This window comes from Notamacropus eugenii, chromosome 4 (assembly GCF_028372415.1).
Source record: "Notamacropus eugenii isolate mMacEug1 chromosome 4, mMacEug1.pri_v2, whole genome shotgun sequence".
NCBI classification, from domain to species: Eukaryota; Metazoa; Chordata; class Mammalia; order Diprotodontia; family Macropodidae; genus Notamacropus; species Notamacropus eugenii.
Window position 1 is genome coordinate 117,762,716 of NC_092875.1, and position 72,089 is coordinate 117,834,804.

Below are 72,089 nucleotides of genomic sequence, written 5' to 3' on the forward strand. Positions count from 1 at the left end.
ACATTCAATCTCCCAACTCCCAGTCTTTACCCTGACTGTCCCCATGTCTGTAATGAATGACACCTTCCTTTTTCCTGAACTTTCTTCAAAATAGAGCTCAGCAAACACCTAATAGGAAAGTCTTTCCTTATGCAAGCAATTGCCAGAGCCCTCCCTGTCAAACTGTCTTGTGATGAACAACTTTGTATTTATTCTCTTTATATTTATTTCATGTATACTTACATATGCCTTTGTAATTTTCCTTGATGAAATGTAGGCTGCATGTGATTAAGAAATGTTTCATCCATTGTATTTGTATAATCAGTGCCAATCATATTACCTTGCTTATGATACTTAAGAAATATTTTTGATTGGTTAATTCAGGTGGCCCTCTTCTATGAAGTCTTCCTTTATTTCCTCAGTTGCTAAAGTTCTCTTTTGTCTAATATTACCTTGTATTCATTTATCCGTGCACTTCTATTATATCTTTCCTATAGAATATGAGCTCCTTGAGAGAAGGAACTGACTCATGAATGTGTGTGTGTGTGTGTGTGTGTGTGTGTGTGTGTGTTGAGATGAAGGAAAGTAAACTGAATTTCATGAATGCTGGAGATAGAAATCTAGTGAATATATCAACAGAGAGTACATAGAAAGATAAGTGGAGTCTAGGAGGTGATCCTATGCAGGAATCAAATGGGTTAAGAGGAGAATTAAACATTCTACTAATAGGAAATGTGAACATTAAGACATGAGGGAAATGAAATAAGAGACAAAGGACAAAGAGTAGAAAGGGACTACTATGAGAACATGAAAACAAGGGCATTTATGTCATCTCATCTAGCCCATTCATTTTATAAATTTACAAATTATTCAAATTATAAATTAGACATTGAGACTCTGAGAACTTAAGTGACTGACCCAAAGTCACAAAGATAGTCAGGTGCAGAACCAGGATTGAAACTCAAGTTCTTTGAATCCAAATTCAGCTCTCTTTTCATTGAATCACAAGGAAGTATGATGCTAAATTGTGAAAGCTCTTGCATAAGTAGTAAGTCATTTGAACTTTACTTGGAAGGCAATAGGCAAAGAGCTAAAGAGTTCTGAGTGGACAAAAGACATGACCAAAACTATGTTCAAACAAGATTAGACTGGCAGAAGACCTCTCTAAAGAGAGGAAGCCTAAGAAACTTGTGAAAAGGTAATTGCAGTACTAATAAAAGCCTGAATGAAGATGGGTGCCATGAAAAAAGACAGAAGGCAGTGGGTAATGTAGTGATATCACTATTGTAATAAAGTCAAAATCGACAGATCCTAGTAACTGAATAGAAATGAAAGGTCAAGACAAGGAAAGAGTAAAAGTAACAACACAGTTACAAAGATAGCAGTTGGCATGATTGGTATTGGAGCTGGCAGACATGGAGACATCAGAAGAAGGAGCAAATTTTAATGAAATGTAGTGAATTTGGTTTTGGAAATGCTGAGTTTAAGGTTCAGGGGAGGAATCCAGGTGTACAAGCCATGTAAATAGTTAAAGAGGTAAAACTGAAGTGCAGAAAAGCTTTAACTAGAAATGTAGATGTGAAAGTCATATTCATCAAGCTGGTAGTTCATTGCTGAGATAAAGTGAAGAAAGAGGACAAAAACAGATCTATGCCAGATCTAGGTCACCTCAAGGCCACATGTGGCCTTCTAGGTCCTCAAATACAGTCCTTTGACTAAATTCAAACTTTACAGAACAAATCCCATTAATGAAAGGATTTGTATTCTGTAGAACTTGTACTCAGTCAAAAGGTTGCATCCAAGGACAGAGAAGGCCACATATGACCTCAAGGCCACTGGTTCCACACCCATGACCTAAGACAAACCAAAGTGGGATACCCCACCCCCTTAAGGGAACACATAGATGTTAGCAAAGGAAACTAAGAAGTAGCTGTCAATGAGGTAGTTGGAGAACCAGGGAAGTATGATATCTCTCAAGTCAAGGGAGAAAAGATTATAAAGTAGAAAGGCAAAACATCCAAAGCAACAGAAGAAGAAGAAAAACAACTTTGGATTTGATGATCATGAAGTTACTGATGACAGAGGAAAAGAATTTTCTATCTTATGCATGATTATGAGAACAGTCCAATCGCTAAGTGCTAAGGAGAGAGCAGATATTAGAGAAAGGTCGTAGTGCCTTATAGGCAAATGGGAAGGAAGAAATTAAAAGTACATGAAAAAGAATGATGGATGGATCAAGACCTTGAAAAAGGCAGTAGGGAATGGGATCAAGGGTGCTGGTAGAAGGATGAGCTTGAATGAATCCTCTGTGACCTGAGGGAAAAGAGGACTGTGGTGCTATAAAAGTTTCAGGAAGACAGAGGGGTAGGAAGGGTCATATTTATTTTGAGAAACTTTATTAAAACTATGAATTTAGTAGTTCTGGTCTAACATAGCCAAGAAACAGCTTAGGCGCCAGAATGAGAGATCATATTCTCCCAAACTTCTTCAGGTTTTCTCTCCAAACTGGTTTTCCAATACGTTAGAAGAGACAAGCCAAAAACAAACTTGAATGACTGGAGTGAAGTATGGCTAATTGGAATGATTCTTTGGACATTCTGTAGAGAGAAACAAATTAGAAATACAAATAGAACTTTAGGGCTGAAAGTAATCAAAGAATCATAGATTTTTGAGCTGGAAAAGATCTCAGCAACCATATACTCCAATCCCTTCATTTTATAAATGAGCTTCTACAGACTTGAAGATTTGCAATACTTTAGGTCACAGAGCCATTTACTGACTGAACCAGGTGTCAGGACTAATATCCCAATGCTCTTTTCTATGATTCTTGAAAAGACAGTCTAAGCAAACCTCAGATGAACTATACCATATTTTGTAAACGCTAATTTAATCCTCTAATGCATTTAAAACCAAAAGGCAATTTTTCAAGAGCCTAAGTGTTTGGGGATTTTACTAAGGAAGCAATAATAGAAAGAAAGCTATGCCAAGTAGTGTCTCTTGGCCTGACACAGGCACCCAGCACATGCTCTTAGTGGACCAAGAAGAACCCACATTGAACATATTGAGCAAAAGATTTAATCATCATTTTCTTAATGGGAAATCCATCAATGCTGGAGAGCAATAGATCTTCATTTAAGCAGCCATCCTCATTGTTACTGAGGGACTATTGGACTTCTGTCAAGACAGCACTAGGAACTTGGAAGGGCATATGGTCCAAGACACTCATTTTATAAGTGAGGAAATTGAGGCCTAGAAAGGTTGCAACTTACTCAAGGTAATATAGGTAATAACAGTTTCATTTAACACTCTGATCCTCTAATTCTAAATTCAACATTCTTGAGAATCTTGCAATGCCGAAGCTATACCCACAGCAGCAGCTATGGATGTGCATGCATACTTCCAGAGAAAATTTGCAAAACATGAGCTCTCTTCCTCAAAGATAAAAGCAAGATATTTATTCAGATACCAGAAAACCAGTTCCACCATGGAAATAACAAAGTTTGTAACAATATTACCAATAAAGGGAGCACCACCATCCCCAAGCCTTCCTTCCCTCAGGCTTTCCCACAAACAAGCTCCCTTAGGCAAAATCACTCCCTCTCTGACTCCTGCTAGCTGCTCTGCTCTGCTCTGCCTGCTCTCTCTCTTAATTCTACCTCACTCTCTCTTCCTGATGCACCCTTCCTTCTCCACCCATTTGGCAAGCACCTCTAACCATCAGCTCCATGTGACTCAGGCTATGTGCCTAAAAAATTCTATAAAAGGACTAAGGGGAAAGGAAACATAGTGTAATATTAGGCAAGAATTCAAGGAACATGGTATCTAAAAGGATTAGGGCTCATTCACAGTCTATGTGTCCCTTTGTCTTTCTTGATGCAAAGATAACATCTATGATGTCTTAAGCCCTAAATTTTGAATGCTGATTCCATTAGCACCTCTGTTTTCAGTATTAGTTTGAACTGAGCGCACTACTATTTCTATTTCTATAGGGAAAACAACAGAGTACCCACGGGGAACACTGCCTCATTACTCAGTATTATTAACCCCAGGCATTTAGTATGCCTGCCACAGGGGACACTTAATTTAATGGTTCTAAACTTAAGCAGAAGCTGAAAATAGTTCTGGTCTACTTGACTTCCCAGACTTCCTCTACAGTGTCACAAAGACCTCTTCATCCTGGAAACTCATTCTTCCTCAGGATTTGCCATTTTGGACATACTCTCCATTTCTGCAGCTTCTCCCTCTGAGTGGCTAGTTCCTTCCAGAACTTTCATTCTCCAAAGGTTGCCGAGGTCAATATTCATTATTTCTTTAGGCTGTACTCCAGAGTCTTCAGATTTTCTCTATAACAACCCCTATTCCAGATTCCTTTTATGTGTCCTCCTCCCTTAAAACCCAAACTCCTTGAGAATGGGGACCCTCTTTATATTTATTATTTGCGTATATAATATATGCTTATATATTATACATTTATTATATATTTTTATTATCTACTTATTATATATATATATTAAATTTATAATCCCAGTATTTATCACAGCGCCTGACATTGTAATAGCTTAACAAATGCTCATTGACGTGTTGATTTTGCTTGAGATCTAAAGCAGAAGGCCATGGTCAAACGCTTAATTAATTGCAAGCAATCTACTTTTGGATTTTGCTACTTTCTATTTCTTTGGGACATATCATCCATGGATGAGTTCTCCTCATTTCTTCTTAAATTCCTGGTGAGTCTTACCTCTCCACAAGGCTCACTTTTTCCTTTTATCCTGCTAGGTTCTCAACTAACAATATCCAAATATGCAGAGGCACTAAATTTTCTGGTTCCAGAGAGGGAAAGTACCTATCCAGGAATGTGGCTGAAAAGATGGGAAGAGGAAAAGATAACCTGGTGTTAAAATTGTCAGAAAAATAGTTCAGGTGTTAAGCACATATGGACTTGGAAGTTCAGTTAAAAGAGGCAAACAGTCTAGGTGATGTATAACTTCATATTGTGTATTCCCTTAAAACCAAGAGATATGTGCATGCACGAACCCAAAACATACGTTCTGACTGTCTAATAAAATAATGAAAAGCTTTTGAATATGTTTTAGGAAAATCTCAGAATGTCTGTGTCTCTCAGAGGAAGTTTCTTAGTTGAATAATTCTTAAAAACAAAGAGATGAGACAATTGACACAGTAGTATCAATTATGATACCAGGATATCTGAGTTTCCTCTGTATAGCATATGCCCCTAGGATAGATCTAGATTCTACTATATACTTGTATGACTTGAAGCAAAATAATTAATTTCTTTGAACCTCAGTCTGCTCAACAATAAAATTAGGGGATTGTACTATATGACTTCTAAGGTACTTTCCAGTTCTAAATGTATGACACTATAAAGATCATAGAATAGGAGCAGTCATTTCATCCAACCCTTCCATTGTTGAAAATAAGGCCCACAGAAGGGAATGGCCAAGACCAAACAACTAGTAAATGTAAGAGGGGAGATTTGACACCAAGGTGTCTAGACTCCAACTCAAACACTCTTTCTACAATGTCCTATAGTCTCTTCCAATCAGATATCACTCCGCTATTTCAACTTAATCTCACGTTTTTGCCCTCCATGTTCCTGAACTTGATTTCTGACTTCCAAATATTTCTGTACTCTCATGCATCCACTTCTTTGCTTAGACTATTCCTTATGGTTGGGATGCCTCGTCTCATATCTATTTCATACACCTTTCTGGAGGATAAACTAGAACAGCTCCATTTGGGCAATGCTACTCCTTCCTCCCTTCTTCCTTTATTCCTTCCTTCCTTTCATCCTTCCTTTCTTCCTTCCTTCCTTCCTCCCTTTCTTCTTTCCTTCCTTCCTTCTTTCCATCCTTTGTCACTTCCTTCCTAACTTCCCTCCTTCCTCCCTTCCCTCCTTCTTCCCTTCATCCCTCCCCGTGGGGAATTATACATACACTTACATGTGGATGCTCTGACCAAAGGGATATCCAAAAGAATTCCTTAAATTGAGCTCCATTAAACTAGCTTTGATAAAGCCCATTCAGATTTAAATGGAGCTGCTTGACTATTTTAAGGAAAAGCAAATCACCTTAACTCTCACTTTTTGGCCAATAATAAGTTCCAGTCCAAACCTCTGTTGGTCATTGTTTAGGTTTTGATGACTGAGTAAGTGTAAATAACCATCACGTCTGTTCTGGTCAGAAATCCCCTACTACATTGATCTTTTTTTTTTTTTTGACTAGATAAAAGAGGGGATTTTTTTCTTATTTCTTATCTAGCCTTAATCATTGAATGGGTGTTGGCTCAGATAAACTGAGACCTGGAAAAGATCATAACTTAAAAAGGCCAAGGTTTCCCCCTGAATCCGAGGCCGTCTCTAGTCTTTCTGATCTGTTTTGTCACTGGATCCAGAAGGCTCTGGAGGAGGCAGTGAGTCTAGTGATTCCATATTCCTACCTCACTTAAATTCAATTTACTTGCAAGTCAAGATATCACCTTCCTGATGTCACTGGTCCTCTTCAAAAATAAAGGACAAGCAACAATGCTCCTTTTGAAGTCTTCTCTCATCCCCAATTGCTTCCCAGATATCCAGTGAACTTTGGGACTTAATTTTGCTTGGCACTTTTCTAGTGCTCACTGTGAGTCTATGAATTCTCTTTCTCTGTGACCTCCCAACCTCATGATAAAACTTGATTTTCTAGCAAGGAGGACTTGTTCTCTGAGTGTGGCATTTTTTTGAGCACCTAACACAGTGGTCTGCTCATAATAATGCCGAATTATCTTTGTGGAGTGAATCATCACCATATTTTCCAAGTTTAGTATGAGATTATGGAACACTTAAAACAGTCTAGTAGACTGGAAACTGCTCGAGAGTAGAGATTGATTTTTATTTTCTTTTTGTATAACCTGCTCCTAAGACAATGTCTTGCACAAAGCTGTTACTCAATAAGTGCTTCTTAAATTGAATTGAAAGGTAAGGGGATGGGACTGAATAATGATGGTGGTGGTGGTGGTGGTGGTGGTGGTAGTGGTGATGATAGCTGGTATTTAATAGCACTCTAAGGTTTGCAAGAAGCTTTACATGTGTTCTTTAATTTGATTACTCATAACATCAAAACAACTCTGGAGAGGGGTGTTAGGGGCACTGACCTCCACATCATCTGGGATGCCACACTGACGGACATCAGGTAAACTGAGTCCGGTGCTGGGAAGGGTGAACAAGATGGCCCTGGAAGGGATGGCCCCACCCCTGGTTTGTGTTTGTTACTATAGTTCCAGCTTGTGTTCATTACTATAGTTTCAGGTTTGTTTGTGTGTGTTACCATGGTTCACTGGGCTGGCTGGCAGAGACTATACAATCAGAATGCGTGCTTGAATAAATCGGAGTTGCTTCATGACCCGCTCTCTCGCCTCATTCTTTTATTCATGAGCTCCATAGGAGGATGAGCAGCCTGCTGGTCAGGCGTAAGACTTGTTCCTCTCGGTAAGCTATGCTGTCACCATAGCAGAGGGGTTTTTATTATGTTACTCATTTTACAGATAAGGATACTGAGGCTGAGAGAAGTTGAGACTCAAAGAAAAAAGTAGAGATACCCCAGAAACAAACTCCACTATTTTAAAAAAGCCAGTACAACAGTCACCTTCATTGGATCATATAGTGCCTTATTTGAACCTTGTACTTTTAATGGTATTTATACAAAAAAGCAAAACAATTGAACACTGTAGCTGTAGTAACCAAATTTGTCCCTGGAAGAGAGTTAAAAAAATATGTTCCCTCTATTCTTCAAAGAAGTAGGGGTGGGAGGGCTAGGAGTGTGGAATGTTGCTTATAATATGAAAATCAGTTGATATTTTGGTATTTTTCTTGACCTGCTCTATTGGGTTTTTTTTGGGGGGGGGGGGGATGTTATAAGGGATGGCCCACTGGGGAGGGGAGGAAGAAAGATATCTTCAAAAGTGAATATGATGTAGAAATGAAAGATAATCAAAATTTTAAAAAAGAATTTGTTGAATTGAATCTAGTTAAAAATTGTACCTGTTTCTACCCCTTCCCTACTTAAAGAAATAGAAGAACAATATATTGATTCCCTCACCGGTGTCTCTGTTTCACAGAAATTCTTTGCCCCCTATTCATCACCTCCCTCCTGAATTTGTGCATTTGTTCTACCCGGTGACTGGTGGGTGAGGTGTGGGTTGGAAATTCTTTGTTATGTGCACTGTTCTCTTGACAGAAGTACCAAAATTAGAATCTTGTCAAGTACATGTTTAAGCTATGCATCTATGACCCAGTGGATTCAGGACAAGCAGTTCCACCAACACAATGGGGTGAGAAAGGCACCAGGAGGTCATGTGTCCCCAAATGGCTCCCCACCCAGGTGTCACTAGCTCCTCCTTCACCTCTGTTTCACATAAAGGAAGTAGTTATCTTTGCTGAGAAACAAGCCAAACCTCTGTAATGAACAAGTGATTTCATAACTTCCCAGCTTCTCCAGCACATTGCCCCCTCTAATATCTCCACTTTCTCATAATCTTCAGTCTCAGTCCATCTACCAGCTGCTTCTTTGCTACTTAGAAATATATTCATGTCTTCCTCACCCTCCCTTGATCCTGTCAACCCTACTAGATCTTATCATGTATCTCTTTCTTTTTCATGGTTAAACTTAGAAAAGGTATCAACAATCTGAGCCTCCATTTCCGTCTCTCTCTCTCTCTCTCTCTCTCTCTCTCTCTCTCTCTCTCTCTCTCTCTCCCTCTCTCTCTCTCTCTCCCTCTCTCTCCCCCCCTTAGCTCTCTGCAGTATGACTTTCAACCTAACTCACCTGAAACTGATCTTTGTAAAGTTATAAGTAATCTAATTATCAGCTCTAATGATTTTTTGTCATTCCATTCATTTTTATTTCTCTGCAGCCTTTGCCTATTACTTTCCTCTCTACATTTTCATGACACCACATTCCTTCTTCTTCCCCTACCTGTCTAATCATGTCTCAGATTCTTTTGCTCCCACTATTAATGTTCCCCAACACTTTGCCCTGGTCCTTCTTTGCTTCCCCACTGTGCTATTGCCCTTGGTGATCTCATTAGCTCTCATGAATTCAATTATCATCTCTATGCAGATGATTTTTGCTGACCTCTAGTCCCACATCTCCAACTGCTTATTGGAATCTTTTATTTTTTTTTTACTTTGCATTACTTTTATTCAGTTACAAAGAGTGGTTAATTTACCAATGTAACAGTCTGCAGAAGTTAAATATAAAAGAATAACAACAGGATGACTAACTGTCTTAGGACCAATTCTGGATAAATGCTCTAAAAAAGATAAGGATGAGATGAAGAATAACAATGATAATTTATATAGCCCCTTAAGGTTTACATTAGCTCCCCAAATTCTACAGACATATCTTGGAGATATTACCACTTAGGTTCCAGACTACCACAATAAAGCAAATATTGCAATAAAGCAAGTCACATGAATTTTTTTGTTTCCCATAAAACATATACATATATATATATAATTTATGTTTATGTTACAGTCTATTACACGTGCACTAGTATTATTTCTTTTTTTAATTTCATTAATTTATTTAACTTTTAACATTGATTTTCACAAAATTTTGGGTTCCAAATTTTCTCCTCATTTGTCCCCTCCCCCCACCCCAAAACACTGAGCATTCTAATTGCCCCTATCACCAATCTGCCCTCTCTTCTATCATCCCTCCCTTCCCTTCTCCCCTTCTTCTCTTTTGTCCTGTAGGGCCAGATAACTTTCTATACCCCTTTACCTGTATTTCTTATTTCCTAGTAGAAAGAACAGTACTCAATAGTTGTTCCTAAAACTTTGAGTTCCAACTTCTCTTCATCCCTCCCTCCCCACCCATTCCCTTTGGAAGGTAAGCAATTCAATATAGGACATATCTGTGTAGTTTTGCAAATGGCTTCCATAATAGTTATGTTGTGTACGACTAACTATATTTCCCTCCATCCTATCCTGCCCCCTGTTGCTTCTATTCTCTCTTTTGATCCTGTCCCTCCCCAAGAGTGGTGACTTCAAATTGCTCCCTCCTCCCATTGCCCTCCCTTCCATTATTCCCCCCACCCTGCTTATCCCCTTCTCCCCCACTTTCCTGTATTGTATGATAGGTTTTCATACCAAAATGAGCATGCATTTTCTTCCTTCCTTTAGTGGAATGTGATAAGAGTAAACTTCATGTTTTTCTCTCTTTTTTTTCCCTCCCTTTTTCTCCCTTCTTTTTCCCTCCACTGAAAAGTCTTTTGCTTGCATCTTTTATGAGACATAATTTGCCCCACTCCATTTCTCCCTTTCTCCTCCCAATATATTTCTCTCTCACTTCTTAATTTCATTTTTTTTAAGATATGATCCCATCCTCTTCAATTCACTCTGTGCATTCTGTCTCTATGTGTGTGTGTGTGTGCATGTGCATGTGTGTGTGTGTAATCCCACCCAATACCCAGATACTGAAAAGTTTCAAGAGTTACAAATACTGTCTTTCCATGTAGGAATGCAAACAGTTCAACTTTAGTAAGTCTCTTATGACTTCTCTTTGCTATTCACCTTTTCATGCTTCTCTTCATTCCTGTCTTTGAAAGTCAAATTTTCTTTTCAGCTCTGGTCTTTTCATCAAGAATGCTTGAAAGTCCCCAATTTCATTGAAAGATCATTTTTTCCCCTGAAGTATTATACTCAGTTTTGCTGGGTAGGTGATTCTTGGTTATTCCTACTTCCTTTGACTTCTGGAATATCATATTCCACTCCCTTCAATCCCTTAATGGAGAAGCTGCTAGATCTTGTGTTATCCTGATTGTATTTCCACAATACTTGAATTGTTTCTTTCTAGCTACTTACAATATTTTCTCCTTGACCAGGGAACTCTGGAATTTGGCCACAATGTTCCTAGGAGTTTCTCTTTTTGGATCTCTTTCAGGCGGTGATCAGCGGATTCCTTGAATACTTATTTTGCCCTCTGGTTCTAGAATATCAGGGCAGTTTTCCTTGATAATTTCATGAAAGATGATGTCTAGGCTCTTTTTTTGATCCTGGCTTTCAGGTAGTCCCATAATTTTTAAATTGTCTCTCCTTGATCTATTTTCCAGGTCAGTTGTTTTTCCAATGAGATATTTCACATTATCTTCCATTTTTTCATTCTTTTGGTTTTGTTTTGTGATTTCTTGGTTTCTCATAAAGTCATTAGCCTCCATCTGTTCCATTCTAATTTTGAAAGAACTATTTTCTTCAGTGAGCTTTTGGACCTCCTTTTCCATTTGGTTAATTCTGCTTTTGAAAGCATTCTTCTCCTCATTGGCTTTTTGACCCTCTTTTGCCAATTGAGTTAGCCTATTTTTCAAGTTGTTATTTTCTTCAGCATTTTTTTGGGTCTCCTTTAGCAAGGTGTTGACCTGCTTTTCATGCTTTTCTTTAATCTCTCTCATTTTTCTTCCCAGTTTTTCCTCTACCTCTCTTACTTGATTTTCAAAATCCTTTTTGAGCTCTTCCATGGCCTGAGCCCATGGTATATTTATTTTGGATGTGTGGGATACAGAAGCCTTGACTTCTGTGTCTTTCCCTGATGGTAAGTATTGTTCTTCCTCATCAGAAAGGAAGGGAGGAATTATCTGTTCACCAAGAAAGTAACCTTCTATAGTCTTATTTTTTTTCCCTTTTCTGGACATTTTCCCAGCCAGTGACTTGACTTCTGAGTTTTCTTTCCACACCCACCACACCTCCAGATCTGCCCAGCCAGTGCTTGGGGTCTGAGATTCAAATGCTGCTTCCCAGCCTCAGGGCTTTGGGTGGGGGCAGGGCTGCTATTCAGTGTGAGATTAAATTCACATGCTCAGGTGGAGGCAGGGCCACCTCACTGGGTTCAGTTCCCTCAGGGGGTTTATGCAGAGATATTCAACAATGGATCTGAGCTCCTGCCTGTTTGGGAGCCCTTGTCTGCTGCCACCCCTGCTGCTGCCTCCCGAGGGGGCCTGAGTTATGGGGACACCCCACTCCCCTCTCGACCAGCCAAAGAGACCCTCCCACCAACCCTTGTCACCTGTGGGTGGAGGGACCTGAGTGGCTGCTGGAGATTCTGTCCCTGAATCCTGCTAGGATCTGCTCTTCTCAGTGCCACGGCCAAGGCAGAGCTGGGCTCGATGGACCTTTGGCAGCAGGTTTTCAGGTCTCTCTGGAACAGAAATCTTGTCTGCTCCATTGTTCTGTGGCTTCTGCTGCTCCAGAATTTGTTGGGAGTTCTTCTTTACAGAAATTTTATGGGCTGCTGGTTCGGAGCTAGCATATGCGTGTCTTTCTACTCCACCATCTTGGCTCCTCCCTGCTTATTGGAATCTTAGGATGCCCCATCAAAACCTAAAACTCAATATGTTCTAAACTGAACTCATCATTTCCCCCCCCCACAAAACCCTCCCCTCTGCTTAATTTTTTTGTACTGTAAAGGGTATCATCATCTTTCCAGTCACTCAGTTTCACAATCTAAAAATGACTCCCTCAAGGTAACAAAGGTATGTAGGGGCAAACAATGATTTGAACCCAGATGTAAGCAGGACTGGTGGTTATTACTGGCTATGGTACACTTGTTTGTACTATTTCTGTTAAGCTCCTCTTCCAATTGCATTTCCCACCCCTTCTCCATAACCATCAACCCTCCCACCCACCTCAAGTAGCCTATGCCTATAGTTCAACTATTTTTTCCCCTTCTACCCACTCATCCCCAAACAGTGATGGGGTATAATCATTTGTTAATCTTGAAACTATCCAATAAATTTTACTGTTGCTTTGCATGTAACTATGCTTTATAATCTGCAAAGCATTTGGCATATTTTTTCTCTTTTGACTCTCCCAACAACCATGTGAGGTAATTGTTGTTCATTATTTTTCAGTCCTGTTCAACTCTCTGTGACCCTATTTGGGGATTGCTTAGCAAAGATATTGAAGTGGCTTGCCATTTCCTTCTTCAGCTCATTTTACAGATGAGGAAATAAGGCAAACAAGGTTAAGTGACTTACCAAGGTCTTACAGCTAATAACTGTTTAAGACCAGATTTTAACTCAGGTTTTTCTGACTCCAGGCCTGATGATCTATCTGCTGTACCACCTAGCTGCCCCTTATGAGATAGGTACTAAGGTATTATTCTCCTCATTTTACAAATGAGTAAACGGATGTTTAGAGGGATTACTAAGCTAGTCAATGTCAGAAGTTGGACCCTGGTGTAACAGACATAGCTTGTACCTTAGACACCAAACCAAGGCACTAAGCTAGTTAATAGAGATTTAAAGATACACATTTCACAGTCCCTGCTCTCAAGAAGCTTGTATTCTAATGTTGGGGTGGTTCTAAAAGAGAAATAGGCAAAAATAACTGATACAAGGGATTCTGCAATTTAACATTCCTATGACTTTGTTTATGTACGTGCTACTTAAAGGACTGGACAAGATGACCTGTCATTCTAACATAATCTCATCTATTCTAACTAACAATCTTGGCAAGATTGAGTACTCTGACTCTGAGAGGAACAAGGTTCACTATTCTGGTTATCAGACATGTCTGATCACATGAAACTCAGTAACTGCAATATGCCTTCTGCCCTATTCTTCCAGCCTTGCACTGAGAAAAGCTGTTTAATTTGTTCCCAGTTACTCTCACTTCCTAAAGCGACCTTATCACCTTATTCGCCCAGTCATTTCAGCTTATTTTGTTCCACTCAGAGACTGGTGGGTAAGGCTGAAGATTCTTTTTGTGATCTTAACTCTTGACAGAAGAATCTAAATTGCAGTCTTGTCAAACATATGCTTAAAGAGTGTCTGTACAGCTTTGTTGTTTTAAGCTGAAAGGTAGAAAATATCTAATTTTGTCACACTAGTAAAAGTCAGGGATGCTTAGATAGAACAGATCCAAACCCCCCAAAATCTGGAGAGACACTTGGCAAAAAAAATCTCAAGGGTTAATCATTTAACTCTCTAAAAAATTTTTATACTGTTCTAATCCTTTATTTTGCTCTTTTTTGCCTTTCTTTGTATCTCCCAAGATTAGCAAAGTGCTTGCATATAACAAGTGCATTATGAATACTTTTTGACTAACAGAGTGACAGACATTTGCATCACCTTCATTTCCAAGTCCCTTTTCCCTCTCCTACTCAGCAGTCTGTCTTTTATTACAAAGTTTAAGAAAGATAAAAAAGCAAATCAGCAAAATCAGCAGACACATCAACTACCATCAGGCATTTATTAAATTATTGCCATATGCAACATTCAGAAAGATGAAAAAAAATTTCAGGTAAAACCCAAGTCCTGTTCTCCTAGAGCTTATGATCTTATCTGGGGGATGAGATTCAAATAGATAATTGTGAAGAACAAAAACATAAAACAGTTGCATTACAGAAATAGAAAACAAAGTATTACACAAAAAGACTCTAATGAACTGCTTTATAAACACTAAGTCAAAGACTTATGACCTATGTCTCCAAGGGTCCCATAACCTCTAGAAGTGGGAATAGCTAAAAAAATAAGAATAAAGGAAAAGTTAAATGAATTGCAGGAGGAAATAGATGACAAAACTATACTAATAGGGGACCTCAATTTGCCTCTATGAAAACTAGATAAATCAAAGCATAAAATATTTATTTAAAAAAAAAGAAACTAAAGAGATAAATAGAATTTTAGAGAAGGTAGATATGATAGACTAATGTGGGGAAAATTGAATGGAGGTTGTACCTGGAACCTTCACAAAACTCACCATATATTAGGGCATAAAAACCTATCAAATAAATGCAGAAAAGCAGAAATATGGAATGCATCCTTTTTAGACTCTAGTATAATAAAAATTATATTCAAAAATGCGCCATAGAAGCAGATAAAAAAATCACTGGAAATCAAATAATCTAACCCTAAAGAATGAGTGGGTCAGAGAAGAAATCATAGAAATAAAACAATTTCATTAAAGAGAATGACAATAATGAGATAGCATATCAAAATTTGAGATGCAGCCAAGGGGGAAATTTAATATTTCTAAATGCACGCATCAATAAAATAGAAAGAGTAGATCAATGAATTGGACATGCAATCAAAAAATTAGAAAAAAAATTAAAAATCTCTAAATAAACATGAATTTGAAAATCCTGAAAATCAAAGGAGAGGCTAATGAAATTTAAAGAAAGAAAAGAATTGAATTAATAAAAAAAACTAGGAGAAACATTTAGGAAAACATAATAAAATAGATAAATCATTGATTGGTTTGATTTTACAAAAGAAAACAGAAAATCAAATTACCAGTATGCAAATGAAAAAAGGTAAATAAATCCACCAATTAAGCAAAAATTAAATTGTACCTCATTATGTGCCACTAAATCTGACAATCTAAGTGAAGTGAATGACTATTTACAAATACATATACTGTTCATATTAACAGAAGAGAAAATAAAATATGCAAATAACTCTTCCACTGCAAAATAAATTGAGTGGATTTCTGGTTCTAGGAGCTAAGATAGTGGAGTAATTGGTAATTGTTATCTTCCTCTCCTTGTTGACCTTGTCTATACCCAGAGAATATCTCCTCAGGAAAAACCCTAGAGCAATGGGAGCAGCAGAAGGAGTAAACAGTCTCTTAGCATAGAAGGCTAGGAAAATCACCAAGGAGGGTCCCTCTAGCTGTAGCTGAAGGGGACCAATGCAGGACCAAAACTGTCCCAGACAGCCCCACCTCAGCAAACTGGGAAAAGATTTTGAGCTCCAGTGAGGTGAAGCCCACAACTGTCAACACCAGGACCCCAGATGTGCCTCAGCACCCCAGAAGAATCAGGAAGACACTAACACAGATGGAATCACCAACCTCTGAGCTTGCCTATGCTCTAGCTCAGCAGAGGAGAATTCTTGTGGCCAGATCAGCCCTCCTCTACACTTAACAAGCTAGCTTCAAGGCAACTATGGGGAAACCCAAAAAGACCTCACTTGGCCTCTGCTTTCCAATATGAACCAGCTCAGCACCAGGTAAGATGCAGCATTTTATCTTCTAGCTGAAAGAACCAGAGGCCACAACACACAAAGCCTCAAGTTTTAGGCAGAAGAACTATGGGACAGAGCTCCCTGTGCCACAGAAGCAGAGATCTACTTTAAAAAGCCAAGAAAAGGCTGATTATCATGAGTAAGAAGCAAAGCAAAAAAGAAAAGAACATAAAACCTTTCTATGGGGACAAGAACCAAAACACAAATACAAAAGAGGTCAGCATTGAGACTGTACTCCCATCTGAAACTTCAGAAGGGAATATGAACTGGTCTGAAGCACAAAGGGCCTTCTTGGAAGAGCTCAAGAAGGATTTTAAAAGCCAAATTAGAAATATAGAAGAAAAACTGACCAATGACTTTAAAAATATGAAAAAAGAGAAAACAGAAGAATTTAAAAGAACAATTAGACAAATGGAAAAGGAAGTACAAAACCAAACTGTAGAAAATAACTCCTTAAAAGGAACAATTAGACAGGTGGAAAAAGAGATGCACCAGTTAGAAAACAATTTGATAAAAATTAGAATCAGGCAAGTGGAAGCTAATGAATCTATGAGACATCAAGAATCAGTCAAACAGAATCTAAAGAATGAAAAGATAGAAGAAAATATAAAATATGTAACTGGAAAAACAACTAAACTGGAAAATATATCCAAGAGAGAAATATATAAGGATTATTGATTTACCAGAAAGCCATGATGAAAAAAGGAGCCTGGACAATATCATTCAAGAAATCATTGAGGAAAATTGCACAGAAGTCCTAGATCCAGAGGGCAAAATAGTCATTGAAAGAATCCACCATTCACCTCCTGAAAGGGATCCCACACTAAAAACACCAAGGAATATTGTTGCCAAATTCCAGAAATATCAAGTGAAGGAGAAAATATTACAGGTGGTCAGAAAGAAACAATTCAAATATTGAGGAGCTACAGTCAGGATCACACAGGACCTTGCACCTTCTACATTAAAAGATCCAAGGAATTGGAATATGATATTCCATAAGGCAAAGGATCTGGGACTATAACCAAGGATTAATTACCCAGCAAAGTTGAACATAATATTATAGGCAAGGAGATGGATATTCAATGAAATAAGGGATTTCCATACTTTCCTGATGAAAAGGCCAGAACTCAATAGAAAATGTGATCTTCAAAGGCAGTTCTTAAGAGAGGCATATAAAGGTAAACAGGGGGGGATAAAAAAAACTCGTTACTCAATATAGGCAAATGTTTGCATTCCAGTAAGGGAAGATGATACTTGTTAATCTTGAGATTGTATATTTATTATGATATATAGAAGGGATATACATAGATAGAGGGAGTGGTATAAAGTAAATGATACCATGATAAAAATGTGATTTAAGAGTGCAAAGGGATTGCAATGGGAGATGTGAAAAGGAGTCAGGAAAAGGTAAATTACATCACAAGAAGAGGCACAAAAATATATTACAGTAGAGGGAAAGAGGGGAGGGAGATGAGCATTATTTGAGAGGTACCCTCATACGGTTGGATTCAAAGAGGGAATAACAAACTCAGTTAAGCATAGAAATGCAACAAGCTCTATAAACAGTAGGAGGGGAAGGGGAAAAGGAAAGAGAGGGGTGGCTAAAAGGGAAGGAAAAAGTAGTAAGGGAAAAGGGGATTAAAAGGTAGAGGGACTGAAAGAAGGGATGGAAGACTGAGGGAGGCAGTGGTCAAAAGTTAAAACTCTGTTGTGGAGGGGAAGGGAGAACTAAAAGCATAAACAATGGGAAGGGGGATGGAGGGAAAGAAACAGATATTAATCATAACTGTGAATGTGAATGGCATGAACTCTCCCATAAAATAAATTGAATAAGCCATAAATAAGTTGCCTTAGAAAAAATACCCAAGATCAGATGGATATACAAGTGATTTCTGCGAAAGAATAATTAAGTCTAATACCATATAAATTATTTGGAATAATATGTGGAGTCCTAACAAATTCCTTTTGCAACACAAATATGGTTTTGTTTACCTAAACCAGGAAGAGCAAAAACAGAGAAAGGAAACTATAGACTAATTTCCCTAATGAATATTGGTATTCATTAAATTAATTAAATTAAATCAACTAAGCAAAATATTAGTAAGGAGATAACCATAATACATCACAAAGATGACATAACCAGATGGTGTTTGTACAATGAATGCTTGACTGGTTCAGTATTAGGAAAACTGTCAGCATAATTGACCATATCAATAACAAAAGCAAAAATAAATCATTATTATCTCAATAGATACAGAAAAAGCTTTTAACAAAATATAATACTCATTCCTATGAAAAACATTTGAAAGCATAGGAAAAAACTGAGCTTTTCTTAAAATGTAAGTGGTATCTATTTTGACAGGTGAAATCTGAAATAACTGAGGAAACAAAGGTTCAAGCTTCTGAACACATTGATTTATTAAACAACGCATGCCAATTGCATGACAAATTGGGACCAAGCCTGCTTGGTTATGGCACTGGTCCCCAAATACAAGGGGACACAGATTTTTATTATTAAGAGAAAATAAGATATAAACTAGGATAGAAGATTAGGTAAGCTGATTTCTAATTGGAGGAAAGATTAGGGGTTTTTCAAGTTGGGAGAGGGAGAGCTAACAGATACAATTCCCCGAAATCAGAAAAAGTGTTAGATATCTACTTACTCCAGGTATCTGTAGTCAATCAAAGGAACAGTAAGACAGTAACCAACTGACGAATATAGGACCAGTTTTCAGATAAGATATATGGGTTGCTTGAGAAGTGTAATTGCGATAAAATTTCTTGCATTAATCGTTGGATCTGACTGGGTTTCTGGTCAGCATAACTTAGGTCCATAATAAGGGTCTCTAAGCAACAGGTAGCAATATCCCAGCTTCACAGTCACTTAAGGCTAGGTTCAAACAATGTAATATAGTTTTCACACAATTCCCATAACTGGATAAAGTTTACTCATAAGGCAGAAATTGGACTAGACCCGTAATTGAATAGAAAAGGAACTGAGCTAGCTACAGAATTGAGTCATAAGATGGAGTCAGCGTGGTTCACTCAATCCCCACAATTCTCTAAATTCTCCCTTTTGATTCATGGAGTAGGAGACTAGGCCACTCCCCTCATGGATCATTTATTTATAAATCAAGTTTATAATACTTTTTTAATGTGTTCATTCTCATCATCAAAATTATATAGTAGGAAAAGACCATTGGGACACATCCTCTAGTAGAGCTTAATACAACAGCTAGCACAGAGTGTAAGAGCATTAATGATAATATAAAAATCTTGTTAAATATGCTTTTTGAGTAAAAAATATAAAAAAATAGATCAACATGCTTAGAGGGCTTACAGAACCCAATTTTTTGAGAGAGGAGATTTACATGTCACCAAGGTAACCAAGAAAGCTTAAACATGAACATAACGAAACAAAAGGACACAGCAATACAATAATGATCATCATTATTAAATATCAAGTGTCCTTTTATCTTAGTAACCCATTTCTAATGTTTATTTAATTATTTCATCTTGAGTCCCAGATTTCCCAGGTAGCCATCTAGTCCCTGGAAACATCTTCTCTTGGACATTTGGACTAGGTCTCATTCTTAGGGCAACTCTGAAGAGAACTCTCTTTCCAACTTATTTGTTGATATAACTAGATAATTCTGCTAAAATCTGCCAGTAATAAGACAATGCAGTTTTGAACAATCTTTTAAATATAATTTTATTCAGTAATTTTCATATGTAAAAACCAGTTCAAGCCTTGTGGTTCTGACTGATAACAGAGTTATATGAATGTCAAATTAAAAAAATCAAAATTCACCCAAGACTTTAGAGAATTTCAGTTTTTATATGCCACTTGCTATTTTTATCTTTGCCTAAAACCTAAATCTAATGTAATTATCTTTTTCTTCTTTTTTTTTAATTATATGTTTAAAAACAAAACAACATTTGTCTTTTTTGTTTAATTTTGAGTTCCAAATTCTCCCCATATTATTTTTGTGGGTTTTGCTATTGATATGGTATGGTCCATCATACTTATAGTTTTCTAATATTGAACCAGTCCTACATTCCTAGTAAAAATCTCACTTAATCATAGTGTATGATCTTTGTGACATATCACTGTAATCTCCTTGCTACTAGTGTATCATTTAACATTTTTGCATTAATATTCATTAGGGAAAATGGTCGATAGTTTTCATTCTTTGTTTTCGTTCTTCCTGATTTAAATGTCTAAAACATATTTCGTTGTAAAAGGAATGTTAGGACTTTTTCTTTATCTACTTTCCCAAAGAGTTTGCTAAAATATACCATAACATCTATGCACCAAATGACAGAACATTCAAATTATTCAAGGAAAAGCTCAATTAGCTTCAGGAGAAAAAAGAAAGTAAAACTAAAGTAGTAGGGGAAACTCAGCAAAATGTAATTTCACTGATTATCTCTTTTAATTAGGTGTAATTTTTTCTTTGAGATTGTAATTGCTCTCCATGCCTTTTTTTACCTCAGCTGATGCATAATAAATTTTGCTTCACTCCCTTACTTTAACTCTGCCTACATCTTTTTGTTTCAAGTGTGTTTCTTAGGAACTACATATTGTTGGATTCCTATTGTTCCAATCCATTCTGGAGTGAGTTCATTCTGACATTCCCCTGCCGTTTTCCCCTCCACCGTAAAAAACTCTTCCTTCTTTACCTCATTTCTATAAGATAATTTTACCCATTCTTCCTTTATCATTCCCTTTCTTCCATTACATCCTTTTTGGTCCCCCTTTTATTTTTTTTAAATCATCCCAACATAATCGACTCACTCCTACGATCTCCATTTAGACTTCTTCTAACTGCCTTAATAATGATAAGGTTCTTAGGAGTTACGTATATCATATTCTCATATTGAATGTAAACAGTTTGATCTTATTAAGTTCTTCATGTTTTCTTTTTCATGATTGATTCCTTGTGCTTCTCTTGAGTCCTATATTTGAATGTCAGATTGTCTGTTTATCTCTGGTGTTTTCATCAGTATGTTTGAAAGTCCTTTATTTCACTAAATGTACATTTTCTCCTAAAGGATTATGCTCAGTACTGCTGGGTATATTATTCATTGTAATCTTAGTTTTTCCCTTCCAGAATATGATATTTCGAGCCTTCCACTCCTTTAACGTGGAAGCTGCTAAATCTTATGTGAACCTGACTATTGCTCCATGGTATCTGAATGGTTTCTTTCAGGCTAGATAGCTATCATTTATAAAGCACTTACAGTTTGGAAAGCAATTTTATATACATTGGATCCTCAAAGCAACTCTGTGAGATAGACTATTATTATCATAAAATAATAAAATATCATATAATAATAAGTATTATTATTATAGAGTTAACTATTAGAGGTCAGGTGACTTGCCAAAAGTTGCACAGCTAGCAAGTGTATGAGGTGGGAATTGAACCAGGCCTTCTTAACACCAAGTCCAATACTTTGTCTTCTCTGCCATTAACACTTCAGGATTATTGCTTATTGGCTATTTTATACCAATTTCTCTGAACATCTCTGTGTATCCTCTTGAGTAAGCTTCTTTCTTCCATTCCCCATTCCTCTTTTTCTCTCCTTGAGGAGGCAACTAGAAAATCAAAATAGAGGTAGAAATTAATCAGAACTCCAGATTAAAATCCAAAGATTATTGGCTGAGTCCTGGGTCTAGCATTTACTAGCAATATGATTTTGGGCAAGTCACCTGACCTCTACTAGTATCAGTTTCCACATTCATATTATAATAATAATAGTAACTGCCTTGGATACTTCACAGAGGTACCATAAAGATTCAGTGAGGTAACGTTTATGAACGTGTTTTTCAAAAATATGAAGCTTTTATGCTTAAAAGTTCGCAATAGTTCCTCAAATGTTTTGTCCTCAATCAAACACATATAGCAATCATTCTACTTGCTATGAATACAATCAAAATAGATAATTCCTTCTCACCTAAAAGTCAATTAATGTCTTGATCTTCCTTCTATACCATAACTAACAATTACAGCTAAGATCTTTTGTTCATAGACTTTTAAGACAAACGATGCAAGTTCAGAAAAATATAACTTTTTGTTCTTCCTTGTTTGAACTAATCTGAGGTACCAAAAATTTAAAGATAAAGATTATGCTAGGACCTCGGGGATTAGTGTCTGGAATATTTAGGTACAGAATGATAAAATATGAGCTAGAAAATACTTTAGAGGACATCTAGCTCAAACTCCTCATTTACACATCATAAAACTAAGCCCTAGCTAGGGTCTGTGCCTTAGCTATTGTCACAGATATTGCATTTTAGAGGTGATATTTGAATCTAAGTCTTCCAATTTCACTTCCAGTTCTCTTTCCATAATTCTACACTGAGTCTCTGGTGATACCACACTGAAGAATAAGGTGGCAGAAAAATTTGACTCCCTGTAACTTAGGAACATAAAATTTAGAGTCTGAAGTCACTTCAGTGATCATCTAATATTGTCTCCCTCATTTAAAAGTGGCCCAGGATGCTCAATTGACTTGCCCATAGCCACATACGTAATGATAATTTGATGACTCTTGTCTCTTGTCCTCTAATCTTTCTATCCAGTGGTCCTAGTTCTACCTTCTGGGTCAAAGTAAAATGACGATCATATAAGTAAGTGACTTATAAACATTTATCAAGTTTTTAAAAACCCAAATTTCTCACTTAATTATCAATATGTCCATTAAAATAAATATGCCTAGAGGGAATGGAGTCAAGTTGGCAAAGTAAAAGCAAAGACTTCCCTGAACTCTCCCCCAAAGTCCTCCAAGTACCTGTTAAAATGATTCTGAACAAATTCTAGAGCTACAGAACCCCCAAAATGACAAAGTGAAACAAATCCCCAGCCCAAGACAACTTGAAAAGTTGACAGGAAGGGTCTTTCACACCAGGCAAGGAGCAGAGCACAGTCCAACTTGGCCACACTAGCACAGATCAGCTGGAGTAGGCCTGAAGGAACTGAATCATTGGTAGCTGTGGCACTTTCCAGATATCTCACAAATGCCAAAAAGGTAAGTGGGAAAACTCTGTGGGATTTAGGGGACAGAGGAGTGCATGGTCTGGCCAGGTCCAGCCCCAGCCCCCAGGTGCTGGGTGTTGTGGCAGCAGCAGCAGTAGTGACAGTGGCAGAGGCTGCTTCCAGAGCTCTGGACCCAAAAATGGTGGGAGATCAAGTGGCTGACACAAAACTCCTGAAGCCTGGGACAGTATATCCATACCCATACCCAGACCCCTGGAAGCAGAGACCTCCCTTGACAAAGACTTAGAAAATCAGATGTTTGGCTGGGAAGATGAAAAAACATCATAAAAGAACTCAGACTATAGAATAGAATCTTACTTTGGTGATAAGAAAGATCAGGGTATACTACCAGAGGAGGACATCAGAGTCAAAGCTCTTACATTAAAAGCTCCAAGAGTAATATGAACTGCTCTCAGGCCATGGAGGAGCTCAAAAGGGATTTTGAAAATCAAGTATGAGAAGTAGAGGAAAAATTAGGAAGAGAAATGAGAGTGATGTAAAAAAATCATAAAAATGAATCTACAACTTGCTAAAGGAGACCCCAAAAAATACTGAAGAAAATAACACCTTAAAAAATAGACTAACCCAAATGGTAAAAGAAGTCCAAAAAGCCACTAAGGAGAAGAGTGCCTTGAAAAGCAGAATTAGTCAAATGGAAAAGAAGGTCCAAAAGCTCACTGAAGAAAATAATTCCTTCAAAATTGAAATGAAACAAATGGAAGCTAATGACTTTATGAGAAATCAAGAAATTATAAAACAGAAACAAAAGAATGAAAAAATGAAAGGAATGTGAAATGCCTCCTTGGAAAAATCATTGACCAGGAAAATAGATATAGGAAAAATAATTTTCAAGAAGCAAAACTGCCTTGATATTCTAGAAACAGAGGGTAAAATAGAAATGGAAAGAATCCACAATCTCCTCTGAAAAGAGATACTAGAAGGAAAACTCCTGGGAATATTGCAGGCAAATTCCAGAGTTTTGAGGTCAAAGGGAAAATATTGCAAGCAGCCAGAAGGAAACAATTTGAGTACTATGGAAATACAATCAGGATTGCACAAGATCTAGCAGCTTCTAAATTAACAGATCAAAGGCCTTGAAATATGAAATTCTGAAGGTCAGAATTAAAGAGCTAGGATTAAAAGCAAGAGTCACCTACCCAGCAAAAGTGAGTGTAATCCTTCAGGGGAGAATTGATATTCAGTGAAATAAAGGACTTTCAAATATACTTGATGAAAAGATCAGAGCTGAATAGAAAATCTGACTTTCAAATACAAGAATCAAGAAAAGCATGAGAAGGTAAACAGGAAAGAGAAATCATAAGAGACTTGTTAAAATCAAACTTTTTACATGCCTACATGGAACTATGATATTTGTAACTCACGAGACCTTTCTCAGTATTAGGGTAGTTGGAGGAAATAGACAAATAGACAGATAGATAGAGGTCACCGGGCGAGTTGAATATGAAGGGATGATGTCTAAAAAATAAAATTAAAGCTTGTGAGAGGAATATATTGGGAGAAGAAGAAAGGGAGAGGCAGAATGGGGTAAATTATCTCACATAAAAGAGACAAGAAAAAGGTTTCACAATGAAGGGGAAGAAGAGGGAGGTGAAGAGGAAAGAATGCACCTTACTCTCATCAGATCTGGCTTAAGGAGGGAACAACACACACACTCAATTGGTTATCTTACCTTACAGAAAAGTAGGGGGGGAATGTATTAGGAGGGGATGATAGAAGGGAGGACAGATTTGTGACATGGGTAATCAGAAGTAAACACTTTTGTAATGGGACAGGGTCAAAGAAGAAAATATAATAAGTGGGGAACAGGATAGGATGGAGAGAAATATAGTTAGTCTTTCACAACATGACTATTATGGAAGTATTTTGCATTATGACACATGTATAACCTACGTTGAATTGCTTCCCTTCTCAATGAGGTTGGGTGGGGAGGGAAGAAAAGACAGATTTAGGAACTCAAAGTTTTATTTTTATTTTTTTATTTAATTTATTTAACTTTTAACATTCATTTTCACAAAATTTTGGGTTCCAAATTTTCTCCCCTTTTGTCCCCTCCCCCCACCCCAAAACACGGAGTGTTCTAATTGCCCCTGTCTGCCAATCTGCCCTCCCTCCCTCCCCACCCCTTCCCTTTGGAAGGCAAGCAATTCAATATAGGCCAAATCTGTGTAGTTTTGCAAATGACTTCCATAATAGTAGTATTGTGTAAGAACTAATTATATTTCCCTCCATCCTATCCTGTCCCCCATTACTTCTGTTCTCTCTTTTGATCCTGACCCTCCCCATGAGTGTTGACCTCAAATTGCTCCCTCCTCCCCATGCCCTCCCTTCCATCATCCCCCCCACCCTGCTTATCCCCTTATCCCCCACTTTCCTGTATTGTAAGATAGGTTTTCATACCAAAATGAGTGTGCATTTTATTCCTTCCTTTAGTGGAATGTGATGAGAGTAAACTTCATGTTTTTCTCTCACCTCCCCTCTTTATCCCTCCACTAATAAGTCTTTTGCTTGCTTCTTTTATGACAGATAATTTGCCCCATTCCATTTCTCCCTTTCTCCTCCCAATATATTTCTCTCTCACTGCTTGATTTCATTTTTTTAAGATATGATCCCATCCTCTTCAATTCACTCTGTGCACTCTGTCTCTATGTGTGTGTGCATGTGTGTGTGTGTAATCCCACCCAGTACCCAGATACTGAATGAACTCAAAGTTTTAAAAACAAATGTTAAAATATTATGTTTACATGCAACTGGAGAATAAGATATACAGGCATTGGGGTATAGAAATCTATCTTGTCCTTCAAGAAAGTAAAGAAGAGGGGGGAATGATAAAAGGGAGGGCAGACTGGACAAAGGGGTAATCAGAATGCCTGATATCTGGGTTGGGGGAAAGGGAACGGTGGAGAGAAAGTTTGGAACTCAAAATCTTGTGGAAATGAATGTTGAAAACTAAAACTAAATAAATAAATAAATTTAAATCTTAAAAAATACAATGAATATGCTTCTTTTAGGAAAAATGTCTATGTGCTCGGTAAAAATATGAATTGCAACTTTGGAGTGGACTGTCAGCCACAAAACTTGCTTTCAGAGACCACTTTAAAGACAAACAATTGAAGATGGCGAGCTAAGTAATCACAGAGAATTGAGCTTTATAGCATGGGAGTTTCATCAGGAGCTTTGAAGCTTTGATGCTTTCATTGCTCTATGATGTCATCTGTGAAGAATTTCCTGCAGGAGTGCAGACGACAAATATTCTAGATCTCACCTTCCCATGCCTTCCCAGAAATTTGATCTACTCAATGTTCTAGAACCCTTGCACTTACAGTTTAATATCCATAAAGTGCAAAGATTTTTAATTTTTTTCATGAGGAAAAAAAGGAAAGGGAGATACGATCAAACTGATAGCATTGCATGTGCTGAATAATTTAAGGTGTTTATCACCACCATTCTTTTTAACCAACACAAGCACAGTAGAATGTCAATAAAACAAAAAGTGGTGGAGGAAGGCACTTGAAGTCTAAAGAAGGAGGTTATTAACTACTTGAAAGAGCATGGAACACTTCATGAGTAAATTAGTATCTGAAGTGGACTATATTCTGCAGGTGAATAAGGGGAGGATATTTGAAGCATAAGGAAAGGAGAGATAAAAGGCATGGATGTAGGAGAATACATGGACATGTGACATTCTAAGAACAAAAAGGAGTCCCTTTTGGCTTAACCATAAAAGAAAATAAAATGAGAAAAGACTGGGAAATTTTCGTCAATTATCTACATCCCCACCATCATTATGCTCATAAGTGTCACATCATCACAGTCAATATCATTTTCACTGCCATCTTTGTTATCATTATCTTCAAGAACAACACTGCAATTAATCCAGTGCAAGATTACTGCATAGAAATTAGTCATAGTTATGAAGACAAACGAAACCTCACTGTCCATCTGAGTCAGCCCTTTCATATTATAAATGAGAAAACTGACACCCAGAGGGTCAAAGATCACATAGGTAACAATGGTCAAGAGGATGAATTGAATCCACATCTTTTGCCTCCAGAATTCTATATAAAGCACTCTACCATGATACCTCCCATGTTATTTGAAAAGAAACAAAGAAGCTTATGGACCAACTGTGAAAGTCTCATCCTTTGTATATATATTGTCATCAGCTAACTGAGTACCTGACACAAATCAGGTGCTTAATGAATACTTGTTGATTGATTTAAGCAAAGGAGCATTAAACTTATAATCAGAAGACTGAAATACAAGGTCTGCCTTTCCCACTCACTACCCATCTTCTAGACATGTTATTTCATCTTTCTGAACCTCAATTTCCTTTTCTTTAAAATCAGAAGTATAATTTCTGTATCAAATGTCTCCCCTATAGAGCCTATAGATATTGTTACAGTCTCTGTTAAAAAAAACATAGGAAAAAGTTTAAAGAATCACAGTTTTAACTGTTATATTATGTAGTTCTTCTTATAGAATCAGGGACTGTGTATGTAAGTTTAATTGACATATGAGGACCTATTCAAAAAACTGTAGAAAGAATAGAGAAGAAGATGGTGATGGAAGAAAAGGAGGAAGGAAGAGAATTTGGAATTCAAAATTTAAAAAAATCCTCATTAAAAATTTACATGTAATTGGGAAATATTTAAGGAAATAAATAAAATATATTTTAAAAAATATATGAGGTGCTCCTGAACTAGGTTTCAGGGGAAAAAAAGAGATTAAATTTTGCAAAATTTAGATTAGAACCTTTTGCTTCGATTCTTGTCAAAATCTTAGAGCATCTTATAAAATTCTCAGTTTTTGAGCATTTAGAAAGGAAAGCAATGGTTATTTAGAATCAGCATAGCTTGCTGGTAAATCAGGGGGGATTCTATATACTTACAATGTAATGAGATTTTACAAAGATTTTGAAAGAAGTCATAGCATCAAAAGGAATTTCTCTTGACCTTCATTTCCCATCACTCTCTTCCCCTTTGTTGCTAAACTTTCTTAAAACTTCTCTATGTTCTAGATAGCTAGATACATAAAACATTTATTAAACATTATACAAAAATACAAACAGAAGATAGTTCTTACCCTGAAGAAGCTTATATTATAATGGAGGAATAAAGAGTTACAAAGAAAGGAAAGAGGAAGGAAGATCAGTCCCATGAGATGCAAAATGAATGGCATGAAGTGGAAAAGTTAAGGGAAATTAGTTGGGAGCAAAATGAACATGGTTGGAAGCCCTCCTGAAATATCAGTCCAAGCAAGAGAGTTCTGTAATTCCACTTCCTCAGTATTCACCCTCTTATTTATCTCTTTCACACGGACTTCTCTTCATGCACAAGTTCTTTGGGGGAAAGGAGGCATTTAGGGTTAAGTAACTTGCCCAGTGTCAAACAACTAGTAAGTGTCTGAGGTCATATTTGAACTCAGGTCCTCCTGACTTCAGAGACTGTGTGCTATTCACTATGCCACCTTGCTGCTCCTGAATGTTCTTAATTATAAAATCCAGTGGATTTTGTAGTCTTCGATTTCTTTGGCCTCTTCTCATATTTTTGTATTATTACAGACAACAGGATAGGAATAAGTAAATAAGGTTAGATTAAAATTTAAGGAGATAAGGGCAATATTAGAAGAGTTGAAGTCCCCAATAAGATAAGAGGAGATAGGACTCAGGACACAAGTATGGGACTTGTGTAGCCAAAGAAACAAGGTCCGTCTTCCTCCAACATAGAAGCAAAGGAGGGGAAAGTGAGGGACAGTGTTGAGATGAGTTGAAATATATAACTAGGGAGAAGAGGAAGTTCATGACAAATGACCTGAGATTCTGTCTGCTTGTATTACCTAACTAATAGAATCACAGACCTTGAGAGGGAAACATTTTTTGGTGAACTTTAAGGTGCTATATAAATGAGAAATTATTATTATATGAATTTTCTCCTCTTCTCATAGCTTATAACTAGCATTCTTTTCACTTGACAATCCCCACCCCCACTACTCATCTGTGTGACCTTGGATGAGATTATTAGTCTTTCTTGGCGTTAGCTTTCTCATCTGTAAAATTACATTGTTTAGCTAAATCATAGGGTCATAGATTAAGAGAAGCAAAGAACTTATTGGTTACTTATTCTAACCCCTTTATTTTACAGATAAGGAAAGTGAGAACTTGGGATTTAATTTCTAATTCATTTAACCAAAAAATCATTTAGTAAGCATTTATTTGCTAAATAGATAGATTTCAATTCCTCAAATCTCTATCATTTTTTGACCCTGACAACCCTATTACTGGCTCTTTCCTCATTAAAAAAAATGGTTTTAAGACCCTCTTCTCTCAACTCTAATCTAAAACTATGTTCTGCTTGTGCCTCTGCTATCTGGTAACAAATAAAACCAACTGTGTTCATCATAAAATCAGTTTAAATTTTTCAAATGACTTCTGATAAAACCCCTCATGAAAGGCTACTGTATAAATAGCATCCTTAGGAAATCTTGTATGAGAGATAAAGTCCTATCATGAGCTAGAGACAGGTTAAGGGATAGAAATAAATGGTCAGTTGCCAGCATTGGCAAAAGGAGAGGAGCACTGTTCCAATATATTGGTTAACTATCCAGAAGTGGGAGCTGACAGCAAGGTGGCCGTATTTGCTGACAGAATTACTCCAGTTAATCAAGATGAAGGATTATTGTAAGAAAATGCCAAAGGAGCTAAGAAAACTAATTCACTGGGAAAGGTAAGTTCAGGCAATAGTCACCCTAAGTTTAAGATGATGTACATGGCAAAGCATAATTGAAAGTACTCATGAATCCCAATAAAACTTTTTATTATAATTTCTAAAGGAGATATTAAATTCTAAAAATGCTAAGACATTCTAAAACATTAAATAAGCCCACCTCAACTTTCAAAAGCAAATATTTCCATAAAGATGTAAATCAGTAAGTGTATACCAATAAATATACCAACATCCATATATTAAGTGCCTACTGTATGCTAGGCTTGGAGGATAAAATTTAAAAACAAGAGAGTTCATGATCTCCCTCCATGGGCTTATATTATCAAGCAACAAAAATGATGGTTACAACTAAAGCATTTTAACTATTATTTGTTCTTTTGTGTTTGTGGTAGGTTTTATTTTTTTAATTTTCATTTTGTTTTATTTTGGCTTGGCCAGTTGAAGAGAGGAGAACACCCTGTCATTGGCATAAAAAACATTGTGACTTAATAAAATGAATGTGACAGGGGAAGAGGGTGCAGTATAACAGTCTGGTCTTTAAGGTCATGGGTTGATTAGATTTGGAATTTTAGAAGTATAGGTTCAGAGATGGTATATAGCCACATGGAGTAAAGCTGCTCAGGTGAAGGGATGAGTCAGAGACTCTACACCAGAGGTAATAGACATATAATGTAGTTTTACACCATTATTACTCCTGGTCCAGACTGGTCCACTACAGTGTGAGAGTACATGGTAATGTACAAGTAGACATGTAAAGACTAGAAAAATCTCATTTACACAACTTGAAATGTTAGGAAAGGGATGCCAAATATTCTGTCTCCCTTACTCAAAGTTTCTCAGTGGCTCCCTACCTTCTATTGGATAAAGTCTAGCCTCCTTAGCTTAACAATCAAAGCCCTTCTTAATCACATCCCACATCCTATTTCATGTTGCTTTCCAGTATAGATTTTCTACCATAGATCCACTAGGGTACTCACTGTCTTCTAAACATGTCTCGACTATTTCTCCATACACAGCATTGTTCCTGTCCTTTTGTCTAAAGACAATGCCTTCTTATCATCTTACCACCTAGCTGTTCCTATTCATCTTTCAATCTTCCAAGTCTCAGCTACTGTGTAAAGTCTCTAGGACTACCACGGTCTAAAGTGAATGTTCTATGATTTTAGTTCCTAGAGGACTTATTGTCTTCACTATTCTGTGATGTCTTCTCTCCTGTTGTAGGTACATGTGGGGGAGGTATTGTTTTGTATGTAAATAGTACTGAACTATGGTTAAACTATAATATGAAATCCTAAAAAGAGATTATCCCTTTCAGGAAGGAGTGGGAGCCAAACTTCGAATATTTCACAAAGTTGGGTTCTTCAGAGGTGAGTGATCAAAATGATGAGGGAAATGAAGACCATACCATATAAGAAGCAGGTGAAGAAAGTGAGGATCTATTAATCCAATCCAGAACATATCCACTTAGTAGCTAAGTTGAAAGCACTGTGATTGAAGACAGACAGAGAGAGAGAGAGACAGAGATACAGAGAGAGACAGAGACAGAGACAGAGAGCCAGAGAGACACACAGAGAAAGAAACAAGCACGTTATCTCATTTGATCCTCACAACAATCTTATGAAGTAGACACTATTAATATCCCACCTTACAGATGAGGAAACCAAGGCAAAGATAGGTTAAGTGATTTGCCCAAGGTATCTGAGGAAAGACTCCAACTCAGATGTTGACTCCAAGTCCAGCACTCAATGGACTTTGCCACCTCATTGCTTCCATGATAATCCTTAACTTCAAGGTTCTGAACTATACTCTATTATGTAGCCTAGAAGAGAGAAGATCTGTGGAAGACATGATAGCTGTCTTTAAACATTTAAAGGGCTATCACATTCAGGAGATGATTAGGTTCGTTCTGCCTAGAGTTATGGTAAAGTTCCTTATGACCTGATGAATTCAAGAAGAAGGAAGAGAATACCATTAGCCAGGGATGATGTTGAGCATAGGTATCAAAAGCACTCACAAAACTTCCCAGTATAGCCAAACCAGATTTAAATGGAATTGCAAAAGTTTAAGAAAATAAATAAAAATATAATGTGACATAGATAATGATAATTTGTGGTTTTCTAAGTCAATCTGTAGCCTAAAGGGATCCATTTCTATTTGAGATTGAAATCACTGATGCTGAGGATACAAGTCCAGGTTCAGTTTAGACTATGTGACTCTTGAGTTTCCTTCCAATGGCAAGATTCTTTGGTTTCTTGGACTGGCAACTGATCCTGGACAGATAAAAAATGCTCCTTTGACTCAGGGAGTGCTAATCTTAACTAATCTTCAAGCAAGAGAAGTCCAAATATCAAGGTGCTTTCCATAAAACTGGAAATTTATGGGAGGCACCAAAATGAGTATAAATTTATACTCCCTAAATAGAATATCAGAATCCCAGAACTGAACAAAATCTCTGAGGTCATAGAATCCAACCTATTTCAATTTGGAAATTCATTTAAAAATAACTAACAATGGTTCATCTAGCAGTCAATTAATTAACATTTATTAAGCACCTATTATGGACCAGACACTATAAATGCTAGACATTCAAGAAATCTGGCCAAAAAGACAGACTACATTAAAACTACTCACTACAAACAAGACACAGGATAAATTGGAAATAGTCAGCAAAGGTAAGGCCTTAGAATTAAGAGGAAATTGGAAGGGTTCCCTGTAGCAGGTAGAATTTTTGCTGGGACTTGAAGGAAGCCGTAGTAGCCAGGAGGTAAGAATAAGAAAAGGATTCCAAGAATAAGGGACAGCTAGTGACATGCCCAGAGTGGGGAGATGGAGTGTCTTGTTTGATGAACTGCAATAAGACCAGCATCACTAAATTAAAGAGTACTGAGAAAAGGGAGTCTTTCATCAAGAAGACTGGAGAAGTAAGGAGGAGGAAAGAGGGGGACAGGTTATGAAGTGCTTTGAGAATTGCCAAAAAGGATTTTACATTTGATCCTAGAGGTGATGGAGAACCACTTGAATTTACTGAGTATATGTCTGACAAGGTCAGACTTCTGTTTATGGAAAATAACTTTGGACAACTGAGTGCAGGATGGACTGGAGAAGGAAGAAACATGACAGGCAGACCATCCAGCAGGCTATAGTTACAATCTATATGTGAGGTGATAAGGGCCTGAACTAGGGTGCTATAGTACTAGAGGAGAAAAGCAGGCATATCCAAGGGATAGTACAAAGGGCAAAATCATTGGACTTTGCTTGAAAATCAGTAGTGATAAGCAAATATCTTACAGGGCAGCAGGACATGCTAGTTCTGGACAGCTCTAATTGTTAGGAGATTTTTGGTTGTTGTTTTTATTTCTTTGTTTTGCCCTGTTATCGAGCATACATTTTTCAGTTTTCAGCTTTTATCCATTACTCCTAGTTTTGTCTTTCAGTCATGAAGAATGACCTGATTCTTTTCTTACAGGACATCCCTTCAAATACTTGAAGAAAGCTGTCATGTCTCAACTGAGTCTTCTGTCCTCCAGGTTAAATACACCGAGTTGCTTCAGAAGGTATGCACAATGGGACCTTTGACCATGCCAATAGCCTCTGCTGGTCATGCTTGAGTTGGTCATTGTTCTCCTTATGTTCCCTGTGACGTCATCAGCTCACATAGGTTTACTTATCCTTTGCCAAGGCCAGCTCCTATACATGTTACACCTTGATCCCACCCCTATCTTTTCCATCAGGTTACTCCTTCCACCATTCCTTTCTTTAGCTAATCTTCATTCTCTCCCTATGGACTGGTTCTTTATTTCTTCAAACATACCTAAGCCTCACCCAATCTAAAAAAAAAAAAAAAAAACAAATTTTATTTTTTCATTCCTCAAGCTATAATCCTATATCTCTTTTCCACTTCTTAAACTCCTAATAAAAGCTAGATACACTGTTTGCATCCACATTCCATCTTTTTCAAGTTTCTTTTCCTCAGCCTTTTGAAACCTAACTTCAAACCCCCAAAAACAACTATTTTAAAGCTACCAGTGATCTTTTAACTGCCAGATCTGGTGATCTTTTTTCTGTCTCCAATCCTTTCTCTCCCTAAGCAACTTTATGTGTAATTTATATTTTTTGTGAGGAAGAGTAATATTATGCTCTATTATTTAATAATCAGTATTACTCTGTGAATTATCTTTTTTTCTAATTTTGTTAGACCCCACTTCTAAAGGGCAAGTAGTTCCTTAAAGGCAAGAAGTGAGTAATGTTATCACCCCCCAGCCAAAGCATATGCTCATTAAGCAGTTTGGGTTAGGCCCCTCCCAAGTGGGACCCTTGATCCTTTTTACCCCACAGGCAGAGAACCAGCTTAAGGTAGGCACCGTCCGGGGTCAAGACTTCTGTCTTTACTTTCACTTCCATAAGTTTTAAATTTTCTCACCATCCCTCCCACCTCCTTTCCTGAGATGACATGCAATTTATATGAGTTCTACACATATATTCTTATTAAACACATTTTCACATTAGTCATGTTGGATAGAAGAATTAAAATGAATGGGAGAAATCATGAGAAAAAACAAAACAATATATACTACAAGAGAAAATAGTCTGCTTCATTTTGTGTTCTGATTCCATATTTCTTTCTCTGGATGTGGATGGCATTTTGCATCATGAGTCCTTTGGGAATGTTTTAGGTCCTTACATTGCTATGAAAGGCTAAGTCTATCAGAAACAGTCCTCACACCCTGTGGCTGTTACTGTGTATAATAGTCTCCTGGTTCTGCTCACTTCACTCAGTATCAGCTCATATAAGTCTTTTCAAGTTTTTCTGAAGTCTACCAGTTCATCATTTTTTATAGCACAATAGTAATCCATTACATTCATGTACCACAATTTGTTCAGCCATTTCCCAATTGATGGGCATTACCTCATTTTTAAGTTCTTGATCACCACAATAAGAACTGCTATAAGTATTTTTATATATGTGGAACCTTTTTTCCATTTTTATGATCTCTTTGGGATACAGCACTAGAAGTAATATTGCTGGGTCAAAAGGTATGCACAATTTTATAGCCCTTTGGGAATGGTTCCAAATTGCTCTCCAGAATGGTTAGATCAACTCACAGCTCCACAAACGATGAATTAGTGTTCCAACTCTCTCACATCTTCTCCAACATTTTTCATCTTACTGTTTTGTCATGTTAGCCCATCTGATAGGTATGATGTGATACCTCAGAGTTGTTTTGGTTTGCATCTCTCTAATCAATAGTAATTCATAAAAAAATTTTCATATGACTATAAATAACTTTAATTTCTTTCCTCTGAAATCTACCTATTCATATCTTTGACCATTTGTCAACTGGGGAATGACGTGTATTCTTCAAAGTTTGACTCAATTCTCTATATATTTTAGAAATGAGGTCCTTATCACAACCACTAGTTGTAAAAATTCTTTCCCAGTTTTCTGCTTCCCTTCTAATTGTGGTTGCATTGGCTTTTTTTGGGCAAAATCTTTTCAATTTAATGTAATCAAAATTATCAATTTTGCATTTCATAAAGTTCTCTATCTCTTGTATCATCATGAATTTCTCCATTCTCCATAAATCTGACAAACTATACCTTGCTCCTCTAATTTGTTTATAATATTAGCCTTTATATCTAGATTGCGTACCCATTTGGACTTTATTCTTGTGTAGAGTGTCAGGCATTGGTCTATTACCAATTTATGTCACACTATTTCCAGTTGTCCCAGCAATTTTTGTCAAACAGTGAGTTCTTCTCCCAGAATCTGGGGTCCTTGGGTTTATCAAACAGTCAGCTGCTATGCTGATTGACTACTGTGTCTTATTACCTAACCTATTCCATTGGCCTACCCCTCTATTTCTTATCCAGTACCAAGTGGTTTTGATGATTACTGCTTCATAACACAATTTGAGATCTTGTAGGGCTAGACCACCTTCCCTAACATTTCTTTTCATTAATTCCCTTGATATTCTGGACCTTTTATTCTTCCAGATGCATTTTGATATTATTTTTTCTAGCTCTAGAAAATAATTTTCTGGTAGTTTGTTTGATATGGCACTGAATAAGTAAATCAATTTAGGCTGAATTGTTAATTTTATTATATTAGCTCAGCTTACCCATGAGCAACTGATGTTTTTCCACTTACTTAGATCTGACTTTATTTGTGCAAAAAATGTGTAATTGTGTCCATATAGTCCCTGAGTTTGTTTTGGCAAGTAAACTATCAAATATTTTACAGTATCTACCATAACTTTAAATGGGATTTCTCTTTCTGTCTCTTCATGTTGGGCTTTGTTAATAATGTATAGAAATGCAGATGATTTATGGGGATTTTTTGTATCCTGCAACTTCACCAAAGTTGTTGATTATTTCAAGTAGTTTTTTACTTGATTCTCTAGGATTCTCTAAGTATATCATCATATCATCTGCAAAGAGTAATAACTTGCTTTCTTCTTTATCTATTTTAATTCCTTCAATTTCCCTTTCTTCTCTTTTTGCTAAAGCTAAGATTTCTAGTACCATATTGAATAACAGTGGTGATAATGGACATCCTTGTATCATTCCCAGTCTTACTGGAAATGCATCTAGCTTGTGACCACTACATGTAATACTTACTGATGGTTTTAGATGGATACTACTTATTATTTTAAGGAAGGCTCCATTTATTCCTATGTTCTCCAGTGTTTTCAATAGGAATGAGTGCTGTATTTTGTCAAAAACTTTTTCTGCTGAGATGATCATATGGTTTCTGTTACTTTAGTTGTTGACATGTTCAATAATATTGATAGTTTTCCTAATATTTATTCATACCTGCATTCCTGGTATAAATCCTACCTGATCATAACGTATTATTTTTGTGATAAGTTGCTTTAACATCTTTGCTAATACCTTATTTAAAAATTTTGCCTCTACAGTCATTAGGAAAATTGGTCTATAATTTTCTTTTTCTGTTTTGGCTCTTTCCAGTTTAGGTATCAAAATCATATTTGTATCATAAAAAGAATTTGTTAGGACTCCTTATTCCCCAGTTTTCCCAGTCTGTATAGTATGAAATTAACTGCTTTTAAATGTTTGATGGAATTCACTTGTAAATCCATCTGGCCCTGGAGATTTTTTCCTAGGGATTTCATTGAGAGATTGTTCAATTTCTTTTTCTGATATGGCATTATTTAAGTCTTTTTCTGTTAATCTAAGCAATTTATATTTTTGAATATTCATCCATTTCACTTAGATGGTCAAATTTATGGGCATACAGCTGGAGAAAGTAATTTCTAATTATTGTTTTAATTTCCTCCTTGTTGGAGATGAGCTGGCCCTTTTCATGTCTGATACTCATGATTTGGTTTTCTTTCTATTTTTTTAATCTAATTGACCAAAGATTTATCAACTTTATTGTTTTTTTCATAAAACCAATTTTTAGTTTTATTTGTTAGTTCAATAGTTTTCTTCATTTCAATTTTATTCATCTCTCCTTTGGTTTTCAGTATTTTTAATTTAGTATTTATTTGGGAATTTTCAGTTTGTTCTTTTTCTAGCTTTTTCAGTTGCATGCCAATTCATTAATCTCCTCTTTCTCTATGTTATTCTTGTAGGCATTCAATGATATCAAACTTCTGCTAAGGACTGCTTTCAGAATGTCCCATAAGTTTTGGTAGGCTGTCTCATTATTGCCATTCTCTTGAACGAAGTTATTGATTGTTTCTTTGATTTGTTTTTTAACCCGCTCATTTTTTTTGATTTCTCCCTAATTAATTAATTCTAATTAATTTTTGGTCTATTTTTCCAAGGTCCTTTATTACATATAATTTTTATTGCATCATGATCTGAAAGGGATGCATTGACTATCTCTGCCTTTCTGCCCTGGGTTGTGAGGTTTTTATGCCCTAGTACATGGTCAAATTTTGCCTGTGTGCCATGTACCCCTGAGAAAAAAGTATATTCCTTTATATCCCCGTTCAAATTTCTCCAGAGGTCTATCATATCTACCTTATCCAGAGTTCTGCTCTCATCCTTAACTTCTTTCTTGTTTACTTTGAGATTAGAATCATCAAGTTCAGATGGGGAGATGCTGAGGTCCCTGACCAGTATAGATTTTTTGTCTCTTTCTTCCTGTAACTCCCTTAAGTTCTCCTCTAAGAATTTGGATGCAATACCAATTAGTGCATATATGTTTAGTAATGATATTGTTTCATTGTCTATGGTGCCTTTTAGCAGGATATAGTTCCCTTCCTTATCTCTTTTGATTAGATCTATTTCTGCTTTTGCTTTATCTGAGATTAGGATTTCTACTCCTGTTTGTTTTTCTTTACATCAGTTGAAGTATAATGTATTCTGCTCCAACCCTTTACCTTTACCCTGTGAGTATCCCCCTATTTCAAATGTGTTTCTTGTAAACAACATATTGTAGGATTATGGTTTTTAATCTATCCTGCTATCTGCCTCTGTTGTATGGGAGAGTTCATCCCATTCACATTCAGAGTTATGATTACTATCTGTTTTTTTCTCTCCATCCTATTCCCCCCATTTAAGCTCTTATTTCTCCCTTTCCTTCCTCACTAGAGATTTACTTTTGACCACTGCCTCCCTAGATCTTTTCTCCCTTCTCTTAGTCCCCCTCCCTTTTATTTCTCTTTTCCCTTACTACTTCTTCCCTCCCTTTCAACCACCCCCTTTTTTCCCCTTTCCCCTCCTAGTATGTATAGGATAAGTTAGATTTCTACACTTAACTGAGTATGTTGTTCCCTCCTTGAATCAGATCAAATGAGAGTAAAGCTTTAACAATGCTCATCTCCTTCCCCTTTTTCCCTCTACTATAATATGTTTTTGTTCCTCTTCCAGTGATGTAATTTACCTTTTTCTGCCTCCTCCTTTTTTCTTCTACCATTACAATCTCTTTACACCCTTTAATTACATTTTAATGTAAGTTATTTATACACACTGCCTCTTATCTATGCATATCCCTTTTCAATGTCATAATATACAATTCTCAAGATTAAAAAGTATCATCCTCCCATACAGGGATGTAAACTGTTTGCCCATATTGAATAACAACTTTGGTTTTTTTCCCCTTGCTTACCTTTTTTATGCCTCTTTTGAGTCTTGTATTTGAAGATCAAATTTTCTATTGAACTCTGGCCTTTTCTTAAGGAAAGTCTGGAAATCCCTTTTTCCATTGAATGCCCATGTCTTTACCTGAAATACTATGCTCAGTTTTGCTGGGTAATTGATCCTTTGTTGTAGTCCAAGCTCCTTTGCCTTATAGAATGTCATATTCCAATCCCTCTGATCTTTTAATGTAGAAGCTGCAAGGTCCTATGTGATCCTAGCTGTAGTTTCTCAACATAAGAATTTTTCTTACTGGCTGCTTGCTTTCTTTCTTCTTAACTTGATAGTTCTGGAATTTGGGAACAATATTCCTCGGCATTTTCAATTTAGGATCTATTTCAGGAGGTGATCGATGGATTCCTTAGATGACTATTTTGTACTCTGGATCTAGGACCTCAGGGCAGTTTTCTTTGATGATTTCTTGGAAGATATTATCCAGGCTCTTTTTTTCATCATGGTTTTCTGGTAGACTAATAGTTCTTAGATTTTTCTCTCTGGGACTTATTTTCCAGGTCAGTTGTTTTTCCAAAGAATTATTTTATATTTTCTTCTATTTTCTCATTGTTTATATTATGTTTGACTGATTCTTGATGTCTCATAAATTCATTAGATTCTACTTGTCAAATTTTAATTTTTAATGGATTGTTTTCTTCAGTTAACTTTTGCATCTCCTTTTCCATTTGTCCAATTGTTCTAGTTAGGTTTTGTATCTCCTTATCCATTTGCCCAATTTTCTTTTTAAATTCTTCTGTGATTTTTTTTATATTTTTAAAATCATTAGCCAATTTTTCTTGTACTCCTCTAATTTGGCTTTTAAGATCTTTCTTGAGCTCTTCTAAGAATGCTCTTTTGGCTTGAGACCAGTTCATATTCCCTTCTAAGGTTTCAGATGTGAATACAGTCTCAATATTATATTTATATTACGTACTTTGTATTTGTATTTTGGTCTCCATAGCAAGATTCTATGGTCTTTGCTTTTCTGTTATGCTTCTTGTTCATGGTGATTTCTTTTTCCTGGCTTTTAAAATGCTTCTCTGATTCTGGGGCACAGCGGGGCTCTGTCCCATATTTCTTGTGTTCAGAACTAGAGGCTTTTTGTGTTGTGGCCTCTGGTTCTTTCAGCTAGAAGACAGAATGTTGCACCTTGCCTGGTGCTGTGCTGGCTGGTGTATGTCAAGGCTAAGGCCAGGTGAAGTCTTTCTGAGTTTCCCTGGGGTTACACTGAAGCTCCTGGCTTGAAGTGTGGGGAAGGGATGGTCCGGCCATTGGAGTTCCTCTCTCACGCTGAGTTAGAGCACAGGCAAGCTCAGTGGCTAGTGAACCCCCTTCTGCTCTGGTGCCTGCCCAACTCCCCTGGCTATACTAAGGCACACCTGGGATCCTGATGTCGGCACTTATGGGCTTCACCCTCCTGGGGCTCAGGATCTCTTCCTGGTTTGCTGAGGTGGGGTTGTCTGGGACAAACATAAGCCCTGCACTGGTCCCCTTCAGTCATGGCAAGACAGATTCTTCTCTTCAATCTCCCCAGCCTCCCAAGCTGATAGACTGTAGTGCCCCTTCTGCTGATCCCACTATTCTAGATTTTGTCCTGGGGAAATATTCTCAGGGTTTCTTGAGGTCAACAAAGGTAAGGTGAGAGCATTTATAGTTTACTCCACCAACTTGGCTCCCAGAAGTTCAAGTATGTGACTTTCAAACATTTAATCTGTTGGCTGATAGTCTCAGGGGTGGCTGCTGCTGTTACCCAAGGCCCAGTGCTTTTCTCTCACTCAGTTCCTCTGGATTCCTGTCCTAGGCTGATATGTTTGAGATTTCACACTGCTGCTCCAGCTTCAGTCTGCCCCTAGTGGTTCTTACTCCACTCTGCTATGGCAGAGTTTCTGTGTTCCCCAAGCAGATTCTTCTGGTAGACTTTCCAGGTTGTCCTGGGCTTGAAATCTGCCACACTGTCTCCTAGTGTATTCTGCCACTCTAAAATTTATTCAGATTCTCTTTTTAGGGGTATCTGAAGGAATTTCTGATAGGGCTCAGGTGAGTTATGCTTTCACTCTGCCATCTTGGTTCTGCCCATCTCCAGTCCTTACTTTCTAACTATATTAAGGGGTGATTTGGGAAATGTAAAATATTTTGCTTGTTTATTTTTTTTAATCAAAATTGTTTGAGGCACCTAGGTCTCATAAAGCAACTAGCATTCCTCAAGTATCAGAGAAGAGCATAAGCCACATCCTAAGGCCACCTCATTTTTCCCAACTACAGATTAATTCTATCTGCTGAGGAATAGTCCTGCCTCACCCAAGCCCACTCCCTGTGATGTGATAGAGAGGAACTGAGAACTCTTAAACTACCTCCTCATTAAAAAATCTACCATTCATGAAAGGCTTTCCTTTGCCAAGGTAATTCCCAGCAATGTACTGTCAGGTAAATCAGAAGGAAGACACACTTAAATTTAAAAGCCCTGTGAGCCCTCACATCAAGTCTTTTGGCAGGCCATTGATCCCTGTATTATCAAGTTGTATGCCCCTGTTAAAAATTATATCTTGCTCAGTTTACCTTTTTTATTTACCTTTTTCATTAAATTTTGCTCATGACAATTGTTTATACCTATGAATATGCATTTTTTTCTCCCCAGTAGAATGTCCTTGAGATCAGGGACTGTTTTATTTTTGTCTTTTCATGACTATGGCTTAGCACAGTGCCTGTGCTTAATAAATACTAATTGATTGATTTATTGAAGTCTAAAATTACATAATCTGCTCAGGGTTCTATGAAAAGGGCTTTAAAGTGGTCTAGCCATTTTGTGCCATATGGGCAGGGTTGTGGTAGGCAGAGATGATAATTAGAGGTGGGATACCTGAACTGAATTCACTAATAAATAAAAACTCATTTTATCTACACTCAAGAATGTTGCTTCATGTGTTCCTTTTCAAGGAAATACTGACATGTTGTTAGCCACGTTTAAATTGAAAAACATATATAACCCTGGACTAGACGGTAACACAGAAAGATGGACTGAGACTTGATTGAAAATCCAGCTGCAGGGGGAAGGCATTAATGATTTATGTCAATTTAGGAGGTTTTCAGTGGAATGATACTTGGTCTTGTGCTAATTAGCATTTTTATCAATGACTTGGATATAGTCATATTTGTCAGATATTCTGATGATAAGAAGCTGAGAGGGATAGGTCTGGGGAATGATCTTAATATGTTATGACATTGGGTTGAAATAACTAAGATAAAGTGTAAGAGGAATAAACAAAAAGTCTTATACTTGAGTTTTAAAAAATTAGTTTAGGAAGTTATAGCTAAACAAAAATTAACCTAAAAAATATCTCAGAACTTTGATGGACTTCAAACTCAGCATGAGCCAATAGTGTAATATAAAAGTCAAGAAGTCTAATGCAATCTTAAATTGCATTAACAAAGTGGGTGGGAGTAATGTTGTACTTATGGTCAGCCACAAGGACTGTGAAGCAGATTAAAATTATTTGGGAAATGTTTAACAAAAGAAATGAGTACAGTATAACATAGATGATGCCAAATTGTAGTTTTCTAAATTAACATGTAGCCTTAGAAATTCTTTTCTATTTGAGTTTGACACCATGTTACTACCCTTCTCAGACCACATTTTGGAAGGATATGGGTATGTCAGAAAACAACCCACATAGGACAAGAAGAATTAAACAGGCTTTGATATTCTGCCATAAGGAGAACCAATTGAAAGAAGTAAGAATGTTGAGCCTGGAGAAGAGAAGACTAAGGGGGAAGTGATAGCCACATTCAAGTACTTAAAAGATTATCATATGGAAGAGTAATTAGATATTTTTCTACTTGACTCCATGGTACATAAAGAGCAATAACATGTGAAAGTTTCAACGTGGCCATTTTAGTTTGTCTATATGGGAAAAAATATCCTAAAAATTAGAACCATTGATACCATGGACCAAAAGGGTTTGAACCAAGGCATTGACAATTAGAGTCTGTGTTTCTTTCCCATTGAGACCCTTATTCTGGTATCTAGCCTCCTATCTTTCCCTGACTATCCACTGTAGCATCAAAGACTCTAGTCCATCCCTATAAATGCAGTATAATTTCTCTGGCTCCCCTAAACACACAATGCTCTCTTCTTGTAAGGCTATTCCTAAAGTGGGTCTGGAACTGTCCTCAGCATTCCAACAAACTGTGCCCAGTTGGACTCTTTTTGTCTCTGGTGGAAAAATGACCGTTTGTAAATCTCATTAGAGCTAGAATGGACTGCCTCTAGAAGTAATGAGTTCTCTCTTACCGGAAGTCTTCAAACACATGTTGAACGAACACTTGTCATGTGTGTTGCAGAGGTGGGGAGATTTTTGTTCAGTATGAGTTGAGCTAGACAGATAAAGCATTTAATAATGAATTATAATATAATTCATAATTCATACAATTCTATTTATGAATAATTCATAAATAATGAATTATAAATTAAATAATTTATTCTGTAATAAATGATCCTGAGGTCCCTTCCCACTCTCAGATTCTGAGATTCTGTGACATCTCCAGCCTTAAGGCATGGGATCATCAATCTTGAGCTGGAAGAGATCCAGTCTATTTCCCTCATTTTACTGTTGAGGATATTGAGACCAATGGAGGTCACATGACTTTCCTAAAGTCACAAAGGTAGTAACTGTCAAAGGCAGAATTTATAATTGGGCCCTCTGACTTCACATTCACTTTTTCTTTTCACTCTGCAATACTGAACTTGAACATCTTAAACTTTATTTCTTGAGGGGTTTTTTTTCTGTTTTATTTTCCCCCCTTTAGTTCCTTAATAAAGTGTTTATTAAGATTAATTGAGTTGCCACAAGGTTCTTTTTTCAAGCAACAGTAGCTACAGTTCTCTGCTCCAGAGGAGCTTGCCACTTAGAGAAAAAAGACAACTACTGATAAGTCGCTAATACAAAAATGATGGCATAAGGGTATAAGCTCCATGACAGGAGTCAACTGGATTAGGCCCCAAGTATTCTGCACAGCAAGTGCTTAATGAATACAAGTCATTGAGTCACTAAGGTGCCCTGACCAGAAAGTAACAGGGGGGAATGGAGGAAGGAATACGCAGAAAGTGCCATTGTTAGACAAGGGACAGTAGGACAGAGAAAATGAAGAAAAAAATCTCAGAGTAGGCAATGAATTTGGAGTTTAGCAAAAAAACTTCTAGGTTACTTTGTTCTACAATTGACGTGTAATACACTTAGTTATTTGCTTAAGTCCTATTAAACTATGAGCTCCCAAATGGCAGGCATTATGCCTCATCTTTTTCATCTTAGTATCCCCCAAGACATGTAGAAGATACAGAGTGTGTTTTGCGCACAGTATGTGATCAATGAATGATTACTGAAATGATCTAACTTGCAATTAATTCATGGTCCCTGAGCCTTAAATGTTTTTTGATTGGTTTGGTTTGGGAAGTTTTGTTTTTTGTTCTGTTTTGTTTTGTTTTATCTCAAGTCTCAGAAGAATCCCTGAGGATCACAACCTCAATCTTTCTGTTTTCTTCATCTTCTTTTCCCCTTCTTTTATGAAAGCCCCCCCCCCCAAGGACTTACACTGAAAAGAATGCCAGCTTTAGAGTCAGAGAATATGAATTTGAATCCCAACTCTGTCATTCATATTGTGGGACCATGAACAAGTCACTTTGTGGGGGTGTTTCATTTTCCTCACTAGCAAAATTAAAAGATTAGACTAAATGATTTCAAAAGTCCTATCCAGATCAAAATCCTATGAACATCTTCCCCACCCTCTCCACACAGCAGTCTAGTAAAGAGGGTGCTGGATTCTGAGTCAGACTACCTTGGTGCTACCAGTTTGTCTTTGAGCCAGTGACTTAAGGTCCACGGGCCTTCATTCTTTCATCTTGTCAAATGAGGAGTTTGGACAAAGGTCCCTTCTAGGTTTAAATCTAAAATCCTACAATTTAGAAAACAAATACCTGTCCTGCTCCACACTATTTTGTGAATCAGAGATGGCAATGTGGGAAAGAGCTGGTAGAATCCTACAGTCATAGGTCGGGAACCAGAAAGGACCCTAGTTTTTGTTGGGGTGTTTTTTTCATTTTTGTTTTTGTTTTGTTTTTAATTTTTTTGAAGGGTCCTTAGAGGCCATCTAATTGAACTCTTTTATTTTAACCAGAGGTTAAGTGATTTGTGTAGGGCCATAAAACTAATGTCCAAGGCATCTTGCTGTCTCCAAATGTTCTCTGTGCATTACACCACGCTATCAATTGTATCAAGGCATTCTATTCTGAACCTTCTTCCCCATTCCTTGTAAGCCTTCTATGGAATAGAGGGGAAATGCAGACCTGGAACATTCTGCACACACACACACACACACACACACACACACACAACACACACTACATATATATATATACACTCCTACATATGCACATACAGACAGTTACAGCTTTATAATCCTGTATACACACACACATACACACACATGCAACCACCATACACATACACACATATGCACATATACACACATAGCCACAAACAATTCCTTCTCAGTTGTTTGCAGTTCTAATGTTCCATGTTGCTGAATTCTTGTCACCTCCTTCTATTTCCATCTTGGCTGGTTCAGCATCTCACCCTGTCCTATGAGGTATCTTTCAGGAAAAAAAGGGGAAAAAAAACCTCCACATAGAAAAAAAATCTGGTAATATTTCCAGTACAAGAATTTGTTTTGCTTAACTATGTGTTTGTAACAAGTTTTGTTTTTCTTATTTTCTTAGAGGGAGAGGATATTTCAGAAATAAAATAAAATTGAGTTAATAGTCAATAGTCAATAAACGTTTATTAAGTACTAGGTCCAGGGATACAAATAAGAAAAAGAAAGACAGTCTCTGCCCCGGCTCTAGCAGTTGATAATCTAATAGGGGAAGATAACAGATAAAAGAGATCTAAAAAGAAAGAAGGGAGAAGAAGGTCCTCTGAAGGGCATGAAGGTCTGCAGCTGGTGGCAAACAAGGAGCTGGCATGGGTCCCTCTTTAATGGGCTATGGGGGGAGGGCTAGAGGAGGTCCGTCCTTCTACTCTGCCACCTTGGCTCTGTCCCCTCCTTAAAGCCTTTAAAAAGAGGCTTTGGGGGTAGGTCATTGCTCTGTCTTCTGACCCTCCAATCAGAGAAGCAGAATCGAGGGTACTGATGAGGTCTGAATATAAAAGCTGCTATAATCTCACAGGATAGTAAGACTGATTAAAAGAAAAAAAGAGTCCTGATAGTACCTAGACAAATAGTATACTCAATAGCTGCTAAGGAATTGCAAAAGGATAGTTATTGATATTCCCAGTGAAGAAAACCAGAGAAATTATTCAAACAGTAAAGATTTATTAAACACCTAAGACACGCTAGGTACTGTATTAAGCTCTGGGGACCCAAAAAGTGGCAAAAGACAATACCTGCCTATAAAGATCTTACAACCTAGTGTGAGAAACAACATGCAAATATATATAAAGAAAGCTCCACACAGGATAAATAGTAAATAATTACCAGAGAAGACACTAAAATTAAGAGAGATTAGAGAATCTTTCCTGTGGAAGGTGGAATTTTCTTTGGGACTGAAAGGAAGTCAGGGAAGTCAGTAATTGGAGCAGAGGAGGGAGACCATTTCAGGCATGGGAGAAGGACAAAGAAAATGCCCAGGGCTGAGAGATTGAGTGTCTTGTTAGTGTAACAATGAGGAGGCCAGTGTCACTGGATAAAAGAGAATGAGGAGGGGAATAAGATGTAAGAAAACTCAAAAGTAAGAGGGGCCTAAGTTATGAGGGACTTTGAATGCCAAACAGAGCATTTTGTATTTGATTCTAGAAGCAATGGAGAGTCACTGGAGTTTATTGATTGGGGTTGGGGGTTGACATGATCAGAACTATGTTTTAGGAAAATCACTTTAGTGACTGAATGGAGGATGCATTGGAATTGGGAGAGATTTGAGACAGAAAAGCCCACTAGCAGGATATTGTTAACAATCCAGGAGTGAAGTGATAAAGGCCTGAATTAGAGGGGTGACCATGTCAGAGAAGAAAAAGGGGTATAGGAGAGATGTTTCAGAGGTAAAATTGACAGATTGGAAAACTGGGGGACTAGGAGACTGGTGCTCCCCTTTATAGAAATGGGGAAAGTAGGAAAATGAGGGAAGGGTTTAGGAGGAAAGACAATGAGTTCTATTTTGGACTCAGCAAAGTTTAAGAGGAGGGTTCAGAAATGATGAAAGAGTTTCTGTGGAAAGTAGGATAGTGAGTTGATAGGGAAGTCTAGTATGATTGCCTAGCAACAGTGAGGGTCCATTTGAGATTATGTAACATAAATGTATAGTGGAGTTATTCAGAACAGTTACATTCAGGGACATGTTTGTAGACAGAAGAAGGCAACAAATGGTGGGAGTCATCCAAAGCTGAGGCTTCGCTGGGCATAAGTAGGACAGTGTAGAGTAGAGCTGGTACACCAAAGAGTCAAGATGAAGACAGTGACTAGTGCAGAGTGAGGTGACCTGAGAAAGAATTGAGGTTTCAGGAGAGTGAAGGTCATGGAATGGATAAAGAATAGGGTTATATAAGGGACAGTGGAGGGAGAGGTGAAAAGTCAGTAGACTATAGTTGGATGCAGGGATTTCAGAATTCTTGAACATAGAAGTGGTACATTTGTGGGTGAAGGTAAAATCAAGAGTATGACCATCTTCATGTGTGCCTAAGGTGGGGTGGAGTGGTAGCTCATGGGAAATTAATAGGGTAAACCAGGTATCAAATTCACTGTGGAAGGAAGGAGAGTGATCTGGGAGTCTCTAGACAATAGCTATCAGAATTTTGATTGGGTAGTAGACATAAATATCATGAATCTCAAAAGAAGAGAGGTTAATGAGTGGTGGAGAAAGAAGGAGAACCTGAAAGTACTGGTGGGGAGTAAGGAGTATTCCAGCTCCTCCACCTTGGCCAGTTAGCCAAGGGGAATGAGTGAAGTTATAACTAGTGCTGAAAAAGGTGGCCAGGAAGGATGTGTCATCAGGAGGAAGCCAGGTTTCAGTAAAAGTAGGTGGATGGAAGAATTGGGTGAGGAATAGGTTTAAGTTTAAAAGAAGCTTGTTGCCTATGGAACAGGCATTCCAGAGTACACATTAGAAGGCAGGGTAGAGTTAGAATGAAACTTTGGGGTGGAGGGATTGAGGGAAATGGAAATTAAAAATCAGGTGATAGGGGGTGTGGAATAGAATTTGGATGATGAAATACAGGAGTTCAGAGTCACTGGGATGTAAAAGATATGACCAGATATGAGAATTTTCATCATGGAGTGTCCCTTGTAGGACAAGGGCATCTGGAGAATGGGAACCTGGAAAGAAAAAAATTAATCTTTGAACCACCAGAATGTAGCAAGAACCTGGCTCTCAGTATGTATTTAATGTTTACTAATTGACTAACTGAATCTACTTTTTTAAAAAATCCCCAGAAGACTAAATGATAGAGCTGAAAAATATCTTATGGGTTAGCACTCTGGACCAGTTGTCAGAATACAACCTAGTTTCAATATCTCCTATGTGACCCTCCATTTCCTCATTTGTAGAATTTTCTAAGGGGCAAATTTGGACTTATGGTAAGGAAAAAAAATGTCCTAATAGTGATAGTTCTTCAGAAACAAGGTTGCCTTAGAGAGGAATTATGCGCCCCTCACTGTAGCATGTCAAGCAAAAGCACATCACCATTGGAAGCTCTTTATAAAGGGTATTTGTTTTTAGGTCTGGTTTGAACTAGTTTGTCCATGAGGTCCCTTCTAACTCTGAGATTCTGTGAAAGAAATGTGAGGATTCTGTTATTTTATTTTATCGTCAACCAAATATCATCTTACCTGTCTCTCACTGAAATAAAAAGGTACAGATGTTTATTTGCATAATCATATGAGATAATTAGAAGATTTGGATACCTGCTGTCCATAGCATATCTCTGTGTATCAACTCATTAAACAATAAGTAAATCAAAGTGAATTTCATGCCACCTTTGAGTTCATAACATACATAGTATGTTTTCCAAAACATGAGATTTTTACAGAAACTATTTTTGTTTAATCTCTTCTGAATTCCTTGAAATATGGATTGCAAATGATGATTAACATTCAGCTTTTTGAGATGGAACAACAAATAAATCAATGTCATTTTCTTTAAAAACCAAGAACTCATGAGAATCAGTGTTAAAGTAATTATTTATTTCTCTCCAATGATCTACAATGACCTGATCTTTATAATAGATCAGTTGATGGGTCCAGAAGGAATTAAAGACTGCCCCCTCCTGCCCAGTTTTTAACCTTTCATGCTTCTTTTTCTCTTTTTGTTTCCATTTTTTTTTCCTTTTAGTTCATTTATTTCTCCTACATCTAGTTAAAAAGCCAGCATCATGAGAGAGGTTTATTGGTGTTTTCTTTCTGTGAGCACTGGAAGAATGTAAAAGAAGGTGAATTCATGTAAAAGCATCACTACGAATTCTGTCAATTCTCCATAGACTCTGCTAATCCAGTTAGGTATCTGATGAAAGAATACTGATTAGTGACAAGAATCTTCAGTATGGGTTTATGCAGCCTTTATCCTTTGGGGATCTCATGATTATGTAAATCTTTTCTTTTGACATCAAGGACTTTGGGCAAATGTTGAACAGCATCAAAATACCAAATGAATTGCTCTCTTCTGAGTATTAGACCATTAACACTTGTGCTTCAAAGAGGGGAAATTGCTTGAAGTAACTATAATGTCTCATAGGAAGCTTTGACCACTAGGATGTAACAGAATATTACTCATATTCCCTCATGCATCTGATTTCATTAAGATGGAGGAAACAGATGTGTTTCTTCTTCACATTGACTACAGAAAGGAATTTTAAATTGGGAATATGATAACGTGACTGATTTTGTAATAAAGATACCCAAACAAGTACATCCAAATGACTTTTTCTCCTTCCAAATAGTCCCTTTGGTAGACTGAGTACTTATTTATAGGCTTATATTTATTACAACACTATGATTTCTAATCAAGTCTTGGAACAGAGACAAAATTATCAAATCATGGAATTAGGATTGAAAAGGGACCTTAGAAGTCATCTATCCAATTCCTACCCAAATCGTGAAATTGATTTACAATATCCAAAAACAGTGATACTCCAATGGTAGGGAATTCATTCCCCGAGGCATTATTTCTTCCTTTTTTTTTCTTTTTTTTTTTTGATAACATTAATTGTTGGGAAGTTTTTCTTGTGTTGAGCTGAAAGCAGCCTCCTGGTAACTTCTAGCCATTTATTCTGTCCTCCTGGATCCAAATTGTTTTCGCTGTTGTTCTGTCATTTCAGTCATTTCTGACTATTTGTGACCCTATTTGGGATCTTCTTGTCAGAGATCCTGGAAGGGTTTGCCATTTTCTTCTCCAACTCATTTGACAGACAAGGAACTTAGATAAACAGGATTAAATGACTTGGTCAGTATCACACAATTAGTAAATATCTGAGGCTGGATTTGAGCTCAGGAAGATAAGTCTTCCTCACTTCCATTCTGCCACTCTATCTACTGTACCACCTAGCTACTTTTGGAGTGAAGAAGAATAATTCTAATCTTTCTTTCAAAATTCTATCATGCATGGTTATATTTATTTAAGTATTCATGTATTTAAAAATAAATGATTTGGGGTTTGTGGATAGGCCCCAGGGATTGAGAAAAGTTGGTAATAGTATTTCAGGGGAAAAAAAGAAGAAACAAAAGAAAGTTATTGAAGTATTTTCTAGAATTAATATTGTTTTAGAGAATAGAGGAAACTTTTAGGGCAACAGACAAGCAGGACGTATTTGAAAGCTATAGTTATTATATCATTTTATTATTGCTCTTTTATCTAATAATCATAATTTACTTATTTATCTAATAATATTTTTCATGAAAAAATGTTTTTTATTGTAAGAATTCATTGGTTCACATATAAAGCACTTTTTTTGTTCAGATCAGAACACAGAACATAAGAATATTCTGTTTTTTCATTTTTCTTTTCTGTGATTTGAAGTAACAATTATACCCTTTCAGCACAAAGTGGTTGCTGTAAATGGTTGCTGGATTTCGTTTCATTAAATGATCATTACTCTATTTTCTATAATTAGGCATTGATAGAGGTAGGAAATACAAATGTGAAATAGAGCCCTCTCATTCCAGGAGTTTACAATCTAGTTAGAAAGCAAAGGTATCTAAATATGGAACAGATCTGTGATGATGAAAGGTAATATATGGCTTGGTTCCCGAAGGAGATGGATTATCTTCATAGATTTCTTCATTGTGTAGCATGGGTTTGTACAAGGCATGTGTAAATATTTTCCTTTGCTTCCGTTTGGCTAAGTGGTAGTTCTGGGGGACCTGCTTCTGGTCACATATGACTCATCACTTAAGAGTTTGCATTGTAGATAATGAAAACTCCCCTAACTGTTTGCTGGGCTACAAAAGCTGATGACTCACTGGGCATTTTAAAATAATCTCTTGCAATCTCTTGACTGATGCTCTCTGAGTAAAAAGATGGGGCTTCCAGTGAAGGGTAGGGTAAGATAGTGACCTCTGTCTTAGTCAGTTAGCAAGTATTTATTAAGGACATACTGTGTGCCTGGCAATGTGCTAAGCTCTGGAGGCAGAAAGAAGGAAAGAAAAAAATAGTTGCTACTCTCTAGGAGTCCACGGTATAATTGGGAATACAAAATGAATAAAGCTGTACACAAAGGACAAATAAGACATATACAAGATGACTTGGGCATGAGCTCAGAGGGGAGGCACTAATATTAAGGAAGGTTAGGAAGAGCTCCTTGCAGAAAGCAGGACTTTAGTTGGGATTTGAAGCTAGAAGGGGGAGATGAGGGGAACATTTCAGGCACAAAGGACAGTCAGCGAACACACTCAGAGTTGAACATTCGAGTGTCTTTTATGAGGAATGGTCAGGGTAGCAGAAAGGAAACAAGCATTTAGTAGCTAGATATCTAGTAGGCATCTTAAGTTAAACATGACCAAAACATAATTCATTCTCTTTCCCCCAAACCCTTTCCTGTCTTCCCTATTACTATAGAGGGCAACATCATCCTCCCAATCCCTCAGGTTCACAATCTAGGAGTTATCCTGGACTCCTCACTATCTCTTACAACTATCCCTTCTCCCTCATAGACAGGCAGTTGTCAATTTCACCTCTGGAGCATTTCTCATATATGCTGCCTTTTCTCCTCTGACATTCACACCATTTTCTTACTTGCTCCCATCTGTCCATGCCTAGACCAATTAAATAGCCTGCTGGTGGGCCTGCCTGCTTCATGTCTCTCCCCACTCTAATCCTTCCCCTATTCAACCTGAAAAATGATTTTCCTAGCATACAGGTCCAACCCTGTCATCTCCTACTCAGTAAACTCCAATGGCTCCCTATCACCTCCAGGAGCAAATACAAAATGCTCTATTTGGCATTCAAAACCATTCTTAACCCAGTCTCCTCCTTTCTAGTCTTCTTATATTTACTCCTCACCACATAGTCTTAGACTTAATGGCATGACTTCTTGGCTATTCCACAAACAAGGTAGACACTATCTCTCAGCTCGGCACATTTTCTCTGTCTACTCCCACATCTGGAATGCTCTTTCTTCCTCAGTTCTACATGCTGACTTCCCTGGCTTCCTTTAAGCCCCAACTAAAGTCCTACATGTTACAGGAAGCCTTCCCAACCCCTCTTAATTCTAGTGCCTTCCTTCTGTTAATTATCTCCTATTTATCCTTAAATATCATTTGCTTTGTGTGTGTATATATGTGTGTATACATATATGTGTGTATATATGTATACACACATATACATATGTGTGTGCATTTGTTTGGTGTTAGTTTACTCTTTTTGTATCTCCAATACTTATCCTACCTCCTGGCATGTAGTTAGAACTTAATAAATATTTACTGACTAACCAATATAAGTACTTGCCAAGTGCAGAGCATTGTACGCCAGCCATGGGGATACAAATGCAAAAAAAATGAAAGATGGTCCCTGACCTCAAGGAGCTTACATACTAAAAGAGGAAAGAACTCACAAAAGGGAACTGAAAAGCAGAGCAGGGAGAAGTCAAGTTAGTCAGCATGTGGCCATGGTTTTGAAATCTAGAGGCAATAAGTCTAGATGGCCAAGAGGAGAACGAAGATAGGACAGCTTCAACCCCTCCAGCTCACCAATGAGGAAAGGTAGGGTAGGACTTGGGGGAGGATATTCCATAGTGAATAGTCAATGAAGGGGGAGTTAAATTGTCCCAAGGTGAGGAGATCCCAGATTCCAAGGGAAGTTCCAGAATTAGCCGACAGTATGGAGCATGGTTTTGAAGTCCAGAAGAAGTCAGAAACTGGGTTGGCAGAAACCATGATGGCAGAAGCTACACTGCAAAGAATTAAGAAGAGTGAGAAGAAGTTTAAACACAAAATGGAGAAAAGAAATAGAATAGCCAGAACAGATGGATGGATCAAGCGAGGGGAGGGGTTTTAAGGATGGGGGAGACATGGGTATGTTTGTAGGCAATAGGAAAGTAGCCAGTGGAAAGGGAAAAGCTGAAGACTAGTGAGAGAATGGCGATAATAAAGGAAGAAATAAGCTGGAGAAGGTGGGATAGAATGGGAGTTCTTAGATATAGATACAGCTATACACACAATATATACATATACATACATATATGGATTTAACTTCACAAGAATAAGAGCTGTCTCTTAGTATGAAATAATGGGAAATGGGAAATAAGGTAAAGGAAGAGATATTTGAAGGCATCTGTATGATATGAGGTAATAAACAAGGGAGAATAATGTAGTGTTGAACCTATTCACTTGGGGGCTAGCATCAGATAGACTTTACCAGGTTAGCTTATGTTTAGGTCTGTGACTACCTTTGGCCCTTTTTCTTTGGGTTTATTCTTTCTTGATCTTAGCTTAACAAGTATCTTATGGTGTATATGTGTGTGTATGTATGTGTGTGTGTATATATACATATATATGTAAATACAGAGAGAGATGGAGAGACAGAGAGATAGAGAGAAAGAAGGAGAGGGAGAGAGAGAGAAAGACAGAGAGAGAGAGAGAGAGAGAGAGAGAGAGAGAGAGAGAGGAAGAGAGAGAGACAGAGACAGAGAGACAGAGAGAACCAGCAATGGTGGTAACCTTGTTAGCTCCAAATGAAAACAGATCCTGGAAGCTCACTGGCCTAGTGGTGGTAGTGACAATAGCAGTGATATTTCTGATTGATAGCAAGAGAATCACCTGCACTGGAGTTCAGATAATGCCAAGAAGAGAGAGGGGGGCAAGCCTGTCATGTTTTTACCAACAGACAAGTACCAGGAGCGATCAGAAATTGTGCAATATAGACGTTAAGTAATAATTTGTGTTGTTACGCAGTTGCATTAAGTGCTGAAGAGGATTCAAATATTGGTATACAGACTGATTACGATAGTACTTATATGCTATTACTGAATCTTGCTCAAATCATTCTGCAAATACATGCTGGGATCTTTTTTCTGCTTAACATTCTTCTGCACAGGAATAAGCTACTTGTTTGCTATTCTAATCATCTTATACATTCAATGGCTCTTTTCTTACTCCCATTTTTTGAGGAGGGCCTAGACATAAGTAAAACAAGCACAAAGCAAACATTGTTCCTAGCATGCTAAGATGAGAGGTTAAATCAGTCAATGAGGATAAGAAAAGGGACCTTCATCTCTGTAATTAAAGAAAGGCTCCCATGGCAACGAACCTGATATAGGACCATAATAGCTGGGTACAGAACAGGGGGCAGAAAGGTACCTGGTCCTGTAAGACCAGACAAAGGGTGTTTCTATTTTAGAATAGGTTCCCTCACTTAGAACTAGAAAGAATTTTACTACTCATCTTGTTCCAACCTTTTATTTTATAGATGATGAAAATGAAGGTAAGAGATGTGAAATACCTTGACTGAGGTCATGCAGGAATGAAGGAAGATCCAGGACTGGAACCCATATCTGCTGAATCTAATCCAGTACTCTGCCCATGTACTATATCTCTTGTATCTAAAGCAGTATATAATCTTCACAGTAAATGGTAAAGTCAAAACTCAAATTAAGGTACTCTGATTCCAAATCCAATAAATTTACTATGATGCCATGTCGTCTCTAGGAGGAGTAAGAGTAAAAGAATTTAACCATTGCCACCCCACAACCAACTGTCTCAAAGTCAAAACCCAAGATGAGTGTTTTTGCTCAAATCTTTGTCCACATCTTCGTGGCCACGCTTGGGGTTTCTTGGCATGCTGGAGTAGTTGACCATTCTTTTTCCAGCTCATTTTATAGATGCAAAAACTGAGACAAATGAAGTTAAAGTGACTTGTCCAGGGTCACACAGCTAGTGAGTGCCTTGGGCCAGATCTGAACTTAGGAAAAAGACTCTTCCTGACTCTAGGACCAGTGTTCTATCCACTGTGCCACTTGTCTGCCAAGCTGAGTGAGTAGATGCTAAAAAAAAAATAACAAGCTACCCTCACTGAGGTTGTCACTTGACCAAAGTCAACAGTATTCTAGCCTACTGAAAGAGTGCTTTAGACAGAGTAGTTGCTAAATATATGCCTGCTGAATTGAATTAAAAAAATAGGAAGTGAAATTAACGTGTCATGGCTTGATTTTACTGAACCTGTTCTGGCTCTCTAGTGATTATTTCCTCCTCTACGTGCATACAAATTACCTTTAAATAATTCATTGTAGGTCATAATGACCATCTCCTTTTCTGTCTAAAAAATGAAGACAAAATTTCTCCATCTCTAGTTAGGTGATAATTCTCCTGTTTGGCTTAGTTCCTCGTAAGTAATAATCAAATTAACCATACTGCCATCGTTCCATCAGACACACACACACACACACACACACATGCACCCCAAGTCAAAAACCCTTGGCTGAATCATACATTTTCAAGCCGCATGATCTTATCTAAATCAATTGAGAGGGAGTTGCAAAGGAAAGAGAATTTGATTTGAAGTCTGAGAAAATGTATTCAAATTCTATTTCTGCCACTTATTATCCGAGTGACTTTGGACAAGTCATTGGATCTCTTTGGGTCTCAATTTCCTTATCTGCAAAACAGAGAGTTGGAATTTGATGATCTCTAAGAATTTAGCTCTTAAACTTAAGATATTGTAAGTTCATAGGATCAAACTTCTTGGAGTTTCTTTATCTATAAAATCAGTCAGTGAGTCAATAAACATTTTTAAGCACTTACTATGTGTGAGGCACTGTGGTAAGCACTAGGGATACAAATATGAAAAAAGATAGATAGGGCTTTCCCTCAAGGAGCTTACAATATAATGAGGGAAGTTGAAAAGTAGAGGTTGTAGGACAGGGAGGTGCATGATGGAGGAATTCCAACGTAATGCAACCAGAGGACGGATTAGAAGATGTGTGAGCTGAGGGTTCTCCTTAAATGAAGGTTTGAAATGTATGATCTCACTCTCTAAAGAGACAGAGGATAGTGACAAGGTGGAGTATCAAAATAAATGTTAAACATGTGGGGGGTGTATACACATATATGTATGTATGTGTGTATATATGTGTGTGCATGTGTGTATATATACATGTGCATATATATACACTCATATATAATATTATGTATAATCTAATAAATACAAAATCAATCTAATAATGCTTGTGGTACCTCACAAAACTGTTCTGATGAAGGTATTTTACAGACTTTGAAGGAGAATATAAATGTGAGTCATTATTATTAATTTATTATGAAATATTATAGGGAACTGGATAGAGGATTTGAGGCTTTTGACCTACATAGGTTGTTATAATGACAAATGAGATAAAACTGATTATAGGAGAAGGTATCTCAAATGAATACACTGTGGTTAAGTCAGGCAGAGACATTCTTTGACATTCAATACCCAAAAATAAATGACTGACAACAGGATGGGTTTCCTGAGCCAACAAGTATTGTCTCATGTTTACCAAAGATTTGCCTGAATACTCTCTCTGCTCCAGCAGAGAGGGAGCTAAGAGTAAATATTGCTCTCTCTGTTACAGAGAAATCTGAACTTAGTTCAACATAAATCAATTCAATAAGCATTTATGAAGTGACTATTATGGGCCAGGCACTGTGCTGGGATATAAAGACAAAACCAACACAGACCCTGCTCTCACTTATTTATATTTTACAGAGGACCACATGTACATAGAACCAAAGAGTTACACACACTTACAAAATGATTTTTAATAAGGGGAGTGTCAACCATTGGCAGGATCAGAATAGGCTGTGCTTGCTGGAGGTTGCACTTGAACTGAGACATGAACAGAAGGAAGGAATCCAAGAGGCAGAGGTGAGGAGGGAGAGTGTAATAGGCAATGGAGATTGTCTCTACAAAGCACAGCAATGGGTAATGAAATACCTTGTACAGAAGACAGCATATGGGATAGTCACATACCTAAGGAGCTGTCCAGGCCATAGTCATGCCTACCACTGCATGAGAAATATGTCAGGGCATTGCATATCATTGCTTACTTATAGTGAGATGGGATAGTGGTCTAGGTTGACTCCCATCCTTACAAAACATTTATATTTCCTGAACTTGTTATTTTTCCTAACAGTACACTTCTCCTAATTCTTCTATTTCTGTCAAAGACACCAAGATTCTTCCAGTTATCCAAGTTTAAAATCTCAGTTATCCTTAACTCTTCAGTCTTTTTCACCCCTGTATACTATCAGTTGCCAAGACTTATTCATTCTTCCTCCACAACATCTTTCATATCTGTCTCTTCCTACTTATCACAACCATCACAGTTCAAGCTCTTAAAACAATGCTTAGACTATAACAATCTCTTAATTTGTCTCCTTGCATCTCCCTCCAAATACCATATACACACATATATACCTACATGTATGTGTGTATGTGCATATATGTATATGAATACCTATACACACTACACACATGTATATGTGTATATATGCATGTACACACATATATATATTCCTCAAGTGAAAATTTGACCATCATACTTCCCTGTTCAAGAATCTTCCATAGTTCCGTATTCTTTCTTCAATAATATGCAATCTCCTCTGTTTAACATTTAAAAACATTCACAATCTTACTCTCACCTATCTTTCCTGACTGATTTCATATTACTCTCTGCCCTTCTCCCACATATACTCTGTTCCAGACAAAATGTAATAGATCCTATTATCTGTACACAGCATTCTACTTGTAATCTCTGTGCTTTTCCATAACTCTCCCTCATACCTGAAATGCTCTCCCTTCTCATTTCTACCTCTTAAATCCCTCAGCTCCCTTCAAGGGTCAACTTCCATAACATCTTATATACAAGGCCTTTCCTGGTCCCACCAATATGCAAAGCCCACCATCACCTACTCTGCATTTACTATATATATCTAGCATAGTAATTATCCAGGCACCACTGACTGACTACCCACCTAAGACCTTCTTCCACAATACTATTGTGTTCTGCCTCAGTTCAGAAGAATGACTTCTTGGTTGGGAAAATAAAATTCACATTTTCTTATTGTCTCATATTCTCCCTCTAGCTGCACTGAGGGCAATTTTTTACCTGACTCTAGTCTAAAGATTCTCTCTTAAAAGAGAAGGAGTGTAAACAGATATTCAGATTGCAAACAAGAACAGATATAGAATAGGTAGTTTTGGTCCTACAGAGAAATAGAATGCTGAGTAATAAATAATCATGAAATGATTAGAGGATGATCAAGACCATCAGAGTCATCATCGTCATCATCATCATCACAGATATAAATATAATGCTCTTAGGTCTAAAAAACTCTTTGCAAACTTCCTTTATTAGAACAATAATTTGAGGTGCTAATTTTCAAGCCTTATATTTCTCTATGAGACTTTACTAGACTTTAAAAATTTTTTACCTTCAGTACCCACAAAAGGATCAGTTGCCAAAGGGAATTTTTCTGTGGATCTTTTCTCTGGAGATAGCCCTTTCCCTTTCTGCCAGTATTCTGCTACTTCACTACTGCTCTGGTAGTCTGTATGCTACCACTTGTAGCAAAAATAGCAATTGTATATAAATTTTAGCTTCCCCCGACTCCATGGACACACTTTCTCAAAACTGCAAACAAAGTCTAGGGGGGAAAGAACACAGAGTATAATGATAATGAGACACACAAGTAGGAGACTCATGTAGCCAGGGCAATACACAGCTCTTAAAATGTAAAGACAATGGTATTTCTCTCTTTAGAAGACCCTCATGGAGTATGCTATGAATGGATAACTTTTCAGTTAAGCATTCATTTCAGCTGTCTGGGAGAATCCCCTCAACAGAATGTGTTGTGGTTCCAGGAAGTAGATGGAAGAATTGCCTCTTCTTTTAAAAAAAAAAAGTAAATTTATAATTTATTTTTAACATTTTCTTTTGATATTTTGAGTTCCTCTCCCTCTCACCCCTCTGCCACCCACTGAGAAGGCAAACAAAGTGATATCAATTATACATGTGAAAAAATGGAAAGCATATTTCCAGGTTATCCATATCACAAAAAAGGCAAAAATATAATAAAGTGAGTAAATTATACTTCAGTTTCCACTGAATACTCCAGTTCCCTCTCTGGAGGTGGACAGCAATTTTTTATCCTGAGTCCTTTGGCATTGTCTTGGATCATTGTATTGATCAGAGCAGCCAAGTCACAGCCGATCATCAGTACAACTTTGCTCTTAGTCTGCAGTGATCTCCAAGTTCTCACTTCACTCTGCATCAGTTCATATAGCTCTTTCCATGTTTTGTTATTTTCTGAAACCATTCCACTCATCATTTCTTGTAGAACAACAGTACTCCAATACAATCACATGCCATAACTTATTTAACCATTCCCTGATTGATGAGAATCACCTTAATTTCCAGTTCTTTGCCACCAGAAAAAAAAAAAGATGCCATAAATAAAAAGTAATTATTATTTGTATAAGTGCATACATATAGATATATATATATGTATGTATATATAATGTATACTTTTCCTTTTTTATTAATGTCTTTGGGGTATAGACCTAGTAGCAGTCTTGCTGGATCAAACGGTATGCACAATTTTATAATCTTTTGGTCATAGTTCCAAATTGTTCTAAAGAATGATTGGACCAGTTCACAACTCCACTGAAAGTTTATTAGTGTACTCATTTTCCATTATCCTCCTCCAGCATTTGTTTATGATTAATGATTATGATTAATCATGTTTATGATTAAAACATTATATTGGTTACAAGTTTACCTGGAGTAGAGAGTTCATACAAGGGATCAGTAATATAAAGCTGTACCAGGGCCAGATTGTAAAGAGTTTTAAAGACTTTATTGAGAAGTTTGACATTTTTTTCAACATAAGAGACATTGAAAAATTTAGAGCTGTAGGGATAATGTGAGCAAGCCTATATTTTAGAAAGATTATTTTGACAGTATAGAGAACCCAGCGTATAAGAGATCAATTAACAGTAAGTCTGAAATAATGAGACATCTCTATTCCAATAAGATATCCATGCATATTTCAAAATCATGCAGGATTTATTTAAAAAAATAGAACCACAGAAATGATTCTTCCAACTTAAGCTTCTGAGCAAGCAGGGCATAAAACAGAAAGATGGATGCTTGTGAAAAGTGTTAGCCATCCTTGTGGAAAATATTCAGTACAGAGTTCAAATGGAGGAAAAATTCCTTTGGAAAGGCTTGAGTTCATTCAGCCTCAGACACTTACAAGCTGTATGATCCTGCACAATTTATTTTACTTGTGTCTGTTTCAGCTTCCTCATGTATAAAATGGGGAGAATAATACCACTTGCCTCAGAGGGTTGTTGTGAGAATAAAGTAAGTTAGCATACGTAAAGAATTTTGGAAATATTATATAAATTTAGTAGTAGTAGTATTTGATGGTGAGGTCTTCCAGATGCTGTTTCGTAGGTGACACTTTGTCCAATACTCCAATCAAATCTTGGAGTATTGAAAAGAGTTCTGAATTTGTCCTTAATCACTCAAAAGAGACTAACTATCCACAGAGGAAAAATCAGATGGACAAAAAAATGGTTATTATCCAAAAAGTGAAATCAGCAATCTCTGCTAAGGATGTACTGTGTTCTATTCACTTTACCAAGGACTGGGGATGCAAAGAAACACAAAAACAGTAGGTCCTCAAATAACTCACTATGGGAGAAATTAACATGCAAACAACTGTGAACATAAGAAAATGAGAGAGAGAAGACTGATAGATATAAAGTTTATAAATATAGGTATATACGTATGCATACCTATGTGTATTATATTTATGAGCATATATACATGTATTTATAGATAGAAATAGATACAGGCATTGGTATGGATAGAGATAAAGAAAAGATATAGATAGAGGTATGATAAATTATAGATGATCTCAGATAAAAAGAAACTAGGACCATTATTTAAAACCAGGACTTTTCATACATTTGACCCAGCAATACTACTACTAGGTCTGTGTCCCAAAGGAATCAAAGAAAAAGGAAAATGACCTTTTTGTAAAAAAAAAAATTATAGGAGCTCTTTCTATGGTAGCAAATAATTGGAAATTGAGGGGATATCTATCAATTGATGAATGCCTGAACAAGTTTGTGGTACATGATTGTGATGAAATACAATTGTGCTAAAAAGAAATGACAAACAAGATGCTTTCAGAAAAACCTAGGAAAAATTATATGAACTGATAAAAAGTGAAGTGAGCAGAACCAGAACATTATACATAGCAACAATAATTTTGTACAATGATAAAGTAGGAATGACTTAGTTCTTCTAAGCAATACAACAATCTGAGACAATTCTGAAGAGCTTATGATGAAGAATGCTATCCACATCCAGAAAGAAAACTGATGATCTCTGTGCAGATTGAAGCATATTTTTTTTATTTTATTTTTCCTGATGTTTTCTTTTGCAACATGATTAACATGGGATTATGCTTTGAATGATTTCACATGTATAATTGATATCACATTTCTTGCTTTCACCATGTGGAATAGAGAAGATGGAAGTGAAAGAGTATGGAACTTAATTTTTTTAATGAGTGACAAAATAAGTAAATAATGAATTTAAAACAAACCAAAAAAGGATCTTTTTTTTTCTAAATTATATCCAAGTCTTATCACTCTAACTACACTCCTCTGTCCTCTATATCAGGCTATTCAAGTTCTAATTGCCCATATACTTATATACAAAAAGTCTCATAAAAATACTCGGCTAGGTATCAAGATGCTGATCACTGGCTAATTCTATCATGAAATTGTGTAATATCAGGCAAGTCTTTTCACTTGTCTGAGGCTCAGTTTCTTCACCTGTCAAAAGAGAAGGGTTAGATCAGATAATAATAATAGCAATAACAGCTAGAATTTGTATAGTACCTATTATATGCCAGGCGCTATGCTAAGTGCTCTACAAGGATTATTTCACTTTATTTTTAATTACTATATTATTATAGATGATTACTAAGGTCCCTTCTAATGCTAAAATTCTGTTTTTTGACAGAGAATGCCCAGTGAGAATGTATATCAGATGGAGATTAATTGAAAAAATAATAATGGAGCTAAAAGCAAATACTGTTATTTCACCATGTGTCTTGTGCCAACAGTGTGCCAGACATTAAAGCAGAAAACACTGCTCTATGAAGAAGCCATACATTTCACTCCAAAATTAAAAATAAAGATCTCTTGGCAGGACATGACATAGAACAGAAGGAATCACAGCCTGGTGTTCATGGTAACAGCACAGAGAACCAGAACACTCCATCACTGATTATGAGAAGCAATGTCGACACAGCATAGAGTGAGGGGGAAATCAGGACATGAGCTGGGTGACACTAGTTGTGGTGTCAATGGTGACACATCAATCCATTTTACTATGTATCAGTCTCTATACTAGCCACTTGGCATACAGACCCAAACAAAATACAGTTCTTACCTTCAAAGAGCTTACATTCTATCAGAAAAAACATATGCACATACAAATATATTAAAAAAAATTATCTCAGAGGGGAACTACCTGTGTATCTGAGACATCTGGAAAAAAGTCATGTGGGAGACGGTGTTTAAGCTTAGTTTTTAGGGGAAACTGGGATCCTAATGGACAGAAATGAGAAAGAAATGCATTCCACGCATGGAAAGGAGTCTATGCAAAGAAATGGAGTCTGGAAGATGATACATGTAACAAACAAAGCAAAGTTATTTTATCTGAATCATGAAGTTTATGAAAGAGAGTAGTAGTAGTAGTAATAGTGTTAGTGATGAGCATTAACATAGTGCTTTAAGATTTGTAAAGTGTTTTACAAGTTTTATTTTATTCTGTCCTCACAACCCTGAGAGATAGGTGTGATTATTAGCTCTATTTTACATAAGATAATACTAACAATAATTGTTGTTTGTCCATTTCAAAGAGAATCAATAACATCATAGGGTAATGTCTTGACTTGTTTATGAATTGGATTTAAGTGAAGCAGAGTTGAAAAACGTTGTCAACCTCATTCTCTCTTCCAGAGTCATGGAAATCCAGTGACAAGACAAAAGTCAGGATGATTGGTGATGGTCCAGGATGCCATGGATGACCCAGACACAGTGTCCTACCGAACTCTAAGCACTCCACAGCATCTGCTTCTGCTGCCTTCATGGCCATTGAAATGAACTGTTCTCCTCTACCAGTTCTGTCAGGGGAAGTCTTCACATACTTGGGATAGATATCTCCTTAATTCACTAATGGTCAGTTACCCTCAGCCTTCTTTAGCCTCTCTGCTGAGACTGTTTTACCTGGATGTGGCTGCTGTGCATGCTAAAGTTTCTTGGAGCCACAGGTGAGAGTTGGGTGAAGGTGGACACCAAAGTGGATGAGAAGTCCTGAAAAGGGCTCAGCAAACCCTCTCATCAGAGGTGCTAGTCCACCCTGAACAGATAATGATAATTTAAAAAAATAATAAAAAGTCTCTAACAGTTATATAGCATGTATTATGTGCTAGGCATTATCCTAACAGCTTTACAATCATTATATTCACAACATTATGTTTACAACCTGGGAAGTAGATATTATTATTATCCCAATTTTACAGAGGAAGAAACTGAGACAAACAAAGGGTTTGCCTTTGTTGTAGGGTCACACAGCTAGTAAATGTCTAAAGCCAGATTTGAATTTAGGTCTTCCTGACTCTAGCACAGCACTCTATCCACTGTACCATCTAGCTGTCCCATGGAGATTTTAGGTCACAGATTGAATTGGGGTCGTTGAGTGGAGGGACATCTTACATGTCTTTCTATTTAGACATCCCCAATCCACTTCATAGTGGAACCCCCGCTTTCATTCTGAGTTGAATGAATGGAGTCTGAGTTTTACAAAGCCAATTCTAGATCTTCAGGGTATAGAAGAAAGTTTTTCTAGGAATTCTGAAGAATTTTATTTCGACACAAACTCTCTGTGCCTCAGTTTTCTCATCTGTAAAATGATATGGTCATGGGCAAATTGATTTCTTATAAATCTATTTTAATATAACATTATGATTACATCACTAAGGAACATTACACTGCTTTGAATATAACATGAATTTCAAACCTATCTCTCAGAAATCTAATACCAAACACACAAACAACAACAACTTAGCCACCAAAGTATTTGTCTTGGGCCTAAATAACACCAGTAAAGAAGATCCATTCCACTTACAGCTCTAAGATGTCAGTTATTCAGATAAGTTCTTTCAGTTGTCAATATGAAACCCTATTGTTTGTCAGTCAGTTAACAGCTAACTAACAAAGAAAGGTAAAAACAAAGTCTCTGATCTCAAGGAGCTCACATTCTGACAGGGAGACAATATGCAAACAGAGGAGGGGGAAGGCTTTCTTGCAGAAGGCACGACTTTAGCTGAGAACTAAAGGAAGACAGAAAAGGTGAGGAGGAAGAGTGTTCCAGGCATGAAGGACAGCCAGTGAAATTTCTACTATGTACCAAATACCTTGCTAGGCAGTTGTGTGTCTAGAAGACACACAGGATTTGATCATTGATCTGGAGGTAAAAGGGAGCCACTAGAGGTTATTGAATAGTAGGGTGGTATGATTGGACTCTCAGTTTAGGAAGATTAATTTGATAGCTAAGTGGAAGATGGATTAGACTTAAAACAGGGAGACCAACCAATTGGTTACAACAGTAATGATAAAGGCCTACACCAAATGGTGCATTCAAAGGGAAGAAGGGGGCATCTAGAGGAGATGTTACGAAGGCAGATATGACAAGATTTGACAACTGATTGGATATGAATGAGGGTGAGAAGAGCCAACAAATGATATCTAGATTAATGAGCTTCGGTGATTAGGGAGATGATGGTACCCTCAATAATAAGAGGGAATTTAGAAAGAGGGAAGGGTTGTGGAGAAGAATGTGTTCAGTTATGCACATGCTGACTTTAAGGTATCTACAAAATACACATTTCAAGACATCTAAAAGGGAGTTGTAGATGCAAGATGAGAATTGGGAAAGAGATTCATGATGCACAAATAGGGCTGATAGTCATCTATACAGAGATAATAATAGAAAGCATGAGAAGAAATGAGTTTGTCAAGCAAAATAGTATAAAGGAAAAAGAGAAGAGGGTATAAGACCAAACCTTGGGAGACCTCCTAGGTTAGCAGGAATGATATGGATGAAGATTCAGCAAAGAATTCAGAAAAGAGGAAGTCACACAGATATGAGGAGAACCAGGGGAAAACAATGTCATGAAATCCTAGAGAGGAGTACCAAGGAAATAGGATGATCATCAGTTTCTAAGGATGCATGAGATTTGAGAAGAGTCCTTTAGATTTGGCAAATAGAAGATCATAAATAACTTTGGAGAAAACTATTTTGGTTGAATAATGCATCAGAAGTCAGACTACAAAGAGTTAAGAAGAGAGTGAGAGAAAAGTGGAAGGCTTTACTACAGATAGCCTGCTAAAGGAGTTCAGCTACAGATGGAGGAGAGAAATTGGACAACACACATTGGGAATGGACAGCTCAAATGAGAGCTTTTAGAAGAGGGAGATGTGCGCATCTTTGTAGGCAGAAGGGAAGCAACCAGTAGAGAGGGAGTGACTGAAGATAAGTGAGACAGTGAGAATAATAAAGGGGATAGTTTGCCAGAGAAGACAGGATGGAATGGGATACCTTGTGCATGGAGAACAGTTTCAATTGGCAAGGAGAAAGGTCACCTCTTCATGTAAGACAGGAGTGAATGGAGTAATGGATGATACAAGAAGGTGTTTGAATAATGTGAGATGAGAAGCAGAAAAGAAGAGAAAGTTCTCAGAATTTTCTCAATTTTTTTCAGTGAAATGAAATAATTTCTCAGCCAAGAGGGTAGGAATGAGGGAAAGGTTTGGGAACATTTGAGAAGGAATGGAAAGGTTTAGAAAAGCCACTGTGGTGAAGAGGATAATGACTCATTAAGGGAGGTATAAAAGAATTGCCTTGTCCAACTGAGACAATGTAAAACAAACTTGTAGTGGACTTATTCAGCACAGTTTCATGATTTTCTCTATCTCCATTCTGCAGAATGTGAATAGGAAAAAAGGGAAATGGATGGTGGGAGTAATATCAGGCTAGTTAATTTATAAACTCAGAGATTTGGAGCTGGAAGGGACCTTAGAAGCCATATATTATAATCTTTTAATTTTCCAGATGAGGAAACTGAGTCATATTACTAACAATAATGATTTGTCCATGGACACACAACTAATGACTGTCAAAGGTCAGAAGATGAGAAGACCAAGAAGTCCTTAGGGTATATCAGAATAACATGTTGAAGGGGAAAGGCTATTGGAAGAAGACAGGAAAAGAAAGGTCCCTGCTGGCAGTCACCTGAATGTGATCTGACTGGTCCAGAGTGAAGGGGAGAGGTGATGGAGACCCTTACTAACAACTGTTCTTGCCCATCCACCCTGGATAGAGTTCAGGAAGCCAGAGCAAGTAATTTAACATCTCTGGTCCACAGTTTTCTTACATGGAAATTGAAGGGGTTGTCCTGGATGACCACTAAGTTATCTTCTATCTCTGAATCTAGGATCAATATAGGATATATCTATCCATGTAAGATATAACTATAACCTCTGTCCTGAGTACCTGCCCCACCAAGTGTCACCTGGATATTAAGAGTTGGATATTCTTTAGGCATCTCCAATTCAAAAAGTCTAAAACAGAGCTCATTGCCATTCCCCCTTAATAAGCCTCTTCTCCAGAATTTTTTACTTCTGTTTAGTATACCACCAACCTTCCTTACCCAAGTTGTCACCTTTAAAGTCATACTTGATGGCTCCCTCTCCCTCTCCCCTTACTTTCCATATCCAATAATTGGTCAGACTTGCCAGTTCTTCTTCACCAGCATCTCTCACATCTCTCACCTTCTCTATACTCACCTGGACTAATTTCTCCTCAACAAAGCTGCCACAACAGTCTTTTTTACCCTGACAAAATGTACTTCCAATGAAGAATAAGGTAGGGCAGAGTTCTTTATCCCAGTCAGTCAATCAACAAACATTTATTTAACACCTACTATGTGCCAGGCAGCACATTAAGTGTTAGGGATACAAAGAAAAGCAAAAGACAGGACCTGTTCTTGTGAAGAACTCAGAGTCTAATTTATTGCCTCAGCTCTTAGAAACCTTAACTTCCCTCAAGGCTGAATTCATGTGCTACCCCCTCTAAGAAGACCTTCCCTCAGCCTAATTTTTAGTACCCTCTCCCTTCCTATACTATTATGTATATAGTTAATTTGCACGACATAATCCTATGGTAGAATGCTACTCCTTAAGGACTTTATTTTAGTTTTTGTATCCTAGTGCCTAGCATAATGTTTTGTATAGAGTAAGCCCATAATAAATGCTAATAAATGCTAGGTTGCTTGATTGAATTTTTCATGGATATGTTCCAGCCATAAAGTATGTGTATATAAGTCGCAAAAGTGAAATGTAAAACCTTACTCACTTTTTGCAGGCAACCACAGTCTGCTTTCAAGGTCCTATTTCTTTGATTGATATATGAATTTCTGTTCTAAGGCCATCATCTCTATGTAATATTTTTGACCCTGACTACCCAGGAGTACAAAGATTCTTTAAATAGAATAATGGATCAATAATTCTAAGAAAGGTTCACTTGAAATATCAGACTGAGTAAGTCTCCATTCCTGGAGAACAGGGAATCTATCTAATAGTCTCTCTGGCTCAGAGTTCACTATGGCCAGTTTTATAAAGGTAAGGTGGGAATTAAGGCAGTTACTGTGACAATTTGGGCCTCAAATGTCTTTAACTTAAATTATCCAGAACCCTACCCTCTGAACCAAGTCTACTTGTTTCCAGGCTGTGCTTTTAAGGGTCTGTAAAGTCATTGTTTGCAAAATTTTGTACATGTGGAAAAACTTGCCTTAATGATCCATCCATCTCATTTTTCAAGGGAGAACAGTCTGTGGGGCCAGATCATCAGACTTAAAACAACTGAACAATCACCAAGCAATAACCACAGGCAATATGTACTGGCAGGTGGTTAAATTGATGAATCCTGGATATGAAACTGCATGGCATATTCTGAGAAAGGTCACAGATCACCAAATCTGAAAATAGAAATTTTTGCATCTGGGAAAGTACTACCTATCACATCCTGGACAAGTGACATATATCTCAGTCTGGGGAGAGATAGGATGCTGAAAGTAGGAAGGGAAGACCCAAGGATGCCATGGTGGTAACATCACTAGGAAAGTTATAGATTGTGTGGGATTAATGAGGTAGCTTGCATTCCAGTACTCTGTTTCAACTAATTTTTCTTGCTGGTTCAATGCTAAATCCTATTTTTAACATACCATTGAAAGACTACAAAAGTTGTCAATGTCCTCTAAATTCAATATCCTGGGGAAAGTTACCCTTCTTGGATATGGGTCTGCAGCCCAGCAAACAAACAACTGTACTGTCAGAAGTGAACGAACCAGAGAGCAAAATACCCACAATAGGACTTGAAAGGGCATTGGTTTATTTTAGGTTCTGTAGTGGGTAGTATGCTGGACTTGGTGTTGGGGGTTAGGAAGACCTGGGTCTGAATTTCATCAATTTACTATATTTGTGATAATGGGCAAAGTACTTACCTTTACCTTTTCTAAGTCTCAGTTTCCTCATCTGTAAAATGGAAGTGGTAACACATACACCTAAGTTAAAGGATTACTGCAGAAATAAAATGAGTCAAGACATGTAAGATGCCATGTAAATGATATATTGTTTATAACAGAACCATATTTTTTAAATTTTGAAAGACTTCAAAAATCATCCAGTGCAACCCATTCATCTGGCAGGACAAGAAAGTGGGATCCATAAAAGGAAGTGGTTCACAAAGTCAAGTAATAAGTAATGGTGGAACTAGAATTTGTCTTCCTGACTCTTTCTCCAATATTCTTTCTATAAAATCATATTATATCCTTAGACCAGGGCATCCTCAAAATGTTTTTTTTTTAAATTTTTACAGAAAACTTCTCTACTACGCAGTTCTTGAACCTACTTTCTCTTTGCCTTATAGGTCAAAATAGGCCTTTCTGTCTGCCAGTCATTCTTCTCCCCAAATCTGCTCCTCTGATCTGAGAGACGCTCCCTAAATGAAAGTGTCTTTATAAATCCCTCCCTCAAACACATTCTCTTTTTTCTGTTGCTGTTACTATTGTGTCAATATAAGTATATTATGGCACCATCACTATTTTTGCTTAATGTATAAAGAACCAGGTAAATGAGGCACTTGATAGAGTACTTGGCCTAGACTCAGGAAGACTTGGTTCAAATCTAACTTCAGACATTTAATAGGTATGCGAACCTGATCAAGTCACTTTACTGCTGTCTGCCTCAGTTTTCCCATGTGTAAAATGGGGATAACAACAGCACCTACTTTTAAGAATTGTTATTAATATCAAATGAGATAATATTCATAAAACACTTAGCACAATATCTCACACATTGTAGGTGCTTAATAATGTTTATTTCCTTCATTTCTTGCTTCCTTTCTTCCTTCCTTCAAAGGTTGCAAAATTTACTCCCTTACTTGATTAAAATCAAAGGACTACTGAGATTTACACACAGAGAGATCCTCATCCAGTGCCTCATCCAGATTACCCTGGGTGGATAGAGTGTTGAACTTAGGTCTAGAAAGAACCAGAAGGATTATACCATGGAAAGGCTCTAGTCAGAGGAACTGGGTTCAAATCCTGCTCCTGACCTATATGACCTTGGGGCACTTATCCTCGCTGTACCTCAGTTTCCTCATTTGTAAACATGAGGGTGTGGCCTCCATGACCTCTAAGGTCCCTTCTAGTTCTAGATTTATGATGCTGTGGTCTCACATGGGCTTGTGCTTTGTGTGACCATGTCAGGTCATTCACCTTACTGTACCTCAGTTTCCTCTTGTATAAAATAGTGGACATACTAATTGTATATCTGATCCATAGATTTATTGTGAGTCCCAAATGAGTTAATATATATAAAATTTTCTGAAAGCATTAAAATGCTACATAAATATGTGCTATTATTATTGTTGTAGTGGAGGCAATTTGTTTCTACCCCACTGCCCTCAGCTGAGCAGCTCATAAAAATTCCAAAGATCAGAGTATTCCCAAAGATGTGGAAAGAGCTGGAATGAAGAAGAAAGGAGATTTGTTCCCAGGATTTTTAAAGAGGAAAAAAGAGAAGAAGAAAATGGAAGGAGTGTGGCACAATAAAAAGAAAACTAGCTTTGGAGTCAGAGAACATGTGTTTAAATCCTATTTCTAACGTGTGATACCTGTATGACCTTAGGTAAGTCCTTTAACTTCCCTGGGTTTCATGGTTTTTATTTATAAAATGAAGGAGGTTGGGCTAGATGGCCTCTGAGGTTTGTTCTAGCAGTAGCAGTAGAAGTGTGCTACTCCATTCTGCAGATGAGGAAACTGAGGCAAACAGGGTATAATGAATAATGAAAGACTTGCTTATTTATGGGACTTGTTTATCTCTAAATGAGAAAAACAGAGAGATACAGACACTGACAAAGACATAGAGAAAGAGACAGAAAGAGAAAGAAGAAAAGAGAAACAGAGACAGAGGGAGAGGTAAACAGAGAAAGAGAGAAAGGGGAGAGGAAGGGAGAGAGAAAAAGAGAGGGAAAAGAGGGGGCAGAAAGAGAAGAGAGAGAAAGGTAGGAAAGGGAGAGGGAAGGGAAGAGAGAAAGAGAAAAAGTGAGAAAGAGAGGAGAGAGAGGAGGGAAGAGAAGACTGGGAGAGAAAAGAATGGACAGAGGAGAGTAAGAGAGCAGAAAGAAAGGAAAGAGAGAAAGGTGAGGAGGAAGAGGGAAGGGGAGAGAAAAAGAGAGAAAGAGAAAGAAATCAGCAAAGGAATATAATATTTAATCTCACTCAGGTTTCCAAAACAAGCCAGTCACTTTTCTAAATGTAGTTTCCTGGGCAGTGCTTTGAAATACCTGGATACCAAAGATCCTAGAGGAGGAGAAAATGACCATCAAAGAAGTACATGAAGTACCCAATTCATAACCTGTTAAATATATCAATGTGTATGTTTTCTCCCTCAGCTTGACAGGCTTATATATTATTCTCCCTGTGATCACTGTAGGATTTTTCCTTTAAAAAAGAATGAAGAATCTGTTATAAGTATAAGAAGCATGTCAAGATGAGTAGGTACCAGAAGCCATGGCACTGAGAATAAAATGTGGTTATAATATTAACTTGACCTAGTAAAGCAAGGAGAAAAATAAAGCTTAGAGAGAAGCACAATCACCCAATCTGGATTCTCTCCAGTATCAGTTTTCTGTACTATTGGCCCTAGGCTGAAAAAATAAGCAAATCTGCACTGCTACAATGCCATGTTATAGACATTACAGTGTAGGAGAAAGAGCTTGGCTGACTGCTGTCCTTCATTCTCGAAGAGGACCAAAATGACATCACCATGACAAAGTGAAGTTTCAGTGTGTCCAACTGTGGCTGATCAGACCAATATGAGCTCGAAATGCTCTGCCAACAGATTGGGCACAGAGAGTCTCAGTGAACACTTGGGGTGGATACTCCAAATTTGTGCATCCTACTTTTCCTTTGTGTTGTCTCAATTCTGCTTTGTTCATAGAGCACAGTACCCTTTCTGATGTGGACATGCCATGCTAAGCGGTCCTGCGCCAGT